General features: G+C 45.5%; 3 protein-coding genes and 1 long non-coding RNA gene across 7 annotated transcripts; 1 reads left to right on the plus strand and 3 right to left on the minus strand.

Annotated features, from left to right (window-relative positions):
- Positions 1-11,785: 11,785 nt before the first annotated feature.
- On the minus strand, positions 11,786-12,256 carry LOC136480516 (uncharacterized). The gene has a single exon (XM_066478037.1). The coding sequence runs from the start codon at positions 12,254-12,256 to the stop codon at positions 11,786-11,788; it is 471 nt and encodes a 156-aa protein (XP_066334134.1).
- Positions 12,257-17,057: 4,801 nt separating this feature from the next.
- LOC136484071 (uncharacterized) lies at positions 17,058-20,523 on the minus strand. The gene is made up of 3 exons (XR_010765757.1): positions 17,966-20,523; positions 17,472-17,638; positions 17,058-17,365 (listed from the first exon to the last, which is right to left on the minus strand). It is a non-coding gene; the product is annotated as an uncharacterized lncRNA (long non-coding RNA).
- An 891-nt stretch (positions 20,524-21,414) lies between these two features.
- LOC136484070 (F-box/kelch-repeat protein At1g26930-like) lies at positions 21,415-23,686 on the minus strand. The gene is made up of 2 exons (XM_066481234.1): positions 23,468-23,686; positions 21,415-23,303 (listed from the first exon to the last, which is right to left on the minus strand). The coding sequence occupies exon 2, from the start codon at positions 23,149-23,151 to the stop codon at positions 21,826-21,828; it is 1,326 nt and encodes a 441-aa protein (XP_066337331.1). The 5' UTR covers positions 23,152-23,303; positions 23,468-23,686; the 3' UTR covers positions 21,415-21,825.
- A 32,513-nt stretch (positions 23,687-56,199) lies between these two features.
- LOC136482566 (peptidyl-prolyl cis-trans isomerase CYP23-like) lies at positions 56,200-60,597 on the plus strand. 4 transcript variants are annotated; one of them, XM_066479779.1, is made up of 9 exons: positions 56,200-56,372; positions 57,320-57,433; positions 57,543-57,691; positions 57,995-58,067; positions 58,148-58,237; positions 58,573-58,612; positions 58,746-58,828; positions 58,941-58,973; positions 60,248-60,597. In XM_066479779.1, the coding sequence occupies exons 1-8, from the start codon at positions 56,241-56,243 to the stop codon at positions 58,959-58,961; spliced, it is 702 nt and encodes a 233-aa protein (XP_066335876.1). In that variant the 5' UTR covers positions 56,200-56,240; the 3' UTR covers positions 58,962-58,973; positions 60,248-60,597. The 4 variants fall into 4 exon arrangements, 3 of the variants coding, with proteins under 3 accessions (XP_066335876.1, XP_066335877.1, XP_066335878.1); XM_066479780.1 differs by having other exon boundaries at positions 60,254-60,597; XM_066479781.1 differs by having other exon boundaries at positions 57,371-57,433.
- The last annotated feature ends 351 nt before the right edge of the window (positions 60,598-60,948 follow it).

Below are 60,948 nucleotides of genomic sequence, written 5' to 3' on the forward strand. Positions count from 1 at the left end.
ATTTTGGAAACTCCCTTTACTAATCATTTCCACATTTAAAGGTGTTAATTTTCAAAAACACCTATTCACCCCCCCTCTAGGTGGCATCCTAGGTCCTTTCATGGACTCAACATCATCTTTTCAGAGACGCTAAGGAAGATGGGACTACAACTCGCTGGGATGATTACACCAACGAGCACCCCTTTTTATGGAATAGTACCCGGCAAGGCAGCTATGCCACTTGGACAAATCACTCTACCAGTTACTTTTGGCACTCCCTCAAACTACCGAACAGAGTTCATCAAGTTTGAAGTTGCAGACTTCGATTCATCATATCACGCAATCCTCGGGCGCCCAGCACTAGCAAAATTCATGGCAATACCGCATTACCCTTACCTATTGCTTAAGATGCTAGGACCTAATGGTGTCCTTTCCCTTCGAAGTGATTTAAAGCGCGCTTTTGACTGCGACGTTCAGGCAATTCAAATTGCAGCCAAGGCACAAGCTGCCGATGGTAGAAAAGAAATAGCCACTATTGCTGTAGAAATGAGCTCAGAAGAACTAGAGATACTGACTAAAAAGACCAGCATCCTCGCACCACCAAAAGAAGCCGACGTCAAGCAAATTGACCTGGGCACCGGTGATCCCTCCAAAACGGCAACCATCAGCGCCCACCTCTTGACAAAATAGGAACTCGTGCTCACCAACTTTCCTCGGGACAACAAAGATATCTTCGCTTGGAAGCCGGCTGACATGCCAGGTGTCCCAAGAGAGTTGGCTGAGCACAGAATCGATGTCAATGAAGGCTCAAAGCCTGTAAAGCAACGGCTATGACGATTCTCGCCCGACAAAAAGGCAGCAATTAAAAAGGATATCACAAAGCTAATGGCAGCCGGATTCATCAGAGAAATCCTTCATCCAGATTGGCTAGCAAACACAGTTCTAGTACAAAAAAGAATACGGACGAGTGGCGCATGTGCGTCGACTACATAGATCTCAACAAGCACTGCCCGAAAGATCCATTCGGGCTACCACGCATTGATCAGATAGTTGATTCGACAGCAGGATCTGCCCTACTATCCTTTCTTGATTGCTATTCAGGATATCACCAGATTGCATTAAAAGAACAAGACCAGAGCAAGACATCTTTCATCACTCTGTTCGGCACCTACTGCTACAAGACCATGTCGTTTGGACTCAAAAATGCTAGTGCCACATACCAAAGACCTATCCAAACGTGCCTTGATGATCAGATTGGCGAAAACGTAGAAGCATATGTGGATGACATAGTAGTAAAAATAAAGAACCCGGACACACTAATTGAAGACTTAAAGCAAACCTTTGAAAACCTGAAGAGGTGGAGGCGGAAGTTGAACCCAAGCAAGTGTCTATTCGGAGTTCCTTCAGGACAACTACTAGGATTCTTGGTCAGTCATCGTGGAATCGATGCCAGCACCAAGCAAATTCGAGCCATAATAGAGATGGGCCCTCCTCAGAGTATCAAGGATGTGCAGAAACTAACAGGCTGCATGGCGGCCCTCAATTGTTTCATATCAAGACTCGGCAAAAAAGGGTTTCCTTTCTTTAAACTACTAAAGAAGACAGACAAGTTCGAGTGGACAGAAGAAGCCAACGACGCTTTCAAAAGACTCAAGACGTACCTCACAACCTCACCCGTGCTATAGAAAGAGAAGAAGAAGGGCGCGTATATAAAGTACAACGACCCGTATACTACATCAGCGAAGTACTGTCAGAATCAAAAATCCGGTACCCGCATGTGCAAAAACTACTCTACGCCCTCTTGATCACTTCACGCAAGCTTCGCCACTATTTTGAAAGCCACAAGATTACCGTGGTGATAGATTTCCCACTCGGAGACATCCTACACAATAAAGATGCAACAGGGCGCATATCTAAGTGGGCAGTTGAACTTGGTGCTCTCAATATCGATTTCACCCCACGAAAGGCAATCAAATCTCAAGCCCTGGCTGATTTTGTTACCGAGTGGATAGAGATTCAACAACCTATGTCAAATACCATCCTCGACCATTGGAAAATGTACTTTGATGGATCACTCAAGCTAGGCAGAGCCGGTGAAGGCGTTCTCTTTATTTCTCTAGACGGAAAACAACTCAAGTATGTCCTTCAGATATTATGGCAAGCTACAAACAATGAAGCAAAATACGAAGCCCTCATCCACGGACTCCGAATAGCAATTACCCTCGGAATCAAGAGATTACTCGTATACGGCGATTCGGCAGTAGTCATCAACCAAGTCAACAAAGATTGGGACTGCACCAAAGAAAATATGGGCGCTTACTGCGCTAAAATACGAAAACTCAAAAAATATTTTCAAGGATTAGAAATTCTACATGTCCTGCGCAATTCTAATATTGCAGCAGATGTCCTCGCCAAGCTCAGATCGGACAAGGCAAAGGTCCCACCCGGCGTATTCATAGAGGAATTATCAGCTCCCTCTATCAAATAACCCGGTGAGATAACCCCTGAACTCCCAGCAAAAGGCACCCAGATTTAGGTAATCACCACCTCATGGACCCAGGTTTTTATTGATTATATCAAAGAGAATAAATTACCAGCAGATAAAGCAGAAGCTACCTGAATTGTTCGCAGAAGCAAGAACTACGTCCTAGTAGGGGACAAGCTGTACAGAAGTGCCACATCATCAGGAGTACTCCTAAAATGTGTCTCATTTGAAGAAGGCAAAGAGATCTTAGAATAAATACACTCAGGTTGCTGTGGAAATCATGCCGCTTCAAGAACACTAGTCGGCAAAGCATTCCAAACTGGATTCTACTGACCAACTGCTTTGAAAGACGTAGAAGAACTCGTCAGAAAATGCAAAGGTTGTCAAATGTTCGCAAGACAAGCTCATGTACCAGCTCACAATCTGATCTGCATCCCTCCCGCTTGGCCTTTCTCCTGTTGGAGGCTGGATCAAGTAGGACCTCTTAAGAAAACAAAGGGCGATTTCGAGTACATCTTTGTAGCAATTGACAAGTTCACCAAGTGGATTGAATACAAACCACTCGCAAAATACAGCGCAGCCAAAGTAGTCAAGTTCATCCAAGACATTATTCATCGTTTCGACATGCCCAATCGAATCATCACAGATTTGGGTTCTCCCTTTACAACTATAGAGTTCCAAAGTTGGGCACAGGATTGCAGTTTCGGCATAGATTACGCATCGGTCGCACATCCAGAAGCCAATGGACAGGTAGAAAGGGCTAATGGACTCATACTAGCCATATTAAAACCAAGATTGTATGAAGAACTAGTGGACTATGGATTCAAGTGGATCGAAGAATTACCCAAAGTAGTATGGGGGCTACGAACTCAAATAAGCAGAGCCACCAGATACTCACCTTTTTTCCTAGTTTATAGATCAAAAGCAGTACTACCTGCCGACTTAATCTGGACGTCACCAAGGATAGAACAATACGACGAAGGAGAAGCAGAACACACCTGGAGATTAGAACTCGATAGTACGGAAGAAGTCAGAGTAAATGCTACCCTTAAATCAGCCAGATACCGCCAAGGTTTAAGACGCCACTACAACAAGAATACCCAACCTCGATCACTCCAAATCGGAGATCTAGTACTAAGAAGAATACAAAAAACTAACGGACTCCATAAACTACTCAGTCCATGGGAAGGTCCTTTTATTGTCACAAAAGTCACCGGACCAGGCACGTACAAGTTGATAACTGAAGATGGAAAAGAAATCAACAATACATGGCACATCAGCCAACTAAGGAGATTCTACACACAAAGACAATGCAAGGAAGAACATAAATACAAGCCACAAGAGATCAACGTTCATGATCAGTAAATATAGCGTTCCTCGACAACATATGTCTCATTATGGCTTTCCCCCAGTTGTTTTCACTAAGCATGTAAACATTCATGATCAATAAAGATGGTATTCCTCGACAACAGATGTCTTATTACGAATCTTCCTGAGTTGCTTTCACTAAGCATACCGGCTGAGAGCAAAGGAGCTGAAAAGATGCTTGAGCCCGCCGATGAGGGTAGCTAATAAGCTAACACCCGATCCAAAAGGCAAAACAGCTGAAATCATGCCTGAGCATAACGGCTGAGAGCAAAAGAGCTGAAAAGATGCTTGAGCCCACCGATGAGGGTAGCTAATAAGCTAACACCCGATCCAAAAAGCAAAACGGCTAAAATCATGCCTGAGCATACCGGCTAAGAGCAAAAGAGCTGAAAAGATGCTTGAGCCCACCGATGAGGGTAGCTAATAAGCTAACACCCGATCCAAAAAAGCAAAATGGTTGAAAGCACGCTTGAGCATACCGGCTGAGAGCAAAAGAGCTGAAAAGATGCTTGAGCCCACCGATGAGGGTAGCTAATAAGCTAACACCTGATCAAAAAAAGCAAAATGGCTGAAATCACGCCTGAGCATATCGGCTGAGAGCAAAAGAGCTGAAAAGATGCTTGAGCCCGCCGATGAGGGTAGCTAATAAGCTAACACCCGATCCAAAAAAATAAAATGGCTAAAATTACGCCTGAGCATACCGGCTGAGAGCAAAAGAGCTAAAAAGATGCTTGAGCCCGCCGATGAGGGTAGCTAATAAGCTAACACCCGAACCAATTCTAAGATGTTTCTACAACCAGAAGAAAGCCAGACAAGCACTCGATAAGTCAAGAAAGTTTGCCAAGACAATGATCTACAAAAACCGAGTTGTTTACATGGCGCATATGAAAGCTAGACAAGCACTCGACAAATCAAGAAAATTTGTCAAGACAACGATCTACAAAAACCGAGTTGATTACATGGCACATATGGAAGCCAGACAAGCACTCGACAAATCAAGAAAGTTTGTCAAGACAACGAACTACAAATACCGAGTTGTTTACATAGCGCAGTCAAAAGCATGACAAACACTTGACTTAATCAAAGACATCCAGGCAAAGAAGACATCAATAAAAAATAAAAGATCTTCATTCAAAAAGTAGTATAATATCCTTATTACATAGGCTGGAGTACTAAAGTCAAAATACATCAAGCATCACCATCAGGAGAAGAAATATCAATATCAAGATTATCTACAATCCTCCTAGCCAAATCTTCGACCTCAGGCTCCATCTTTTCAACAGCATCAAGATATTCTTGACTCTTAGCTTCCTCTGCAATCTTGGACAAGGGCATCTCCGGAGCAAGAACCCGGACCTGAGCAAGAACATTTCTGGTACATAGTTGGGCGCATCTCTTCACGAACTCCTAGAAACGGGTCAGAACTTGGGGAATAAACTGAGCCCAAGATTGACCATCATCCGATGGAGTCCGAAGAAGATTGGCTACTGACCGAAATGATTTCCACAAAGAATTCAAGTCCTTAGTAGCCGTCGCTAACTTACCAGTCAAGACTTCAACTGTTTTTTGGGCCTGTACAAGATCCCTGTCAGCTCCACACCTAATCAACTTGGCAAGCGCGAGTTCTTCTTCAGCACAAATAATTACCTCTTCAGCCCTATTGTGACTATTGCGAGCGAGTGTCTTCATTTCCTCAATACCCTCCGAAAGCTTTTGCTTTTCAACTCGGAGAGCTAAACCAGGCACCAAAAACAAGTCATCAAAAAAGAAAATTCGAATACAAGAGGAAACAAAAAGAACCCGCAATACCATTGCACTCATTCTTCATGGCCTCCACAACCACATCCCTCCGCTTTCCTGCCTCAACCACCTGAGCACGGAGAGCTTTCTCCTCCTTTTGGTGCGTTTGACGCTCGGTCTCCATCTCGGCCCGACAGAGATCAAGCTCTATTTTTAGGGCGCTAACCTCAGAAGACAACTTTTTCTCGACTTCAGACGAGAAAAAGAAGTCGGTATGATCCTGAGAAAAAGACTGAGCAAAAAGAGAAAAAGAAAAACAAGACATAAGAATAGAAGAAAGACAAACATCCGAAGAAAGAACTTCAGAAAAGACATACCTAGAGTTTTTCACCAAAAGAAGTCGCGAAGGTCCCCCAGGCAGCGGTCAGCTCTGACAACCGATGAGTGGCATCGAATTATTGCACCACATCATCATCCAGACGCTGAACGCCACTAGAAAGAGGAGCAGAGGGAGAAGCCGACTAAGGCAAAGAAGACAAGACCAAGGTCGTACCCTAGGAAGCACTGGCTACCTCCCTAGATGGCTCCACCACCACGGCCACGGTAACCTTCGGGGCTAGCAAATCAACAGCAGCGGGATCACCGGAGAACCCTGTCACCCTCACAGCCGCCTCGCCGACCGCACATTCTGAGTCCAGAGACTCAAAACACAAGGGCACGCTAGAAGACTGAAAAGAAGTCGACTATGGGTTGAGGGAAGGCGAAGGCCTGCAAGATGATAAAGAAAATCGATGATAAGAATATGAATCAGAGAAGGGGAAAACAGAAGTAGAGAAACATAACCAGGATCCACTCACTTAGCTATCTTCTTCTTCATAAAACCCCCAAGACCAACAGAAGACCTTAGAGGGGGAACTATAGAAGCAAAAATATCGCCGCCACCTTGCAACGGGAGTGGCGTGGTCGGAACCGGAGCTCTAGAATAACTCGAGGTCGACGACCGCTTACTACAAGAGAATAAGGTGAAAGTCAGAACAAAAAGAAGTGTTCAACAGCAGAAAAACAGGAAAACAACTCACCGACGCGTAACAAGGGCCGCATCATCATCCTCCTCTTCCTCACTCTCAAGCATGGCAACCACAGCACCATCTGAAAAAGAAGAAAAGTACTCGGTTAGAGGCAAAAGCAAACAACAAAAAGACAAAACATATTAATATGCTCACCTAGGAGCACGCTACCTATAACTTGAGTACCTGGACGAGTACTCGATTGACGAGACTTCTTGGCAGCAGACAAACTGGAAGAAGAACAATCTGCTCGCCCCCTTTTTCCGACACTGCGGGGAGCTCGAGGAACTGGACGAGGAACATACTCTACATATGTGTCAAGAATGGGGGAAGAAACACCAGGAAACATCGTAGTGGTTTGAAACTTACTAGTTAAAGATGCCCCAGCAAGATTCTCCCCAATCTCCACAATGGCGGGGCAGTCGTCAAGGGGAATCGGGTCAACAAAGTTACGCCCCAATTCCTATAAAAAGAGTAAAACAACCAGACAAGAAATATTAAGTGAAAAGTGGAGACAGCAAAGGAAATACGAAAAGTACTAGCATAAGAAAAAACAACTCACAGCAGGAGGCGGGTTGTTAGCACAATACTTAGAGACAGTATGCGGGACGACACTTACTCCCTTCAACATCTTCTGAAGGCGCTCAAGCACCTCCTCACTAGTCAGCTCAAGGGAAGGGACCATACGAGAAGGGTCCTCTGCTCCAGAGTATTCAAAACCATAGTTTTCTCGCTCCTTCAGAGGTTGAACACGGCGGCGAAGAAAACTGGAGACGATACCAAAGCCGGTCAAGCCTTGCTGTTTCAAAGCACATATCCTCTCCAAAAATGGCTTGATCGCCTGGAGCTCATCCACCATCATGGGATTCTTCTCCCATCGGTCGTTAACCACGGGACCAGAAGAAGAATGGACAGCAAGAGGAGGGATCATATTGGCGGCATAAAACCAGTCGGCACGCCAATCCCTCACAGAATCAACCAAATCATAATCAAAGAATCTACCCTTACGACCCTGACGAAACTGAATTCCGCAGCCACCAAGAACATGGGTGTCATCACTGCAGGGTTGGGGCTTTAGACGGAAGAAGTAACGAAAGAGAGAAAGAGAAGGAGGAATTCCAAGAAAAGTTTCACAAAGATGAACAAAAATAGAAAGATGAAGGACAGCATTGGGAGTAAGATGGTTCAGGCTAATCCCAAAATAATTGAGAAAGCGATGAAGAAAAGCAGAGGCAGGAAGGCAAAGACCAGCATGGATAAAGGAGACAAAAAGAACAATCTCACCAGAGCCTAAGGTTGGAACCCGATGCTAGCCTAGAGCTCTCCACTCAGCAATCTCCTTGTCCTGGATCAGGCAATCACTGACCAGCTCACGCAACTGACCTCAGTCATAGTCAGAGCCGGCCAGACCTTCTGAGCAGCCCTCATGGCCATGAATTCTTGATTTTCAATCACAGAGAGTGATGCCTCCTCGTCTACAAAAGTTGCCTGGGACTTGCTCACAGATTTCTTCCTACCCATATACTAGCGAAAGCAATAAGGAACTGAGAAACGATGACGGTCAGGTGGCGGCGCTCAGAGGACGATGACAATGGCGACGGCGGAGTAAGAACTAGGGTTTCAAGGCAAAAGCAGGGCAGTAAAGAAAAAGAAGAAAGAAGGCCTTTAAATAGATTTTTACAGCAATAAAAATGCGGCCCATTAGGCCCGTTTTAACACGGCATGTGAACGCAACGGTTCATTTCCCAACACAACTGACAAAACTGAAATGACGGACGGCACACTTCTACACAACGATACAGTTCAATGAGTAGATTTCAGACTTATCCATCCAGCACCAAGGTAGAGTTAACATATTGCTATAAAAAGAACTCATCAACAATGAAGCAACGAAGGGTCACCACACAAGGAACACAAGAACTCGGTTCTTATAGAAAGAACTCAGGAATCTCACAAACAACCAGGACATCAGCAGAAAAAAGAATGACAACCTAGAAAACAATATTCTTTCCATTATAAATGGCTTCAAAAATTACAAGATTACACATCTTACAAGACCCAACGAACTCGGTACTACGACGAGCAAGGTAGCAAAAAGGAACCCAGACACAACTAGGCTCTAGAACGACTACGTGTTCTAAATCGCTACTCGGTAGAACAAACCGCACTCGGCTACACTGTTTTCTTCAAAGGACGGACACAGAACATCCGAGGCGGAAGTCAGCAGCACGGCGTGACAACATGGAATAGGGAAGCCCAGTAGGCATCTGTCTACCCAAGTCCGACGTGACACCAGATCAGGTGTTGATCTGCACCGGACAGTCGTAGGGCAGGCAAGGGGGATTTACCCAGAACTGCTGGATGAAGGAACGTATCCCGCATCACAAGACTTCCTCCAACTACTGCAACGTACCTCCTGGTACAAAGCCGCTGCGAGATTAGTCTACCTCTAATTTCTATCACAAGACTCCCTCCAGCTATGACAAGATATACAAGAACTACGAGATACGCCCGGGGGCTGCTCTACTTCAGAAACTATCATATTCATGGCTACGAAGATTTCAGACCACGTAATAAAATGCTCGATGAATCAAAACAGCACACCAGGAGGGTATTTATAGACCAAAGAAGTGGTGCACATGGACCAGGAGCACTGACGGAACAAACCTAACAAAGGGCATAGTGAAAAGATAGAATTTAATAAAAGAGGACTCAGGCGTGAAGGAACAGTACTCAAGGACAAGCATATTCGAAAGGATATACCAACACTGTACAACTCGTGAGCAAACGACATTTACACTCAACCACTACCATACAACCACATCTGACAACAGAAGACTACCAGAGGATATGCCAAGACCCTACACCTGAGTTCTTTTTGGGTAAAAGAACCCGGATATACGCTCGGGGGCTGCAATAGAAGAGGTTTTTCAGCTCTTTTGAACAACATAAGATTCAAGACCCTCCAGCTCCTTGTTCCAAATAGCAAGAGGCTCGGGGGCTACACTCAGTGAGTGCACTTTTTCCCTTGAAAAAAGCGCACGTCACCAAGAAGACTTCTTCAAGACAAACCACTTCAAGGACTCACGACAAAAAGAACCCGGACCGAGCTATATCCGAGTTCTTTTTGATAAAGAACCCGGGTATATGCTCGGAAACCCTTCGATGAAGAATCAGAGCAATTTCAAGTAGCTCCTTGTTCCAAATAGCAAGAGGCTCGGGGGCTACACCCAGATGGGAGTACTTTTTTCTTCAAAAAGCACACACCACTCAAAGATCCCAAGAAGCGCTACACGGTTTCACTCAAGAAAGCACTCGAACGACACTTGTTCCTGCTTGGCTAGACCTGAAGGAGCAAGATGAGGCTTCCAGAGCTCAACCATGAAGTGCTCGGGGGCTTGTCGATACAGGACCCATAGGATACCCCACAAGGAAGGGAGAAGACCTAGTCTAACTAGGATTCTTTCTATGTAATCTTAGTAGTAGTAGTAGTATTCTGTCATCCTACTAGGGACTCTCATTGTAAACTGACTAGGACTCTGGCCTCCTGACTATATAAAGGAGGGCAGAGTTCCTGGAGACGAACGCAACACAACACTTGATAATCAATCCAACGCAAAGGCTAACGCCGACTGGACATAGGGCTATTACTCGATCACAGTCGAGGGCCCGAACCAGGATAAATTGACTGTCTCTTGCGTTTACCGTCGAGTTCTGCATACGCTAAAGCCTGAACAAACTGCCCCGGGTACCCCCGTGGTAGGCTATCGGTGGTGAAACATCGACAAGTGCGGCGTGGAAAACTGTAGAGTCTTGGTAGGCAGGATGTTGAGCAGAACAGTGGCTGTAGAGAGGGCCTCTGCCCAGTAGGATGGAGGCATGGACGCCTAAAAGAGCAGTGAGCGAACAACATTATTGATGGAGCGAATATTGCATTTAGCTTTACCATTTTGAGACGATGTGTAGGGACAGGACATGCGAAGGTGGATGCCCTGAGCGAGGAAAAACTGATGGGAGCTAGAGTTGTCAAACTCTCTCTCATTGTCGCACTGAACAACCTTGACCCATGCGCCAAATTGGGTGGAGGCGTGAGCGATGAAGTGAGCAAGCGTGCTGAAAGTGTCAGATTTAAGCCGCAAAGGAAACATCCACAAGTAATGAGTGCAATCATCAAGTATGACCAAGTAGTATTTATAACCAGAAATGCTGACAACTGGAGAGGTCCATAAATCACAATGTATAAGATCAAACTTGCTAGACACACGAGAGGTGGAGTCATGAAAGGGGAAACAAACATGATGCCCTAACTGACAAGCATGACATAACTCTGAGCAATCCTGAATATGACAGGAGACACTAGACGTGAGCTTCGACAACGCCTCATGACTGGGGTGGCCAAGACACCGATGCCACAGCGGGGAGGAAGCCTGGGCAACAAGGGAGTGTGCTGGGGGTAGGCGCAGAGGGTATAGCGGCCCAGAGCTATTGCACCTGACGATCTCAGTCCGAGATGGAAGAACCATCACAGAACAACCATCGGGGTCAAACTCAACAGAACAATTATTGTTGGTAGTAAATTGGCAAACAGAGATAAGATTCTTAATAATTTGTGGCGACACAAGGACATTATTAAGATGTAAATTATGAGACAACTCTGTAGAGCCAGTGGCCATGACAGGGAGAAGAGAGCCATTACCGACAACAATGGATGAAGGAGTAGGGTACCGCGGGAGAAGAACATGTGAAAGAGAGGAGTGAGATGTCATATGTGAAGTAGCACCTGAGTCGAAGTACCACTCGTTGGACGTAGGAGGGGTCAGCGACGTTGTGCTGAAGGTGGAGGCGAGGGCCGTTGGGTCCCAAGAGGGGAGGCCGGCCACGGGTTGTAATACCCGAGGGCGACCCACTGTCCAGTGCCATCAGGAGCAGGGAGGGCAGCGGCCTGCTGGTGAGCAGCAAGGGCGTGCTGCTGCTGTTGTGCGAGGAAGGCCTGCTGCTACGCGTGTTGTTGTGCCTGCTGCTGCGCCTGCAAGTGAGGAGGCACTGGGATGGGTGCCAGCGGTGGACGAGGTCCCCCTGGCCACATCTGAATGGTCCCAGTCCAGGGGTTGTAGACGCTGGGCCATGGCCGCCCGTCGCCCGGCTGCTACTGCATTCCAGCAGGGTGCTGCTGCTGTTGTGCGCCACCAGTGGGGCATGACCCCTGTCCAGGTGGGCCGCCGCCGCTGTTGCCTTTGCCGCCACCGCCGCGCTTGCTGCGACGGTTGTTAGGCGGCTTGGAGTTCCCACCAGCGCCCGTGCCGGAGGACGCAGGGGCAGGGCTGGGAGTGGAGGAGGCGGCGAGCGTAGTGGCAGGTGCGTCCTTGTGGGTCTCCATGGTGAGTTCCTCAAGGATGAGGTCGTCACGAGCCTCCAGGAAGGTGGGGAACGGTCGAGCGCGACGAAGGAGCGTCCCAACGTGGCTGAAGCGCTCGTTGAGGCCGCGGATCACGTTGAGGACGAGCGTGCGGTCGGTGACGACCTCGCCAAGGGCCGTGAGATCATCAGCCATCTTTTTTAGCTTGCGGCAGTAGTCGGTGATGGAGAGGTCGCCCTGGATGAAGTTGCGAAACCACATCTCGAGGTGGATGGAGCGAGCTCGTGGTTGCCAAGGAACTGTGACTCGACGGCGAGCCAGGCATGCCGAGCGGTGGAGCCCTGGGCGGAGATGATCTCGCCAAGGTTGTCGGTGAGCGTGGCGACGATCCAGGACTTGACAACGCAGTCCATCCGGGCCCAATCAGGAGGAATTGGGGATGGAGGTTCCTCTCGAACGTGATCCTGGAGGGAGAACTTGCCGAGGATGAGAAGAAACTGATCACGCCAGCGGTTGAAGTTATCGGAATCGACGTCGATGATGGTGGTGACGTGGTTCCAGATGTTGCTGACCGCAACAGCCTAAGCATGGAGCTGCAGAAGGGCAACGGCCTTGTGATGCAGCATGGCAGCTCGAAGATCGGGTGGCGGCGCTGAAGTGCCTACAGGTGCGGCGCCAGAGGGTTCCGGAGAAACGGCGGCAGCAGCGGCCGCCCGCTCCTTGGCAGCGCGCTCTAGTGCCTCGCTAGCACGGTGGGTGGCGGCGTCGCGATCCTTAGTCGCGGTTGTGGCCTCCTCCTCGGCCTGTAGGGCGCGTGCTAGGGCAGCATCACGCGCAGCCTGATGCTCGTGTTCAAGACGCTGAGCAGCGGCGGCAGCCTCGTTGGCCTTGTCCGTGGCGAGGCGTTGGGCGACGGTTTCTGCCTGGATGGTGGCAGAGGAGGCGTCCAGATCGTCCCCAGCCCTAGGGGTTGCTGGAGGGGTGGAGGGCATGGTGGCGTAGCACGGTGGGTACTGGCGCGCGGAGGGGCGTAGCGCGGCGAGGGGCTGGCGCGCGTGGAGTGGGCAGCGGAAGAGGAGACCTAAACCTAGGCGGCTGATACCATGAGAGCGAATAGGTCTCAGGAATTGATTGATAGATTAGCAGCATACAGAGTACAATATATAGGCAAGGATCAATAGGGTTTATAGAAACACCAGTCAACGATGATTCTTGCCTTATCAATGTAATCTATCTATCTTATCCCCTAAGGCAGCCAGCCTAACAGGCTAGATGCCAGGCCCAAGGCCAGCCCATTAGGGCGCCTATTCTAACAAATGGCATTAAGCTCATTGATATTACAAAGCATCAGTTAGAAAAAATGCTGGGGGATGATGAATTGGAAAAATTTCTTAATGATGTCACTACTTTTTGTGCAAAGCATGACATCAAAGTCCCTAGCATGCATGATATTTATGAGCCAGTTTTAAAACCAAAGGGGTTCTTGAGAAAAGTCATGAATCTCCAACATTACCGTGTTGAAATTTTCACAAGCATCCTTGATACAGCACTTCAAGAGTTGAATGACAGGTTTGATGAGATGAACATAGATTTTCTTCTTGCCGTGGCATCACTCGATCCAGCTAGTTCATTTTACCCATATAACAAAGACAGGTTACTTGAACTTGCTTGCTCTTATCCAGAGGACTTCTCAAGCACAGATTTGTAGCATCTTCCAAGCCAGTTTACACGGTTTATTGCTGATATGCGTGAGGATGAAAGGTTTAGGAAGGTGAAAAGTTTTGTTGAGCTTTCTGTTATGCTTGTTAAAACCAAGAAGAGCCTCAAACATCCTACTGTTTACAAGCTTCTTAAATTGGTGCTGGTTCTTCCCATAGCAACTGCTAGCGTTGAAAGGGTATTTTCTGCAATGGATCTTGTTAAGAATAAGCTAACAAATAGAGTGGGGGAACAATTATTGAATGATTGTCTTGTTACATTCATTGAGAAGGAGGTTTTCATGCAAGTTAAGGATGAGGCCTTGGCATCTTGCTTCCAAGCCATAGTAGGTGTGTAAAGTCACAAGGAGCGTTTGATGTAGAGCTGAGGCTAATGGTGAGTAATTCATTATGGACTGAGGTGCAAGAGGGACTGTTATGGGTTTTGGTATGCTTGAAGCCAATTCCGTAAAAAAGCAAGTGACCTGACTTGGTACTTACTCTTGATGAGAGGAACCCTTGCCACATTAAGTATGGAGTGATGCTTTGCTGCATGAGCCACTATGGGCTCCCTGCCGACTAGCAGAGCAAGCTGGATGTGACCATTGCTCTTACCCCAGAGAACTACCTGTCAAGGTATCTTCAGACTCTTATATTGAAGGCAACTATGCCCAACTCTATCCACCATACTCTGAAGTTTTTTTGATGAACTACACCGTAAGTCACATCTGTGTTTGTCTTGGCGTTTTTCTGGTACAGACACTGCATGTTTTTCTCTTAATTCTGTGCAATGTTGCTCCGTATCTTGATCAGTAGCATCGTAATCAACTGTTTATTTCTGATTTGTTTTTGTAGTAGCTGCACAATAAATGATCTCTACCAGTTGTTGGTTAGTTTGGCACTGCATATTGACCCTTCTAGGCTGGCCGTTGTATGCTTTTCAGTCAGCCATTTTGTTATACTTGGTATCCAATCTAGTTCATATATTGCCTGCATTTTATGAGTGTTGAACTGTGAATCTATCAGTCTACATCATAGACAACTATGCTACAAGCATCGTCACATGCCTCTTCCTTGGACCTTTTCCTTTCTAGCCTTGTCGTATGTCATGTATGCAAGTTTCTTTGGTTTAGGGGTATAGGATCACCTTGTTTAAACTTTAAATATACTGGTCTGTACACTCTGTAATGGCTGATTATAGATTATAGTATTTTGTTAGGTTGAACTGCAACAGTCAAGTGGCCAGATGATGAAAACACCTACAATGTCTCATGATGGTCTCCTGAAAGCTTACTGATGCAACATTGTTTTCTGATGCTAAGCACCAATAATGTCTGTTTGGAAGATTTACCCACCGATGCCATAATGCATAAATGATGTTACTCTTGGTGGGCCTTTAATCATTTACATTGTCCAGTCACTATCTTTTCTGAACATCAATAGTAGCTTTTGGATCACTGTGCTGGATTGGCAGGCAAAATTATCAACATCCCTCTTGCTTTTGGTGAGGGTCTGAGTCTGAGAAGCACATTGACCTGTCATTGGCAAGCACATTCAGTGGCAGTCCCCTTGTTAGGGTGAAAGAACCAGAAGTCAGCAAGTTGGGCGGTGGCTGTGCCGGTGCCCGGTGGTGAGGACTGAGGAAGAAAGGAATGACTAATGAGAAGATAAATAGTGCGACTACTGGTTGTTTAACAATGTGTAGCCGTCTACTCGTCTTCAGATGTTAAAGAGTTGAGTGGCAGGTGGAGCCCAGCCCAAGATCTGCAGCCTGTGTTGGGTTTCAGAGTTTCAGCAGGCCGTCATTCAGATGGATGCATTGTTCATTTCGCGCTGTGTAGTAGGCTACTACGCTAGCTCAAGTATTTAGTATCTCTGGAGCTGTTCTTTGGAAGTTGGAATGTAGTTCCACTATGCTGTATAATTTTTTTTAATACAGTTCAAGTCTAGTATGCTATATACATCGTGTTAAAATTGGTGATAAATATTGGCAGGTTGACCTCAGGTTCAGACACCAGTGATGCATTCATGTCTGCCACTTTGATATCGTCTTAACAAAAGCATTACACAAATTACTGCTCCCATCATCTTGTTGCCTGCTATTTTTCACGGCCTCATGATTGGTGCCATTTGCATTACCTATCTCAGCTCCAATTTTGAACTGCCAAGTGAACGTCCTGATCAATGATTGATTTTCTGTTCCGTTTAGTGTGCTGTAAAAACACAATTACTGGTCCATTCATGAATTACCATGAACAGGAGGAACGCAGCAGTGTTCATGCACCTTCTGATCGGATGTGGAGGCCAGAATAATATGTATGTTATTCGAAGAGCACCGCTGCACCGCACTTACTGCCACCGATTTGCCAAGTTGCCGCGGCGGCGAGTGCTGCCGGAGCACGCATCGTTTTCCAACAGGGGAAGTTCGGTGAGCCGGGGCTTGGTGTGATCCTCATGACATGGACGGCCTGCTCCTCACAATCGTCCATTGCCTCCTCTCCCTTTTCCTCTCCCTCCTTTTCGGATTGGACGCCACAGGCGAGATTGTACCTCTCATAAAACTGGCGTCGTCATCAGCATCGTCTTTTCTTTTTCTTTTCCTTTCTTTCTTCCCCCTTTGCGCGCGCTCACGCGCGACAACTAACCACAATTGAGAAATGTTTATCTTTCTAGGGTTCTTGAGAAAAGGTAGGAGGAGTTTGTCTTGCTCGCCAACTAGCCCCCCATGCAACATCCACAGGAGACCTTTACGTGGAATTAACAATCTTGAGAGGGTTTTTTTCAGTTGCAGGACTCGGTGATCATGTGATTATTGTGTTCCAACCACCATCAACTAACTAAAGGCCTATGATTATGAATGGTACCATAGGATAGGGGGATAGGCACTGAGCCCTGTAGGTGGCTAAAAGATGTCTGAATGGATGTACAGTAGGTTGGCAGGTTTCAGTTGTCTCAGCCTCTCAGGAATGTGTAGAGGGCAGCTCCAGTACACATTCCTGAAGGGCTATATGGAAATATGTTATGTGACATTATGGGACAGATATCATATTAAAGATAAAAGGGCAAGAGTGTCTCATTTAGGGGAGACCATTGGCCCCTTTGGGCAAATATTAACGATACTAATAATTTCCTAAGAATGTTGGATGGACATAAATAGACAGAAACTCAGGTACAAGGAATAATACTAGGTTTTCAAGGCTGGAGAGGAGTAATTCTCAAATAGGTGAAGGCTGGAGAAATCATAGCATGCTAAGCAGGCAAGAAAGTGTGGCACTTGATGAGAAAGACAAAAATTACGCATGGATCCATGTGCATATATGCAGACTTCCAGGAGACGGAAGAACAAGTCATCCGAATAATGGAAGTGATGATAGCTCAACTGTCCAAGTACACTTTAGAGAGTTCCAATCTCTGACGACAAGTTTCTTCATTAAAGGGATGAAATACAAGAGAATAAGGTCACCTGAATGCCACAGCACCCATTCACTTTACCATTTTAGATGCAATGAGCACTCTGCTGTGGACCACAAGGGAATTGCCAAAGGCATAAGATACTGCCAACTTGTAATTGCGTCCAATGCAAGAGCACCATTTTTTTCCTTCCCAACAGGTAATGTTCGGTAATCTGCAATCATCCGTTTCCTGACATGACAGCACCAACGAAGTAATAAGCCTGCGACAAAATTTCAAAGTCCCTATCAGAATCGCTTTTTTTCTTTGTACAGTAAATGGCAAGTGAAGGACAGCAAATGGCAAGTGAAGGATACACCAAGACAGACATGAGTCCTGAGCCGCCTTCACTTGCATCTGCCTCGGGTGGAATTGATATGTTTGGTGATGCTTCGTCTTCTCAAGGACAAGTGCAACATCCACACAAAATAATTGAGTAATTGGTACATCCTTCAGCCTGGTGAGGTGCATCTAATCTAACATTGTAGATTGTGACCTGAGAAAATTAATGAGGGTAAACACATCATTGGACTATAAGCCAACAAAATATAGACACATCATGACCATAAAGCAGTGACATTAGCAACTATATGCACCAAAGTAGGTGCATCAAGAACAATATAGAGCAGGACAAATTCCTTAGCGATAACTTTATGCCCCATCTTGCTTTGGAGGGGAATTTCTAAAATGCCAAAACAGCAGATTTACATCATACCAACTGTGACTAAATTGGCTTTCCGTTGTGTGCAAACAAGAAGCTTTTACACACCCACCAATGATTTTGCAAAGATTATTCATAGTGCTGAAGTTTTTCAATGCTAACCATAGAAACCTTCATCACCATGTAGCCACTGACACAGACACAGCTAATGGAGCACCATGTAGCCACTGACACAGACACAGCTAATGGAGCAGTTACGTTGGAGATTCTACCAACTTGAATCCCGCAGCACATATGAATGCATGAGGAATCTGTGGTTAAACAATTAGTGAAAAAAAATCAACGGCATGTAATTTAAAGAACATCTCCATCAAATGTAGTAATGGATCTGATTCTTTTTCAGAGGCTTGTCGCACTAGTTAGTAACACTATTTGTTTGATTGCTTGTCCTTTCTGCTTCTGCCTTTTCTTGGTTCTCCAGGTGAAGCACAATGCCATATACTTGCTCTGTTCTTTAGTTTGTTCTCCACTGAAATTATCCCTAGAAAAGAAGGCACTTCCTCTTCATTAGCAGGAAGATGAAACCATAGATATTTTGTCCCATTCAAAGAACATAAGCATCAACTTTGCATTCTAGAAGTTGCTTTGGGAGTAGAGCTGACTAGATGAAAGCCAACCGCTTCATTAAATATTGTGTTCAGAGTAAGGGAGACAGAAAATTGGAAAGTTGCTTATTTCATGTCAAGGTCAAACCAATAGAAACTAGAAGTATGCAACAGAATATATACCAAAAAACTGCAATTTATGTTGCGAAGGTAATAAAAGGTAAATGAGCCAACATGCCATCAAACTCAAATGCCACAACTTGTTAATGGGATCTTGACAATTTGACTAATCAAATTGTCAATAATTAATAGCTCTAATAGAGTACTTAAACTCAATATGATAGCATGAACTGAAAACAGCTACTCCCTCCGTCCCAAAAAGAATGCAATTCTCGTTTTGTGGGGAGTCAGACAATTTCAAATTTGACAAAATATATACAAAAAAGTAGTAATATTTATGATACTGAATAAATATCATTAGATTAATTATATGAAAAATATTTTCATAGTAAACCTATTTGAAAACATAAATTTTGATATTATTTTCTATAAACTTGGTCAAACTTAAAGTGTTCCAAACGTACAATTGCATTCTTTTTCCGACCAAGGGAGTAATGAGTAACTTAGTTCAGATATAAACAATAATAAAGGTAAAACTGTACCAGATTGATTTTCCTTTGAAACACAGCAGATAATTTACCTCTACTTCTAATCGGCATATTTACTTCTGCGCACATTAGCACAATTTACCACAACCAAGATATGGGACCAGAAAATGCTATAGTAGAGCAGCATGTGAATCATCATTGCCAAAGCAAATGCTAATGCCACAAACCTGTCCTGTTTTGGCATAGTCAGAATTCCAAACTAATGGATACAACAAACAGGACTACATCCTTGTCACTCTGAATTATAATCCAAATGAATGTGCTGAACCAAAATTTTTTTCATAATTTTATGTCAAAAAATGCTTCGTAGCATTTATAAAGAAAGAAAAATAGTACGGAAAAAAATGTTCTAATACTTTCTATCCTAGGAGCTAAAATGATTAACTGCAGTCCATTTTAACCATACATTGCATCCAACTGATTATATTCCAGTATTCTACTGTGTAGAACAGCAACACAAACTGGCCCAGAATAAGTATAGATCATTTACTTACATGTTGCGTTTATGGCAAAATGAACCTGAGGTTCAGATAAGCTATGCCATTGAACTAGTGGTACTTATTGATAGGAAATGTTTTACATCTTACCAAAAAATTATAAATGTCATAACTGTTTAATGAAACTATAAGGTTCCATAATTCTAAGTGTATAACCTTCACAATTCAAGAAAGATTTAATGGCCTGAACTCACGATATATCTCTGAAACACTAATAAGAATGATCCAAATGGTCAGACTTAAAAGCAATGGCTACTAACTTCAATTCAGCTGACAGAAAGCCATACAAACATATGATATCCGATGAAGGGTTCACATATGCGTGTCCGATATGTGTCCTTCATCAGAGAGTGGGCCCAGAGCACACAGTGACAGAAGTCAATCTTCTGCTCATCCTCCTATCGATTTTGTTATGTTCGAATGGGCCATTACACAATCACCTATTATATGCTCAACATATACATGACTGATCACCAGACCTATAAGCTCATGAAGACAATGGGTTATCATCCAACTTGTGCCCTCCTAGAGAGCAGGAATAACATATGCTTTTAAGCATTAAAGAGATTCTTCAATAAGCATGAAATGCACTATTAAAAAGAACAGAGCCACCTTGTATAACCAGAGGGATGCACAAGTGTAAAAGGTTAAACAATAATCATTGATATTATCAATTCTCTTAGTGACCACTATAAATAAAAGGATAACTGCCAAAATAGTCATGTAGATATGGAAGAGTTATTATTCCATAGAACTGTTATTCAGAAAAAAGAATCCCTTCCCATATTACCACAAAATTTCCAAGGCACATATGAACAGGTCGGGAAAAAAGGAAAGCAAAAGTCAAGGTTTTGAGGTGTCCTGTGACATTAGGGACATGCATTAGCGCCTAGACGTAACCAGGATCTAGTGGTGTTGGGATCACACCTGGACTCCTAGGTGACGCCTCAAAAACCATGGCATGCTATTGATCCCCCCCACCCCCCCCCCCCCCCCCCCCCCCCCCCCCCCCCCCCCACCCCCTTCTTTTTTCGTAAAACACTTCAGTAAGATCATTATACTAGAAGAAACAATGCTCTAAAGACTATGTGTAGAAGTTCCAGGTCAGTGATTTTTAAGCTATCTCTGTTATAGGAAACAAAGCATGGGAACTCGTTTGTACCGTTTCTTTAATACTGATATGCTTTTAAAGACACTCCTACAGCTTAGGTACTGATATGCTTAACTCATTCATCGGTGATGCAAAGCAATCAACATCCCTTTTTAATGAACAGAAGGATATAAGATCATTGTCAACAGAACAAACAGGCACAAACTTTGACACTCGTTACAGTAAATAATTGTCGTTTCTGCTCACCACTTAAAGCATCTAGTTCAAGTCAATATAGAATAATTTCAACATTGTATCCATACAATATAGACTGACTACAATACACCATGTTCAAAACATTATGTAATGCATCACAGTAGTATATACTAACGTTGCTGTGAATTATTTAGAAAACCTCAAAGCTAGAAAGTCATAATTCAAAAGAAATGGTCAGTTAATCAAAATTATTGCAAGTCTAAATGGCAACTAATGTCCCAAGACATTCACTTGTTCCAGAAGTAAAATGTTAGTTCACAGATGACCAAAAGCAGCTTCTCAAGAAGCCAAATTGAGATAGAATTAACATTATCAGACACAATAGGTAGGATAACAAGGCACTATTAATGAGTACACATACTCTACAAATCTTCCAAAAAGAAAAAAAAAACATTGCATCAAACAGAAGGTAATGATTCACAGTTGCCTCCAGACACAATTAACCAAGAAAAGATAAAGGGAAAGGCAACAATCGTCAACAAAGACATATTTCTTTCTTCCTTTATTATTTCTTACAATCTATGGGCAAATGATTTGCCAATGTAAGGCTATTCTCTAGAGCTAAAAAACAAAAAACAAAAAAAACTTTGATCAAGGTGCCCAGGGAAGATCAAAATGTTAGGCTGCACCAAATTATTAATCTAATACTGCACTGCATGTCCCACTTTCCGGAAATCAATTGCAGGCGCTCCAAATGGAATTAAAATGAAGAGATTAGACATAAGCAAGTAAGAAGCTACATGAGAAGTTCTATCGGATCTTCAGCTTATCCTAAAATGCCAGTGGGCAGAAGTTACCCATAGGAGTAAGCAGACTGAGGAGAATTTGCCTTCTTTATCCTTCCTTTTGGTCAAAATGTACAGTTGATAATGTATAGCCCTGGATGTCAACAACTCATCACAGCACAATTGTACACAAAGCTTCCGGAACGGCGGGTGCCAATGATCTTCCAATCTGGCGGTTCATTATTGGGTACCCAGGAACAAATTTCAATCACCCCGCCACCACCAACACTCATTGCACCAATTACAATGAGCATATCTCCACAACTACGGAAAGCAATGCCCCAGCCATGAACTGATGTATACCTCCCAGGTAACAATCCAAGAGTGATCCAGGCATTATTTTCCTTGTCATATTTTCTAACCTCCTTTGTTGCATAGTCAGCAGCATAAAGTTCATTATTCACAACAGCAACAAGAGGCGGAGCACCGCTTCCACCATTAAGGCCCTGTGCCATGTCTGGGATCAAGCGCCAGGTGCCGTTCTCCAAATCAAACTCCTCAGCACAACTAAGGACCTCATTGTGTCTCTCAGCTTTCCCACCAATGACATAGAACTTGCCATCCATGAAGAAACCAGAGCACATCTGCCGTGCCCTGTTCATGCTTGGAAGAGTGGTCCATGTCTGCATCTCAGAATCATAAAGTTCGGCAGAGCTCAACGCACCATTCTCACCAAAACCACCAGCCACAATAGCCTTCTCACCGAAGCTTGCCGAGCCAAACAAGCACCTCGGCGTGTTCATCATCTCTCCTGTCGTCCAAGAGTTAGTCAGAAGGCTGTACCTCAGCACAACATGGGCTTCCACCCTCCTCCCAAAGACGAGGATATTGGTGCCCACGGCCAGGGATTCCTTATCAGCAAGCGTGAAGCACTCTATGGGAGGCATGGAAGGGATGCTGAACCACCTTTGGCGGCACGGATCAAAACCTTCCCACTCGAGCACATTGCACGAGCAATAGATCATCTGCTCAACGATCCCAGCCTCCCGCCTCAACCTGTAAAGCTCCCCGAACCTCACAAGGGAGTAGAAAGAGCGATTAACACAGGCCACATCATAGTAGTAAGACCGGGGAAGACGGAGCAGGCATGAAATCGCCAACTCCCTGCCGATCCCGCCGATGAGCTCGCTCGTGTTGACTTCAACTTCACCACTCTCATCAGCACCCTCCATCTCAGAAGCCCAAGATTTGGCTGCGGGACTCCACGAACCACCGCCAATCTTCTTCTTCTTCTTCTTCTTGTAACAATTCACCAGACCCTCCACCACCTGCCCACCTCCCTTCTGCGCCCACCCCACCTGCAGGCTCTCAATCACACAGTTCCTCCTGCTCACAGAAGGAAGATCTTCAGAGAGGGTCAAATCAGGGGCAGAGCTTGATGAGCTTGATGAGTCCAAGGCCAGTATCATGCGCTGGTCCCCCAACATGACCTGATCAGCCTTCGAATTTGGCAACCAATCTACAGTAATCCTTAAGGCTGCATCAATCCTCCGGCAGCCAAATCCACAGAAACCAACAGGAAACCGGTTGCAGGGGCGAGGGCGGGCGCAGTTAAGAGCATGGGTGTACGAATGTACACCTGATATTTTTTTGCAAAAGGAAAAAAAACGGGAGTCAGTAGGCTTAACGCATGTATACACTTGAATAAGATCGAATCCGGATACAAGCAGCTTAATAATTTACGGATTGGGTGCCCGGTTTCGCACAGCAGGAACGGAAGGGGAGGGGAGGGGGTGGGCGTACCTGGTGGTGCTCGTCGCCGGCGAAGGGGGACGAAAAAGACCTGTCGGAGGGTCCGACGGAGACTGGGCGGCGGCGGTGGCCACGGGCGCCTAGTCGTCGGAGGCACGGGAGAGGGAGAGGGAGAGGGAGAGAGAGAGAGCTCACGCGGGCGGCGAGGGGGGAGGAGGGGGAATGGGAGAAAAGGCAGGGCCGCAGCCCGCAGCGAGAAACGCAGACCGGGGTCCGTGTGCGCTTCATTATATCCCCGTCTCAGATTTATAGATGCGCCTGCAGCCTGTTTAGGGCTAAGCGCACCCAGGAAAAAAAATACCACTTATCGAATCATTGATTATTCTATTATAAGCGGCAAAAAAAACAATAAACTAATTTTGTGTTTTTTACTCTCTTATTAATAATTGTTTTTTCTAAAAAGCAAAAAAAAATACACGCTATCCTGACTACGCTCGGTTCTCCACTACCCGCTCGGTGCGCTGACGTGTCGCGTAAGCGATTTTGATGATGTGACAACGTTTTTTTTAAGAAAAAGAGATAAGAGGTGAGTTTCGCGGGGATAAAGGACGTAACCCACCTCTTGGATCACGGCTACATGTAATTACTTATATGAAGGGATAAACTATTATAAAACTAGAAGGATATCTCACGTGTTGTTGTGGGACTCTATTAGAAATAAAATTGTTGTACATATGAGTTAAATCATCTACATGTTCTTGCATCCATTCTTATCAAAATTGGTTGCACAACGAAGTTGAAAGTTAGTGAGATGATGTGGATAGTTAGTGGAAGATGATGTGGATGACTTGCATGTTAAGATATAACTTGCAGTGGGGATTAGCTTTATAAGAGATATACATAATGTTAGTAGACTGCGTGGTACACTGATATGGGCAACTTAAGGGGATTAGCTTTATAAGAGATATAGATAATGTTAGTAGATTGCGTGGCACACTGATGTGGGTAACTAAATGCGGTGGAAATTAGCTTTATAAGAGAGATAGATAAGAGATATACATAATGTTAGTAGATTGTGTGGCACACTGATGCGGACAACTAAATGCATGTCAGTGGATGATGTGTCTCGCTAACATGCATCTAGAAGTGGGCTGCTAAGGTGGATAGCTTGCGGTCGAGATAGAACTTCTAGTGGGGTTTATAATTATAATTATAATATATAAAATATAGAATATATAGATATAAAATATAGAATAGATATAGATATAATTGTCGGGGATAGAGTGGTGATATGTGGTTGTAAATACTAAGGATAGGTCATGTGTATTCCATGTTGTGTTTATAAAATATTGTTGATGTTTTGGAGTGTGTGTTTGTGTGTGGTGTGTTTGTGTGTGTGTGTGATGGCAATATATGTTGAATGCGCACGAGTGAGATTTCATGTTCTTTTACGGTAAATATTAGAGTCTAGGTAGGTAGGCTACAACCTTTAAATTACAACTTACGGTGAAATAAGAGATACGTATAGTGTATACTGTATATCAAGGATTTAATTTTTTCATACTTTTCTTTTACTATTAGAGATCAAATAGGTAGGTATCCATTCAACTAAATCTTGATACCAATGTATGGAACATAAAAAAATATATGTTGATATTGCATCTTTCTATGAAACCTATTCCTCTCTCAACCAAATGTTAATATTGCAAATGGTTATAGTTTATATGTGTATCCTAATGCTCAAAATCCATGGCATGATACCATGCTAGCTACAACAACTTTATCATAGATGATGAGTAATGAACGTATCCAATGTATTTACTTTTCTTCAAATGGTGTTATGTTGTGTGATGACTTAATTATTCTAAACAAATGCTGCAAATAGGTTTGTGATAGCTTCAAATGAAAGGAGATATGTAAATTTGTAGTCAAAGACAGAGTAGACAAGGGGAATACAGTTGAATTACAACATGTGAAAAGGAAGAAAAGCTTGAATAAGAAAGTAATAAAGAACTAAATGATGGGCTTTGGAGGATTAATATATCATACATGATAGTGTGATGGGGTCTCCTAGTAGAATCTCTTGATGGGTGGAGGACTAGGGTTGTTCGTTTTGCCGTTCCTTGTTTAAGACCCTGTCTCATCCCGAAACTTTCGATGAGTTCGCGTGGCCCAGGGGAGCGATATGCAGTAGCAGCTAGCACATACATCCATGTAAGTCCCATTCACATGGAGATGCAGCATGGCTTCACCACTACCCTACCACTCAATTTAAGATATGATGTCATCAAGGATGGCACTAAAAAAAGTGAGAGGACCCGGATTAATTCCAAACACATGATATTTGTGAAGGGATACAGGATTCACCTGTTTTGGGTGATAGTTGGTGGATGCACACGTGTTTCACCCATTTTGAGGTAAAATTAAATGTCAAAACCAAAATTTATACAAAATATCTAATTCTTAATACATAAAAACTTGCTCGCTTGGGAAAAAACAACCCCATGGCTTTGCAATAAGTAGAAACTTGTGTGAAACCAAACAAGAAAACCCTTCGAAACACAATCTCACCCTAGGGTTGCGCTATAACCTAGGCCAGTGACCACTACTACTATTGGTAGGACCACACAATTGCCATAGGCTAGTGCCTACTATTTTGTTTGTGCCACGTAGGGGATTTTTGTTTACAAGCCTAGATTTAAATCCCGACTAGCTACTACCACTACTTGCTAACCAACAACCACACTATTAGTGTGTTTTCCTAAGACCTAATAAGTAAGAGCCATGTTTATTTGTTTTTCATTTTTGCACCTCCACCCCCAATACAAGGATTTACCAAAGGTTTCTGGAAACCATTACTCTCAGAATATAACTCCTATAGTTTCTCAGTATGCAAGTAGATCAATACAACCCTTCTAATTCTTTGTTATACACTACTGCTATCATCACCCACAATGGTAAAATACTTTATAAATTGTAATAAAAAAGGGCGTACCCAGTGCAGAGAGCTCCCGCTCTGTGCGGGGTCTGAGGAAGGGTGTCAGTGGCAAGCCTTACCCTCGCCTGTGCAATACGAGGAGACCGCGACTCGAACCCGGAACCTTCCGGTCACAGGCGGTAAGACTCTACCGCTTGCACCAGGCCCGCCCTTCTACTTTATAAACTGTAATAAAGAAAATAAATTACTAGGACCTATGTTGTATAAACCTCACCTAGTTTTGAAAGTAATTATGTCAACATGTAGGGAAGAAATTATTTGTGTTTGTACATAATGTGGCATATAAAGTAACATTCTTTGATGAGAAAATGATCTCTTTGTATCTGTGACTATAGCTAGAGTGGGTAAGTATAATAAGTTGGGAACCTGTATTGTATGTGGATAGCATGAAGCTACTTATATTGTCCATTTGTCTTTGTGAAGCCATAATCTTTTAGTGCATATTGTCCATCTAGTGCATGCATGTCTACACAACAGATATGAAGGAAATATCCAAGAAACCATAGGTGGCAATTGGTGTGTTTTTTCTCAAGTGGGGTTCCACTTTTCGAAGAATTAAAGAAGTCTTTTATTATTATGAATAAGATGTACGCTCCATCAAAACGTTTAGTGTATGAGCTTTACATGAATTTGACCCACAAATAGAAAAAATGGTGTCCCAAAGGGGCGTTTTTGGTGTTTGCATGGCCGTTTGATAGGATTCCAAATTCTCATAGAATCATTTTGGATCCAGAGGTTTCCTTTAGAAATGTTTCTCTGATGAATCCCTAGGGGTCAGGGTCGGCAGATCGTCCTTCTCCACTGCCTTTATGATCAAACGCTTGAGGTGCATCCATGGAGGCAATTTACAAGTATCTAAGGTGGTTTGAGGGGGGGGGGGCACCCATTACCTCCTAGACCCTACATCCTTCACATGTAAGTCGTGCCTCCCAGTTGGCTTCATATCATATCTCCCATATCAAACCGTCATTGAATCCTGCCCTGTTCGGCTTACCCCATATTTGGCTTGTTCGGCTTCTTTTTTCAGCCGGAACAGTGTTTTTCTCTCACAACAATTCAACCGAAACAGTGTTTTTTAGCCAGTTTCAGCCAAGTTTCAGACCAGCGAACGGGGCTACTATCATGAATAGCCTTCCAGTGTGAGAGTGAACCAAGAGAGCTGGAAACTGATACACTGTCCGTGTTGATCATTTTTTTTTTATTTCAGGATGGTTACACAATGCTTATTTATTGAAATCGATACAATAAGTATATAATAACACATCATATGGAATATTTTTGACAGAACCCCAATGAATTTTTAAATATTCGTACATAGGAATAACTAACGTCGTCTTTGAATTCTGGTCACATATATAGTAATAATAACACTCGTGGACTTGTTAATTAGCATCATCGCTAGCGACACATTTTAATTTGCAAATATAATAATAACGCAGCTTACGAAAGCCAATCCGTCACGGTGCAGTGTTTCCAAATGCACACTCTCATCGATCACGTGCTAAAAAAAGACCAAGCCGTGCATGCATTGCACCAAGAAAAAGCAAGTCCGGAAGGAAAAGCACGAGTAGAACACATTTCTGCTTACGCGGCCGCGGCCACCACGTACACGGATTCTTACCCCAAAGAGAAGACACCGTTAAGTTCCCAGCTGCTTCTCACTGCCAAGCTAGCAGGATCGGAGTAGGCTTCTTTCTTTTCATATCATATCATGTACACTTTCCATATGTTCCAAAATATTATTCCTATACATAGTTTGTTTTGACTTTGTCCTATATAATAAGACAAGCAAACTTCACTAGCTTGGACTGAGTTTTTTTTTTAAAAAAGGTACTAATATAACACGTAAATTCTCCTTGAAGCATGTATATATTTTGACAGTGCGTTTATTCGAATTTGTAGATGACTTGTATGTTTTGGCCAAAATCTGAAAAGTTTAAGTTAGAACAAAATCAAATAAACCATAATAATAAATGCATATATACACAGACAACACGCTGTACAAATTAAAACCATATTTTGGAATAACAGCAAGAGTGAAGCTAGCTCATGCTGCATCGATCCAAGGAAGGAACCCCAACTCTGCAGGAAGAGGAAGACCAGGCGAGCTGAGCACGCGCGCTTTTCGAGACCCGATAGACCATCGAGCTGAGCAGCAGCTATCCTATTCGGCTATTCCTATCCATCATCGCTGTAGTAAGAGCATAGATGCTCCGTGCGTCAAAGTGGGGTTGTTGGAGGTGACCAGGACGACGACGGAGGGTTGGGCCGGAGCGCCATTAACGAACTCCATCTATCTATCTAGATATCTATCTATCTATCTACTCGCTGCTGATCGAAAGCAACCACACAATGCATGGACACCTGCAGACTGACTACTGCTGTGAGGCGTTGATTTGATTGGCCAGTCTGTTGTGCATGTGTGCGAGATGCATACATATCTGATGATGGGCGCCAGGGTTAGGTACGCAGTGCTGTTCGTTATTATTCGGGGTAAATTTAAAGATCATTTTAAACTGCAAAAAAAAAACAGCTGTTTAAATAAAAGAGATATATAAACGTGTACGGTCGATATGTTAAACGAAAACATCTAGCATAGTACTATAATGTTTTTAAACGGCTTTTAATCAGGTTATAAACAAACAGCGGTTTATTAGACGAACGGCAAGGTTACATGACGACGACGCCGATTTGAACAAGTCCTATCTAGCTAGGAGGAGCGTCTGGCGTGGGTTGCTGCATTGACTGCTTCTTCTTCTGTGCTAAAGAAGGTTGCCAAAAGAGCTGGGCACCTTGCTTTCCACATGCCGCATGCATGCATGACGATACATGGAAATATGGAATCTAGCCACGCAAAGATAGATCTAGAGAGAGATCGAGAGCGTATCGTGTGTGCGACGATATTCTTTCTTTTCCTCATACTCGGTGGATGAATGAATTAACAATAGCGCAAAATCAAGACCTATGCAACAAAAAATATTTGACCACCCAACTATCAATACCCAACAGATTTGCTGGTTTAAAACTAGTTTCTTTTCCTAAAAAAAACTAGCAGATATACCAATGTAATATATATATATATATATATATATATATATATATATATATATATATATATATATATATATATATATATACACACACACACACACACACACCGGGCAGTTGTGAGCGATGAAGAACGAAAAAACTTTCACTCTTTAATATTAGAGAGCATAATAAAACCTGCTTATTACTTTCTAAAAATCATTAGTATTCATTTAAAATAAAAAAATTAAACCATGTAACTACTTACAATTTTCTTAATAAAAAAGGTAAATCTATCCATTTGTGCTAGATTTGGAGTTATTTGATCAAACTTTACTGTATTTATTCCTAGTGTTTGCAGTCGTCCCTGGTCTCTATCTAAATCACTATTCTGTGCTATATTTAACTTAATTGGGAATCTACTAAGAGAATTAATCCATATGCTTCAAATAGATCGAGTACCAAATATGTCCGAGGCAAATTAACCAAATTACTATTGGAGGGCTATAGATGCCATAACAGCTGTAGTGCCTAAATAAATAGGATCTTTTTTTTATCAATAAATAGGATCTATTGGGGTATGCACATCTGCGAGCTTGGTATCATCTTCCAGATGTTCTTTGTATATCCATAGTCCACTACATCCTCTTGGTCAACCTCGGCTACACAATATAGTGGAAAACGATGAGTAACGAAACACTAAGGATAGGAACAAATAAAGTACAAATAATCAGAATAGAGCACCAATGGATATATTATATCTTTTAGAAAACTTAGACATTGGTTTCATATTTTAAATAAAAACTTATGAATTTTGATACTAAAAAAATTCCACTACTACTTTTAGAAAACACAAAATCATCTTGAAATATGGACAAATTTATTCGGTATTTAGTTTGATGGTCAAAGATTTCTCATTGTCAAATTTCATGGCCACAAACAAACTCAAATTAAATAATAGTTGAATTCCCAAAGATAAACTTCTTGTTGCAAAATGTGGCCACACACCAAAGTGTTAGAGCCCAGAGATCGCAAAAACTATGAACACACCACATGCTTGCAGAAATCAGAGATGATCTAGTTTCAGAAACCCGCCATTTGTTTTCTCCTAGGCGTGTTGGAAAAATCTATGAACATTGGCTCAGAAGGGGACCCATCAATCAGATAACCGCACAATAAATTATATATTTCATTACAACGCGCGGGTATATATATTTGCGCAGATACATTTTTGCTATATGTACGGTACGTTGAACGAAGAAGTGTTAATAATAATTTTGCGATGGAGTAAATCCGGAGTGGAGGCGGATCCAACCGTCAAGAACACGTTCTGACATAGTCAAGCCATCGATAAAGTTAGGCTTGAGGCACACAAAAGTCGCAAGCAATCATATCACCCATCACAAACACAGTGCAGAGCAGGCATTGCAAGTGACGTCCGAATCACCAGCAAATAATACTCCTCCTAGATAGATGCAGTAGGTTAACCAAGAACCCCTCCATCCAATCCATGCACGCGCCTTCCTTCCATTGTGTGTGGTGTGGCTCTCTCTTGAGTCTTGACTGCTGCTAGTAACTCCATCGCTCTCAGCCGCTCAGCTATATCCACACGCACCTGTTCGAGCAGTACGTGCCGTCTCCATCCATGGACCACCATCGGCGCAATTCGGCATGGCAGCAGCTAGACGGCAGCTCTCCTTCCGATGTACGATCCGCCGCCGCCGCAGCCGCCGTCAAAGCTTTGGACTTTCGGTCGTGGAAGAAACGCAATGATTGCCCATAGGCCCGGCCTCACTTTCCACGGCCGCCATCACATCTATCGCTTGTTGATTGCGAGCTCTTGCAAGGCAACAACATTTGATGGACAATCGGCGTCACCAACTAGTAGCTCTCTCTACTGACCTGGTCACGGTCACCGCCGTACCGTGTGGCAATATATGTCACGCTCATGCACATGCACATCAGTCGCTACTCACTAGCAGTGCTTTACCTAGTTTTTTTTTTTTTTGTGTGTGGGGAAGTGCTTTACCTAGTTTGGGCCTAGTTAATTCCTCTATATTACTCCTTCCATTTCAAATAATTATAGTTCACGTTAGCTTTGCGTGCCAAATTTCACTAATTTTTACCAAATTTTTAGAAAGACATTTCAATGTCTATAGGTTCAAATACAATAAATAGTATAGTATCAAGACATATTTTTTATGAAAAAAATAATGAAACCAATTGATATTGTAGGTGCGTATTATGTACTCCTTTTGTATATACTTGACTTGATTATAATTTAAAACTGAGGTAGTTGTCGGGTTCATAAACCCGGGGTCCCTCGCGGATCGGCTTCCCCGCAAAGGCTCGACCCAAGTAGACAGCGCACAACGCATGGGCCGGCCCAAGAGTCTAAACAGCGGGCCAGAAGGGCGATCCAATCACCGACCGGAAGGTCTGGCCGAGAAGGAGCAGCGCTCGTTTTCCGACTCCGGCCCACCTCTCCGACCGGAGCGCTCGCTCCGACTCCAGTCGCCTCCGGACGGCCTCTCCGACCGGAAGGCCTGGCCAAAACGCTACTTCCGACTCTGACCCCACGTCTCCGACCGGGGTACGTCAAAACCCTGCTCATTGCTCTTCTCCGACTGACGCAGTCAGAGTCGGCTAGAACCAACCCACCGGGGACGCCCGCTCGGAAGGGACCAGGGAACAAACGGAGAAAGCAAGGCAAGGCGCACAAGTCAAACCATGATACCAGGGATCGTACCCTATACACCTGCAGGAACAGTTCCTGCAACCGCCCTGACACAAACAGTGTTGTAGGCGCCAACATTTTTCTATAGTATTGTGGGCACCATTAACTCCCATACGGTAAAGCCCCCCACATGCCTCTGGACATCGACAGTATTGCGGGCGCCGACATTTACCGTACCAGGAGAACATGGTAAAAGCCCTCACATGCCTCCGGGCATCAGCAGTATTGCAGGCACCGACATCTGTCATACCCGAACAAAGACAATGTGACCTCCCATGTGCATCTGACAACCAACAGTATTGTGGGTGCCTACCATCATCCTGTACCCGCCGGCGTGGGCAGCAAGGCTTAGAAGCATACATACTCCCTCCCTCTCACTTGTAAGGCCATCCCCTTCATCTATAAAAGGAGATGCGCTCTCTCCCAAGAAACTCAGTCAATCCAGGTCGATTCAAGGCATTCCAAATTTATTAGGTCGATCAAGTTCACTAGCTCACAACCACAGAACCGCTAGGTTCGGACCTCAAGCACACGCTTGAACACTTAGCTCGTAGGGGAGTTCCTGTCGCTCTTGGCCCTTCCGACCGGAGCCGACCAGACCTCTCGTACACCCCATCTTTCTCCTTCTCGTTTGTAACCCCACTGCAAACTTCGAGCACCTGGGCTCAGGAATAAAGTCGCCGACCGACTCAAACTAGACGTAGGGCACGTTGCCTGAACCAGTATAAACCCTGTGTCATTGAGTGCTAGGCCACCTCCGATCACAACGTACAGTAAAACTACAAATATTTACTTGTTGGTCACTTTCTGCACCGACAGTTGGCGCCGTCCGTGGGGAGGACGTTGTACGTTCAACACTTTTTGGTCATCGAATGGCCCACTTTTCCACCACCACCGCCATGGCGGGCTTAGGCGATACGATTCGCTTCGGCTCACTGGAGTTTCCCGCACTCCCACCTGTTGGGATGTGGGTTTCACCCGTCTTCAAGCCATCCCAGGCCTTCCACCTCGGAAGCCTGGACTTCATCGCCAACCGGCTCGGCGTACTGCACCTCTGCGAGGAGGCACTCATTCTGGCACCAGTCGGAGGGGCGCCCTCCATCGACTCTGGGACGCACGACTTCAACGACGCGGCATCTATGCTTTATTCCGAGCAAACTCTCTGCTCAAACCCCGCTGTAAGTAATATGCGTACTATTATTTACTCTTTATTTACTATCTCCCACCGATCATCTGGAGGGACCGTATTGCCCACGCCATGAACAATGTACGATCGGTTCCCCTACAGCCTCGTGTCCCCCGCGGATGCGTACGCTCGAGGGCTCAGAAGGATGCTGGTGTTGTCCCCCCTCACATCCGAATTTATGGGAATGGCGAGCTATGCCCCCGCCACCTTCCACGAACTCCCGGATGACGAGGGTGAGAGCGACAGCTCCAGCATCGGTGACGTGGCACCTCGCCACCGTCCGTCCTAGGAGTGCGCTATGGCGGACGCTCCCGGACAGCCGTCGGTGGTTGTGGAATCTGCGCAGACTCACACCCCTCTAGACCCGCGCGCGGGGGCCCTTGCGTCTGCGCAAGCGCACGCCGAGGAATTACGACAACGGCGGCATAACCAGACGCCGCCTGAGCTCGGTGCAGCATGTTTCGCCCTATGCGCATGACCCGGTGGGTGGCGCCTGGGGTCGCGCCCGCCAGGTCCAACACGACATCATCAACGAGGGAAACAATCTCCCACAGTTCGCTCGGGCTAGCCAGAACATCGCTACGGCAGCGATGCTTCTACGCGGCGTTCCCGAGCCTGTCGACCCCTAGGAGCAGGCAGTCTACCGAAACCTCCGGGTTCTAGTAGAAGCCGCTACTGTTCAACAGGCGGAAAGCTCTGCATCGCGACTCTAACACGCGGCCTCTCTCCCCACTGGGGGAACGGGGATGCGCCAGACAGATCGCTCCATCCGCTCGCCACAACAGCCGCCAGGTGCGGCTTGGGAGGCAACAGTTGCGCCTTGATCTGACCTGGCGCCTGCTCCGCACCGACCGCCGGTACATGAGCAGCCCAGTCCACACCAGGATGCTTGCAGCGTCGTCAGCAACCGGCGTCGCGCCCGGCATAATGATGACGCCGATGGCGGGAGCAGGCGACACGGATCCCGGCCGAACCATCAAGGTGAGCGGTGAAACGCGCCCTAGACACGGTCACCGGCCGGACGACCGGAGTCCTAGCCCTGAGGGACTGGGACCACGGGCCTTTGACTGATGTATCCAGAGAGCGCCGTTCTTACAGCGCTTTCGAGCACCCACCAACATCACTAAGTACACTGAGGAGACAAACCCCGGTATTTGGCTCGAAGATTTCTGGCTCGCCTACCGAGCCAAAGGGGTGGATGATGACTTTTTCATCATTCAGTATCTCCCCATCTACGTAGGGGAATATGTTCAGGCATGGCTTGAATTCCTCCCACACGACAGCATCCACGACTGGGCGGACCTCAAGAGGGTCTTCGTCAAAAATTTCTAGGGGACGTATGTCCGCCCTGGGAACTCCTGGGGCCTTAAGAGCTGCCAGCAGGAGCCCAGTGAGTCCCTACGGGACTACATCCATAGGTTCTCCCAACGATGCAACTCCCTCTCTGATGTCGTCGACGTAGACATCATCAGCGCATTCCTCTCTGGGATGACCTACGAGTCCCTGATCCACAAGCTTGGATGCTTGAAACCCCGTACTACCCGCGACCTGCTCGACGTCGCCACCAACCACGCCTCCAGCGAGGAAGCGGTCGGAGCGGTCTTCAATGGGGGCCAGGACAAAGGCAAGGCCAAGCGCACGTACCAAGATGAGGGCCCCTCCACACAAAGGGGCACGAAGAACAAAAAAGACCGGCGTCGACCGGACAACACCGCGTTGGTCGCCGCAACTAACCGCACGGGCAAACAGCCCCAATAGGGCCTGCCTGACCACTTCAACAAACTCATGGATAGCCCATGCACCAACCACACCTACCTCGTCAAACACCTCTACAAGGACTGTGAGCTCCTCAAACGTTTCCTATGACAGGCCGACGGGCCGAAAGAAGGGGACGGCAAAGAGGCGATAGCCAAGAAAGGAGGCATGTCGGGCAAGGGCGGAGATGTTTTCCCCGACACTAACGAATGCATCATGATCTTTGGTGGATCCGACGTCATCTGGTCCAAGCGCTAGCACAAGGTACGCTATAGGGAGGCATGCACCACCAAAACGGTCGTCCCCTCCTTCCACAGCTGGTCGGAATCTCTGATCACCTTCGATCAGAGGGACCATCCATCCCACGTCGCGAGACTGAGACGCTACCCGCTCGTCATCGATCCCATCGTCTGCAAGAAGCGCCTCACCAAGGTACTGATGGACGAAGACAGCGGCCTCAACATCGTCTATGTCGACACCCTCGACGCCATGCACATCCCCCGATTGGAGCTCCACCAGGCAGGCTCTCCCTTCCACGGGGTGATCCCGGGAGCGCAGGCATACCCGCTCGGGTAGATCGACCTGCCCGTCACGTTTGGCAACCGAACCAACTTCTGTTCGGAGGTCCTCACCGTCGAAGTGGTGGACTTTCCAGGGTCCTACCATGCCATCTTGGGGCGGCCATGCTACGCCAAATTTATGGCAATCCCCAACTACACCTACCTCAAGCTGAAGATGCTAGGACCGAACGGTGTCATCACCATAAGCAGCGCCTTCTCGCACGCCTTCACGTGCGACCACGAGCACTACGAGCTCGCCACTGCGGTTGTCAACTCATCCAAGCTCCCGCGGCCCGGGGAATTGTCAATTCTGGCAGTCCCAGACTGCAACAAACCAACCTCCTTGATGGTCTTCCGTTCGCTCAAGGAAACCAAGGCGGTGGGGGTCAACCCCACCGACCCGGCCAAGACGGTGAGGATCAGGACCCAGCTTCCGGCCAAATATGAATGCAAGCTCATCGACTTCCTGTGCACCAATCACGATGTCTTCGCATGGCAGCCTTCTGACATGCCGGGCATACCATGGGAGGTTGCCGAGCACGCTCTGTGCCTCATCCTGGGCTCAAAGCCCACCAAACAGCGCCTGCATCGCTTCGACGACGAAAGGCGCAGAGCCATAGGCGAAGAGATCGCCAAACTCCTAGCAGTCGGATTCATCAGAGAGGTCTTCCACTCCGACTGGCTTGCCAATCCTGTTCTTGTTAAAAACAAGAGCAGGAAATGGAGAATGTGCGTCGATTATACTGGCCTCAACAAAGCGTGTCCAAAGGATCACTTTCCTTTGCCGCGCATAGACCAGATAGTCGACTCCACCTCGGGTTGCGAGATACTCTCCTTTTTGGATGCCTACTCGGGCTATCACCAGATCGCGATGAAAGAATCCGATCAGCTCGCAACCTCGTTCATCACTTCGTATGGTTCGTACTGCTACATAACCATGCCATTCGGCTTGAAGAATGCTAGCGCCACCTACCAAAGGTGCATGCAACAATGCTTCGTCGACCAAATCGACCCGCTCGATCAGCCTAATCAAACCGAGTGGCCAAGACCAACGATCACCATATATGTCGATGACATAGTGGTCAAAACAACTCAAGCCAATGACCTGATAACAAACTTGGCCGCAACGTTCGCGAACCTCAAAAGATTCAACATCAGGCTGAATCCCGAAAAATATGTTTTTAGGGTTCCGAAGGGGAAGCTTCTAGGATACATTGTGTCCGAGCATGGCATTGAGGCCAACCCCAAAAAAATCATGGCCATCTCCAACATGGGTCCCATACGCAATGTCAAGGCCGTACAGAGGTGTAAGGAAAATGGACCCTTGGCCCATTTACTTTGGATTTTGGTGTTTGATGACCAGCACAACCAAATTAGACTAATGAACTTGCATGTGATTATTTTGTAGTTCAATAGGATGCAAGATGTGACTTGGACAAAGACGACGTGATGATTCGATGATCAACACCATAAGCAAGACCCTAGGAGCACAAGAGAAGACCCAAGATATCAAGCAAAGTCCAAGCATGAAGATAGGAACCAAGCCGTACACAAGATCGTGAAGAAACGAGCTCACAGAAGTGACCGGACGCTGGAGGAAAGCAACCGGATGCTCCGATCAAGTGGCTCGGCAACAGGTGTCAGCAGCAGCGACCGGACGCTAGCGGCAAAATGATCGGACGTAGGACAGCAGAGTCCGGTCGAGTACAGAAAGGTTCCAGAGCAGCAAAATTGCAACCGGACACGTCTGGTGGCAAGTGACCGGACGCTGGCAGCGTCCGCTCAGTTGTTCGCGGCTCCAACGGTCGGGACGACCGGACGCGTCCGATCAGGACAACTCCAGCGTCCGGTCAGTAGCAGAAAAGCGAGATTTTGTCTCCAACGGCTACTTTCTCAGTGGGGCTTATAAATAGATACATCTAGGCCTCCGCACTTTGACGGCACTAACTTCCCTTATTATAAGGCTAGAATGGCTTGCCACCTTGAGGCGGTTGATTTGGGTGTATGGAGAGTCACTCGTGACGGGATGAAACCCATCAAGAATCCCGAAAAACCCACAAAGAGTGATGAAAAAGAAATGCATTTCAATGCTAGAGCTAAGAATTGCTTGTTTGAATCTTTTAGCATGGATGTGTTTAGGCCCTGTTTGGTTGAGCTGTGGCTGTGGGAAAAAGCTGCTGTGGGCTGTGAGCTGTGGAAAAGCTGCTGTGGGCTGTGAGCTGTAGAAAAGCTGAAAGCTGTTTGGTTAAACAAGTATAAAATATACCTTTTATCTTTATCTCTCTTGAAACAACTATGGAAGAGCTTTTTATTCCACCAATTTCGAAAAGCAGAAAGCCAAAAGCCAAAAGCAGGGTCAACCCAGCTTTCAAAAATGAACTACGGAAAAGCTGCTGCTTCTGAAAAAGCACCCTCCAAAAGCAGCCCCTTTGGTTGGGCTTTTGGCTTTTGGGGCCAAAAGCCAAAGCCAAAAGCCCAACCAAACAGGGCCTTAACCAAGTATTCACTTTAAATACGGCACATGAAATTTGGTTAAAACTCCAAGAGCTCCATGACGGCACAAGTAATGTCCGTGAGCAAAAACATTGTCTAGCTAAACAAAATTATGATTCCTTTAAAATGAATGATGATGAGCTTGTTCGTGATATGTATTCACGTTTGAATCTAATTATCAATGAGCTTCATTCAATAGGATTGATAAAGCTAGATGATGCGGACATCGTAAGGAAGATCATCTCTGTGCTACCACAAAAGAAATATGCAAGCATCATCACTATCCTTCACAATATGGAGAACTTGAGCACCATGACCCTGGGCATAGTCATCGGCAAGTTAGCGGCACTTGAAATGTCACGTAAGATGGGTCAAGAAGAAGCTTCTTCATCAAGCAAAGGAAAAGCTCTAGCATGTAGCGAGAAAAAGAAGATGAAGGGCAAGCAAGTTGAGACAAGCTCAAGCTCAAGCTCCTCAAGTGAAGATGAAGAAGAAGATGAGGACGATGATGATGATGATGAAGATTCAAGTGATGATCATTCTTCCTCCTCCACCTCCGACCTTGATGAAGAATCAATCAAATTAATCAACAAGGTGGAGAAGATGGTCCAAAGGCTCAATGTCAAGGGTGTGCCCATCCAAATTCACGATCTCATTTTCACAAATCAAAGAAATGAGCAAAGAAAGAGAGGATGCTATGGATGCGGCCAGTTGGGGCACTTTGTGGAAGTTTGTCCAAACAAGCCCACACCCAAGACAAAGAAGAAGGCATGCAAGAACCAAGCCCTCACCTCAATAAGATCATGGGATGATTCTTCAAGTGAAGAAGAACACCATCACAAGAGGCGAGGCCGCAAGCACTCATCATCAAGCTCTTCATGTGTGTGCCTTATGGCACGAGGTAACGAAAGTTCATCCTCTAGTGAGAGTGATAGTGATGATGATTTGCCTTCTTATGATGCAATTGTGCAATAAAATCTTAAATATGCTAAAGTTTGCACTAGTCAAGAAAAGAAGCTCAAAAGTTTAAAAGAAAATCTAGATAGTTCACAAGAAACATACAAAACTTTGCTTGAACAATATGAGAACTTTGCTAATCTCAATGTTGAACTATCCACTAAAATTGAGCAACTTAAGGCTAGTGCAACAACAAATGCATGCACAATCAATGATGAGCAACTTGTAAAGAAAAATGAAAAATTAAAAGAAAAGTTAGCTAGCTCACAAGGTGCTTATAAAAGTTTGCTTGCTAAGATGGAAACCATGTGCAAACATGGTGATGAGCTAACTAATAAAGTTGCTAACCTTAAAGCCGTTAGTTCAACCCCCACCAAGGCATCTAAAAAGAAAAGTTCTAACTTTAACATGTCTAAAAAGGATGCATCTACTTCTTGCAATGATTTATGTTTAGACTCATCCTTGTGCAACCAAGTTTGTGTTGAGAAAATTATTGTAGATACATGCACACAAGAGGTTGCAAAGGAGAATGAGCAACTCAAGCAAGAAGTAGCTCGCCTCACCAAGGACTTGACTCAAGTGAAAGGCAAGGTGAAGCAAGCCCAACTTCATCAAGATAACACCATCAAGGGAGTGAAGAAGCTTGATGAAGGACAAACCGTGGTTTGCTACATGTGCCACAAGGAAGGTCACAAGTCCTATGAGTGCAAGGTGAAGAATGGGGGAGGAGCAAAGAAGAAAGAGAAAAACAAAAAGCAAACAAGCAAGCTCTCCAACACATACACCAACAAGGTGGACAAGAAGGCCTCCACACCTTATCTCTTGAAGAAGAAGAAAAATGACAAGGTGGTGGCCATCAAGGTGAACAAGCAAGCCAATAATGGGGTCAAACGCTTTTGGGTGCCAAAGGAAATTATTTCCAACATGAAGAACACCAAGAAGGTTTGGATCTCGAAAGGGAAGTGAGAAGTCCGATGGACATCGGAGAATTTGGAGACTTGGCAAAGTATGGATGCATTTTATGGGGTGCATCATGATGGACAAAATCATTGCCAAGTGGGTTAGTGAATAGTATGAACCCAAATTCCCCTTCCCATGTAAGGTAACTAGATTCAATTTACTTCAATTGGTATTAGATTTAAATTTTCCTACAATTGGTATCTTTTAGCATCTAGTTACTCTTCATGCCTAGGTTTGCATTTGAATTCTTACATCATTTGTCATGCATACACTAGGTATATCTTATGGTAGGCTTGCTCGGTTTCATTCTTAACCCTTGGAGCAAACCTACATGGTTTTAAATTATTTAGGAGCACGGCACATAGCTTGTCCTTTGATTGTTCATTTAATATGTGCCAAAGTCCAAATTGTAGATAATTTCTCCCGAATATTATCTTCGAAAGTGATTCTCACATTCATGAGATGTCATCTTTCAAGTGGTATTCTTCACTCTAAAATCAATGTGCATGATTCCTACAAGTATTCCACACTTGTGTGTGCACAAATTTAGGGAGAGGTTAATCTACAAGTTTGATGCTTTGAGACCAATACCCTTTTCAAGTTTATCATGTGTGTAGTAGTCTCATTGCAAGGAAAATGGAGTCCCCGGAGTTAAGCATCACACTTCAAATATTCACCACTCATTGCAAGTGGTAGAAATCAATTTGGTTTCCACATGTGGTATTTCTAAACCAATATCATCATGTTAATTTCAATTTGATATTTATATGCTTTCTCCATGCATTATATAAATTAAATTCCCTTGAGCAATAACTTGCTAATTAGGCATATACTTTGCTTTCCACCATATGTATGCATATATTTAGGGGGAGCTTAGTCTATATAATGCAAGAGTCAAATTTTGTGATCTATTCCACTCTACACACAAAGGCTCACAAAGTTTGACCCTCCCTTGTGCTACTAATGTCTTCCTTTTCGGTGTTTGATTCCAAAGGGGGAGGATTTAGAGGACCAAAAGCAAGCATTAATAATTTACAAGTGGTAATGGTCCGAGAAAGGGAGGATAGTGGATTATGGATTGCCTATGTAATAGGGAGAATATGTAGGAAGCAAGGCTTAAATCCATAATACCACATGGGGACATTTGCAAGGGCATGATAAGTTTTTATATAGTCTTACAAGTAATATCTTTTAGCATCATATAATCTAGCCCCCTTGCATTGCATCCTAGCAAGTAGGTAGTCTTTAAATTTCAAAATTTTATTATTTGCTTGCTTTGGTCGTGTTGTCATCAATCACCAAAAAGGGGGAGATTGTAAGGAAAATGGACCATTGGCCCATTTACTTTGGATTTTGGTGTTTGATGACCAACACAACCAAATTGGACTAATGAACTTGCAAGTGATTATTTTGTAGTTCAATAGGATGCAAGATGTGACTTGGACAAAGACGACATGATGATCTGATGATCAACACCATAAGCAAGACCCTAGGAGCACAAGAGAAGACCCAAGATATCAAGCAAAGTCCAAGCATGAAGATAGGAACCAAGCCGTACACAAGATCATGAAGAAACGAGCTCACAGAAGTGACTGTACGCTGGACCGGACGCTGGAGGAAAGCAACCGGACGCTCTGATCAAGTGGCTCGGCAACAGGCGTCAGCCGTAGTGACCGGATGCTGGCGGCAAAATGACCAGACGCAGGACAACAGAGTCTGGTCGAGTACAGAAAGGTTCCAGAGCGGTGAAATTACGACCGGACGCTGGCAGCGTCCGATCAGTTGTTCGTGGCTCCAACGGTCGGGACGACCGGACGCGTCCGATCAGGACGACTCCAGCATCCGGTCAGTAGCAGAAAAGCGAGATTTCGTCCCCAATGGCTACTTTCTCAATGGGGCTTATAAATAGACCCCCAACCGGCCATTTGAAAGTGTGGAGCTGAGGAAACATACCAAGGGTGTCAATACACTATTTTAGTGATCTCCACTTGCATAGAGCTTAGTGATTCATTAGGTGATTAGTGTAGGTGCTTTGTGAAGTGCTTAGGTTGATTAGACCATCGCTCATGCGCTTGCTCTAGGTTTAGGCCTAGTGTTTAGTGAGGTTTGCATACCTCTTACCACTCGGTGCTTGCGTGCACCATTGTTGTACATCAAAGGGGCTTGAAGTCTTGCGAGATCACACCAACCGCATTTGTGGTGTGGCCGCCACCGTGTACCGGAGGGAATAAGGCCCGTGGCGTTTCAGCCGGAAGCTTGATAGTGAAGACGGCGGGGAGCATCCGAGAGAGGCTTGCCGAGAGGCACGTTGGAGACCCACTTGCGCGTGGGGAAGGCCCAAGGCTATCCATGGATTTACCCGACCGGGAGCTTGGCCCTTGCGAGGGATTCCTCGTGAGGGGCTCCAATGAGGACTAGGGGGAAGCTTGCGTGCTTCTCGGTACCTCGGTAAAAATACCGGAGTCATCGACGGGAGTTTGCATATCTCTACCTTGCTCTTTAGCTTCCGCATTTACATTGATTGAATTACTCCTTTTGCGGTAGAGATAGCAACACAAGCTCCCGCACATTTATATAGTTTATCTTTTGCATAGGTTTTGCTAAGGTTAGAAAAAGAGGTCATAGTTTAGAGTTAGCATTTTAAGTTGCCTAATTCACCCCCCCTCTTAGGCGTCACGGTCTACTTCAAGAGGCTCACCGGCTGCCTGGCTGCTCTAAGTTGATTCATCTCCCGACTCGACGAATGAGGGATGCCACTTTACAAGCTCCTTAAGAAGACAGACACTTTTGTCTGGACTAAGGAAGCTCAGCAGGCTCTGGATAGCCTCAAAATGTCCCTGACGTTAGCCCCGATCCTCGTCGCTCCCGAACGGGGAGAACCCCTTCTCCTCTACATCGCCGCCAGCAACCATGTGGTAAGCGCCGCGCTGGTCATCGAAAGGGAGGAGCCGGGACACCAACTTAAGGTCCAGCGACCCATATACTTCGTCGGGGAAGTACTCACCGACCCGAAGGTCCAGTACCCCTAGGTGCAGAAACTCCTATACGCCATGCTGATGGTGACCCGGAAACTCCTGCACTACTTCACCGACCACGAGGTCGCGGTCGTCACTTCATACTCGCTTGGGGACATCATCCACAACCACGACGCCACGGGACGGATCTCTAAGTGGGCACTCAAACTCATGGGCCATGACATGAGGTACATCCCCCATACCGCCATTAAGTCTTAGGCTCTCGCGGATTTTGTCACCGAATGGACAGAGGTACAGCTACTGACCCCGGACATCACCCACGAGTACTAGACAATGTACTTTGACGGGTCCGTAATGGCGCCCGGCTCAGGAGCTGGAGTGGTTCTAATTTCCCTGGATGGAAGTAGGCTCCGCTACACCCTCCGCCTCCACTTTTCAGCCTCAAACAATGCCACAGAGTATGAGGCCCTCATCAACGGACTACGCATCGCTATCGAGCTTGGTGCTACATGACTCTATGTTTGCGACGACTCAGAGCTGGTCGTTGATCAGGTCATGAAGGAGTCCTCCTGCAAAAGCCCCCTCATGGCAACATACTACCAAGAAGTGCGCAAGCTCGAGGACAAATTCTAGGGGATCGAGCTGCATCACGTCCCCCGAAAGGACAATGACGCCGCCAATTTTCTTACGAAATTGGCCGCCAGGCAGGATCCATCCCCAAGCGGGGTCTTCGTCAACGACGCCCACGAGCTGTTCACCAACATCTTAGAAGGTCCGGTCCAGACGCACCCCGACACCCAGCCGGCGCCCGGGGGCTTCGACCCTGACGCCAAGCCAGCGCTCGGGGGCTCCGATCCCAGTACCTCCATGACGACATCACTCGCCAACGTTGCCATCTTGGCACTCGATCAAACCGACTGCCAAGTGCTGCTACTCGCCTACCTCCTCGAGGAGGTTCTCCCGCCTAAAAGGACTGAGGCCCGACGGATCGCTCGACACGCCAAGACCTTCGTCGTGCTCGGTGACAAACTCTACAAACGGAGTCCATTGGGGGTACTGATGAAGTGCATCCCCACCAACCAGGGGAAGTAGCTCCTCCTCGAGGTTCATGCCAGGATCTACGGACATCACGTGGCCCCAAGGTCACTGGTTGGAAAAGCCTTTCGCCAAGGTTTTTACTAGCCCACCGCGCTACGAGATGCAGAGGAGGTCGTCCACAAGTGCGAAGGATGCCAGTTCTACGCTCAGCAAACCCATTTTCCAGCGCAGGAGCTCCAAACCATCCCGATCACCTGGCCATTCGTGGTCTAGGGCCTCGACACGATGGGACCCCTCAAAAAGGGCCCAAGCGGGTTCACTCACCTACTCGTAGCAATCGATAAGTTTCCCAAGTGGATAGAGGTCAAGTCCATCACCAACATCCGCTCAGAAGAGGCAGTCAAATTCTTTCTCGACATCATCTACCGGTTCGGCGTTCCAAACTGTATCATCACCGACCATGGGACTAACTTCACCGAAAAGAAGTTCCTAGACTTTAGTGATGGATACGGCATCAGGATCGACTGGGCCTCGGTCGGACATCCACAAACTAACGGTCAGGTCTAACATGCCAATGGCATGGTCCTCCAAGGACTTAAGTCACGCATCTTCGACCGACTCAACAAATAGACCGGATGATGGGTTGCAGAGGTCCCAGCGATCCTCTGGAACCTGAGAATGACCCCAAACCGATCCACAGGGTTCACACCCTTCTTTCTGGCCTACGGAGCTGAGGCAGTGCTGCCCTTCGACCTCGACCATGGTGCCCCAAGAGTAAAACCTTTTGACTGCGACCGGGCCGTGGAGGCTTAGCAAGATGCAGTTGACCTACTCGAGGAGGCCGTGAGACGACTGTCACCCGTTCCGCTCGCTACCAACAAACCCTTCGCAGGTACCACGAAAGGAAGATCAGGGGGAGGATACTCGAAGTCGGCGATCTCGTACTCCGGAGGACCCAATCAATGAAGGAAAAACACAAACTCTCTCCACCATGGGAAGGGCCCTATACGGTGACCGAAGTAATCCGACCGGGCACTTACCGACTGGAGGACAACAACGGCAACGTTCTCACCAACACTTGGAGCATTGAACAGCTGTAAAGTGCCCCAGCCCAAACACTTTCAGCCCGGGTCGCTCGGGGGCTCCATGAGGGTACATTACTGAATACTACCTCTTTCTTTTTACTTTTTTTACTGTCACATGGTAAAACAACTTCGTCCCCGAACGGAAGCACATTCCTTCTCCTTTGTTGCCCTATGTAACTTTGTTCGTACTTCTAACCGAACGCACCCCGCCTCGACCTACGGTCACAAGCAGCCAAGCCCCATGGGCCATGCCCAGGTTCTTAAAAAAGCTACAGCCTATGGAACTATCGGGCAGGTACGAAAAACAAAGGAAAAAAACAATAGCTATGCTAGGATAAAAACAAGGAACGGATAAGTGATTCTATCACAAAAGCAGTACTGATGTATTCATTGATACAAAAAACTGTTCACACGGGGACTCACTCATGAACTCAACTATTACATTTTCTACTACTCCAAATACTACTATGGCCGCTTGATGACATCGCCTAAACGCCGACCTCAAGGGACCTGCCCGGTTCCGCTCCCTCGACTTCGGCGAGCGCAACGGGTACCTCAAGGGCGTCGCACCCATAGATGCTCAGCAGAAGAGCATGGAGCTCCTGACCTTCTCATGTAGCCGAGATAGCTCCTGGGCAGGGACGTGGCCACCGGGGTATGGCCACCATGGCTAGAAGAGATCTCATCAAACTTTATTAACTAGCCAACCCGAGCAGCTACAGGCGTGGAACCCTCCACCAGCATGATCCTGAGCGACTTCCCCTCCAACAAGGCTTGCCCGGTGAAGATCCACCGAAGAAAGTCCACACATGGCTCCATCCCGAAGAAGGCCTCATAGATGAATCCAGCACCGCCCCGGACAGCCTCCAGCTTGACATCGCACTCCGGATTCACGAAAGAATCTGTAAGTCCTCTCCCTCGCTCACCCCCTCTCTCACTTAGGAACCGCTGCGGCATACAGGCACTCTCGGCGAAGAGGAAGAAGGAGGAGAGACAATAGTTGAAGAACAGGCAAAGGACTACGACGGAGAGGCCTCTCCCTCCCCCAAAGAAACGCCATAGCCAAAGAGGGGCAAAAGATCAGAGCAAAAAACTCTCTCCCATCCACCCATTCAGTGCGGATGGGAAACGATGGGACACACCCTGACCGATGGGACGCATGCTGACCAACGGAATGCCACCTGGTCAGACGGAACAACGCCTGGTCAGACGAGGTGTGGCCTGGGTATGGCCCACCACTATCGCACGACTGGGCGTGAAAACCGAAGCATCACCACGCGTAGGCAGCTCTTCGCATCCCTAGGCGGGACTTAGAAAAAAACCTAAACAACGAGATCTCTGCCAGGAGAGACCATCAGGCTTCTTAACTCAATCGAACGGCTCGGAAAGACACATCGAGCGACAGGTAAGGAGCAAAGGGACGCCTCATGTAGGCCATGCTGACTCCGTCACAAACGACGAGCATGGGTCCCGGTCGGACATTTCTGACTGCAGCTCTTCAAACCCCGTCACTCGAGTCATCAAGGTAACACTACGAACCCCCACTATTTCTTTATTTTAAATCATTTCATACATCCATACGTGCATTCATTCCATACGCCTACGCCCCCTGGACGATTCGGGCCCTGAACCGCCTGGGGGCTCGAGAACTAAGCATCACATGTGCAGTGAAATGCATCACAACGCTCCGTGTTGCGTCACGGAGCGACAGTTGCCTCATTCGACATGAGCAACAACAGAGCCAGGGGAGAAAAACGTAGATGAGCCCCGTGCGGCCCTTGCCCAGTCTGGCAGACAGGGTCACCTCAACCTTCTCGTTCGATCCTAAGCCTTTGCCAAGCCCATAGAATCTCCATCGAGGGGAGGCCATTAGACCACCCGAGTCAGTCTCCGGAACAACCCAAGCATCTGCCGAGTTGCAGGTAAGGGAGCAGTGGAATGTCACAAGAGGGCTATGCCGACCCCATCACGAACGACGGACCCGGATTCCACTTGATCATACCCGTTAGTGAACTCACCAAGCGCGTCACTCGAGCCCGAGCGATCAGGACAAGCAACAAAACTCAGCCCCTCCAGTTATGAGGAACCAAGGATGGGGTAACACACACAACTCAAACCGACCCCTACTAAGGCCCAACGGGGCTCGGGGGCTCAAGACACAAAATGCCTGGGTCTATGACCCTGAACTCGCCCCATCTGGCTATGCTTCGTCTACACTCCAAACACCTAGGTCTGCGACCCCAAACTCGCCCCATCTGGCTACGCTTCGACTGCACTCCAAACACCTGGGTCTGCGACCCCGAACTCGCCCCATCCGGCTATGCTTCAACTGCACTCCAAAACACCTAGGACTACGACCCCGAACTCGCCTCATCAGGATTCACAAGCTCCGACTCGCTCGATTCCTAAAACTAACTAAACTAACTACCTTGGCCGCACAGGCTGCACCGAGGCCAGGATCCACGACTCCGACTTGCCCGGTCCCACGGCGCGCACTGACGCCAGGACCCGCGAGCTCCGTCTCATCCGATCCCTAAAAATTAACTGTCTCGATCCACGGCACGCACCGATGCTAGGACCTGCAAGCTCCGTCTCATCCGATCCCTAAAAATTAACTGTCTTGATCCACGGCGTGCATCGACACTAGGACCCGTCTGCGACTCCTACTCACTCGATCCCACGGCACGCACCGACGCCAAGATCCGCGAGCCCCGTCTCACCCGATCCCTAAAAAACTAAAATGCCATGGCTGCGCAACGACGCCTTGGTTGACAATTCCGTCTCAACTAAAAAACACGCACACACGCCCACTGACAAACACCCCCAGACGATTCTGCTCGAATTGGCCGGGGGCTCGGGGGCTACACCCGAGGGTGCGCTCACGCGCACCCACTGACAAAACAGAAACCTCCCCCGCTGGCAACATGAAAAACCCCCAGGCGGCTCCGCCCGAACCACCCAGGGGCTCAGGGGCTACACTCGCGGGTGCGCTCGCGTGCACCCACCGTCAAGGCAAAAATCCCCCAGACGATTCTGCCCGAATCGCCTGGGGGCTCGGGGGCTCCTGTCGGGTTCATAAACCCGGGGTCCCTCGCGGACCGGCTTCCTCGCAAAGGCTCGACCCAAGCAGATAGCGTACAACACATGGGTTGGCCCAAGAGTCTAAACAGCGGGCCAGAAGGGCAATCCAATCACCGACCGGAAGGTCTAGCCGAGAAGGTGCAGCGCCCGTTTTCCGACTCCGGCTCACCTCTCCGACCGGAGCGCCCGCTTCGACTCCAGTCGCCTCCGGACGGCCTCTCCGACCGGAAGGCCTAGCTAAAATGCTACTTCTGACTCCAACCCCACGTCTCCGACCGGGGTATGTCAAAACCCTGCTCATTGCTCTTCTCAGACTGACGTAGTTAGAGCTGACTGGAACCAACCAACCGGGGACGCCCGCTCGGAAGAAACCAGGGAACAAACAGAGAAAGCAAGGCAAGGCGCACAAGTCAAACCACGATACCAGGGATCGTACCCTGTACACCTGCAGGAACAGTACTTTGCAACTGCCCTAACACAAACAGTGTTGTAGGCGCAAACATTTTCCTATAGTATTGTGGGCGCCATTAACTCTCATATGGTAAAGCCCCCCACATGCCTCTGGGCATCGACAGTATTGCGGGCGCCGACATTTACCGTACCAGGAGAACATGGTAAAAGCCCTCACATGCCTCCGGGCATCAGTAGTATTGCAGGCACCGACATCTGCCATACCCGAACAAAGACAACGTGACCTCCCATGTGCATCTGACAACCAACAGTATTATGGGCGCCTACCATCATCCTGTACCTACCGGCGTGGGCAGCAAGGCTTAGAATCATACGTACTCCCTCCCTCTCACTTGTAAGGCCATCCCCTTCATCTATAAAAGGAGATGCGCTCTCTCCCAAGAAACTCAGTCAATCTAGGTCGATTCAAGGCATTCCAGATTCATTAGGTCGATCAAGTTCACTAGCTCACAATCACAGAACCGCCAGGTTCGGACCTCAAGCACACGCTTGAACACTTAGCTCATAGTGGAGTTCTTGTCGCTCTCGGCCCTTCCGACCGGACCTCTCATACACCCCATCTTTCTCCTTCTTGTTTGTAACCCCACTGCAAACTTCGAGCACCTGGGCTCAGGAATAAAGTCACCGACCGACTCAAACTGGACGTAGGGCATGTTGCCTGAACTAGTATAAACCCTGTGTCATTGAGTGCTAGGCCACCTCCAATCACAACGTACGACAAAACTATAAATATTTACTTGTTTGTCACTTTCTGCACCGACAGTAGTAGTTTGGACTTCAGAACGATAGGGGTAACAAAACAAACTAGACCACACGTACACAATCAAAACAGCCTAGAAGCAAATTTGTTAGCCACTAGTCTTGTCATCACTATGAGAGTATTATAGCGACGAGGCACCAAATTTTGTTCATCACAAGATTGCACATATAGTATGAAAGAAACTAAAGAACATGGCCACACACATAAAAGAAATATTAGTCCAAGAACAAAGGCCTACTACAAAAGGCCATTTTTAAATGTAGGTAAATCGGTTTTTTAGAGGCGATTGCTTTGCTTCTGTCCGAGCAAATGCCTTTGGAACTTGATAGTTTTCAGATGTGGCCAACCACCGCTAGAAATATATGTTAACCGCCTCTACAAATCATTTCAGAAAACACCTCTGGAAATGATTTCTAGAGGCGGTCATCTTATGCCAACCGTTTCTCAAATTCGGTTTCTACAACATAAGCAGGGACAAGTTATTGACTGCCATGGAAATAAAAGATGGCGTATCCCAAAAATGTTTTTAGTAGTGGCCATTGCAAAAATTTGTTGTCTCTTACTTGCCATCAATGTCTCGTGGATCATAGGGTCTACCACCTGTATCATTGACATTGTGAAATATAAGGGATTGATTATACCAAATTGTATTAGAAGTAAGTTAATTTATCCTAGAAAAGACATTATATGTGTTCATTAGGAGATTATTATAGTGTCTGAGCACCAAATTGTTTACTAAAAGAAAGAAGTATACATATAGTATGAACAAAGTGCATAAGTAAAGTATTTCCAGAGGCTGTCAGAAAGCATTTCTAGAGGCGGATGACGCCCCTGCCTCTATTTGTTGGTGTTTATTAAGCAAGCTTTTACAGAGGTGGTCACAATGTTTGCCAGTATAAATAGATTCAAAAAACCAAAAAAGCTACAAGACCATCATCGATCCCGCTCTTGAACCCACTGCTGAACCCATGAAGCCCATCAATGTCGTTGCTGCCCCGTTACTGTTGTGGAGCCCACCCATGTCATTGCTTCCCTGCCACTATCGTGGAACCCACCCATGCCTACATGCCATTGCTGCCTTGCCAGCATCATGGAGCCCACCCACGCTAATGTGGATGTCGCGCGCCCTAGCCATCACAGAGTTCACTCGTGCTATTGTGGAGGCCTCCCTCACCATCATGGATCTGCTCACACTATATTCATACTGTGTGGAAGAGGGGAGAGTGAGGAGCATGGAGAGGCGAGTGAGCAAGAGGGAGAGAGATTAGGGCCTCACCTAGATGCGCTGCAGCCGTTGATATGCACAAGATAGAGCGGCCAATGCTGCCACCCTAACCTTGCCATGGATCGCATGAGCCACGGAATTTGACTGATCTAGGGGAAGGGGTACGGTGTTCGCCATAGATCTATCTGAGCTCGCCTCCTCCACCTTTAGGCCAATGCTGTCGCTAGAAAGGGCAAGAGCATGTGCAGTTGCCGAAGTGGATGATGCCTAGGGGATAGTGTCGTCATCTAGCTAGATCCTCTCCAAGGAGGGCATTGGCGTCCAGGCGCTCTAGTGAGGTAGCGGAGGAGAGGCGATTGAGGGTAGGGGGAGCTAGGGCGGTGAAGTTGAGGCGGTGGGTGGCAGCTCATAGGGTGGGAGGCTACGAGCTCGTCTGAGAGAGGTGGAGCCTTTGGGACCTACCAAGACAAAAAAAATCTGGGGGCGGTGGATAAGGACTGGGGTTGTGATCACGAGAAGGGGGCCGGTGCTGGCTTATTAGGGTTTACTCGTTGTAAACTAGGCTTTTGTTTTTTTAACAGTGGTAGGCCTTTTAAGAGGGCCACTTCTATAAATAAGTCATATTTACGGAGGTGGTTATCTTAAGAAGCTCGCCTCTGTAAATCAATTTACTGAAGGTGTGGTGCATTTTGGGTTGTCTCCTTAAATGGGCTAGTCGCTTCTAAAATTTACTTTTTTTTTGGAGACGTCAACACTTTTTGACCATTTCTGTTAATAAAAACACACGTCTTCTAAAATTATTTTGGTAGCAGTGAGCCCACCCACGAACAATAATAATCCCAATAACAAATGTATGTAGAAGTAGTGTCCATCGCATTGGGGGAGAGGACAACAAACGTGACACATGCATAAGATTGTTTGTTGGGAGCGATGGCGTCGTAACAAGACACGTGTCAACGGGACGACAGGACAGATGTGAGGGACGAGACGTGTTTAACTTGTGGGCAGGGCTGATTAGGTTGTTGGTTAGTTTTTCTCGTTGGCGTTGGTGGCCTTTACCCGGAGAAGAAGTCGTGCGCGCTCGTGAGTGGATTGGGGCGTAAGTGCACTCCCAATCCGTCCACTTTTGACTAGTGAGGCAGCTGATATTTGATGCATGATGATGCATCCTGTCACATGCACCATTTTCCGTCCCCCGCGTGCCCGCGCATGCATGCATTGTTAACTGTGTTGGGATAATATAATAGAGTATTTACCGATTACCATGCATGGTTAATGCACTGATGATGTTGATGGCCTTGGTGGGCAACCACCAACTCCGATCCTAGCTTCCATGCAAGTGCACATGATCTGCACGGACACGTTTCCTTTTTTTTTTAAAAAAAAAGCTAGATTGCTTGCTCCCGCACACTGACAAGTAACACAAGGTGATATCTTTTCTGCCCTTCGAGAAAAGTCTTTTGAACCCATGCTTTAGTAGTAGCTTGGTATACATGACAAGTCAAGTGTCGAAGCAGCTGGCACCCTAGCTAGCTAGCTAACGTCCATCATATCTGCCTTTTCCATGCACCACACAGACAGACACAGGGGAGAGAGAGCAAGCAGCAAAGGTGGTTGATTGCTTACAAACCAAGAACACCTCAAAGGCGATCGATGCCAAAACGCTAGCTGATGGTTTTCAATGGAGTGCCTGGGGGTGAGAGCAGCGGCAGCTAGGACGCATCAAGCATGCTTTGCCGCCCTGGTGTGAAACCCGGCCGGGGCCGGGGGGCGGGCCCACCGCAAGGGTACAAATGCCTCGTGCCGTCATGCGCGGAAAAGTGGCCAAATTCCTACTCTCTCCCGTCACCAAAATATTCCTAAAAACAGTTGGTCACTAGCCTTTTCCACTTGCATCGTTGTAGATGGATGCTTTGAGAGAGAGAGGAAGAGAATTTATCCATTTAGCGGTATTAGCTAGGTTTACTACACTGCAGCCTATGCATGCATAACACTCCTTCTGAGAAAGAATTATTGAAACTTTCTCCCTAGCTTTTTTATTCATTTATATATATACTACTCCTAGTTCTTACCCATGATGGCCTTTCTTTCTTTACTTCCAAACTAATCCACCACACACATCAGCATAATAGCCTGACTTTTTATATGCCTTGCCTATTTAAATGGTGGTCCATTTGGCTCAACTCTAGTAGTAGACCATAATCCTACCTGCACCTCATCATACAATGCAAGTGATTAGTATTTTTTTAATAGTAATGCAGCTATGCTGCTATATATAGAAAGGTCTATCATTTGTATGTATTTCCATAAATAGAGTGACACGAGGCTTGAGAATTTTATTAGGCCTGGTTGGCCCACAGTCTAGTCTAGCCCAAAAAAAAAGCTCCAAAAGGCAGGTCCGCTCAAGTAGTTGGGTGGGAATGGGCAAGAAAAACAGGCCCAAAATAAATCAGGCCTAGTGTGAGCCCAACGCGAATTGAAAATTTTCATTTTTCGCTATTGTAAATATAGCAGCAATCCATTTTTCCTTGTATCGTAACAAACCATGGGGTCAACCTACACAATTACACTTTAGTATGAATCCAATATCCCCCTTAGAAAAAAGGTATGGCTATCAATAAATTATCTAAACAATTAAGCAGCAAATAAATAAGTGCCATACACACTAGAGGAGCATAATTTAATGCATTAATGGGATTCCAAATTTGCCACCGCCCCCACCCCTATATAGAATAGAATGGGCAAGGAGGCGATGCCACACACAATTGAAACATAATAAGAGTAACACAAGGAAATCAAGAATCAGCTCTCCCTGATGGCACTTCTCAACAAGGATGCCAAGGCTCTATGCTTTGCAACCCTTATTGTCATGGCTATGGTATTCTCGTCTTGTGAAGCAAGAGGTAGTAATAATTTATATACAACCACACATATATGCATGTGTATTCTATTTTACACATAATAATGTGTTACATCAACTTAGCTATATAAAAGTTCCCACTCTAATGAAATGCAATACATCATATTTGCAGGTAGTAGGTGCACCGATTTTTCTCCATGCGACGACATATTGTGTGGGGCGCATTGTGACGCTCTAGGGTACAAGAACCCTAACCCACACTGCCTTTATACCAAGATTGGCCATACGGGCGATAAATGTTGTTGTTAGGCTAAAAACCTGGGCGTGTGCCCCTTGTCGAATTGATGTACCAGTTTCATCAAGATGGTGAAGTCAATATGTCTCACCAACTATGGATGTTGGTCGACTAAGAATAATAATAATTTGTGATGCTAAAATTTATGTTTTCAGTAGAGTAGAAATGCACTGGCTGAACTTTCGAGGTGTTTCTTTTATACATCCATCTAGGCGCCGTTTGGATATTGGGAAATGTAGAGTGGGATATATAGGGAAACAAGGGGTGTGATAGATCTGATCCCATGTATGGATAATGGAAAATGAATACAGATAGAAAAATAAAGAGTAGCATACCCATTCCATACCCTGTCCTGCTATCCCAATCCATTTTTCCCATTCCCTATCCCCATCCCAGTAAAAAGTGTTACTGGAGAACATATCCTAGGCCCCCCATGCCTGTAGGTGCTCCCGTGCTCCCATCTAGAAAAAACCTATGAAACAGTGCTTTGAAAAATTCTTCCAAAAATACCTAAGGAGAGATGATGTAAGGATCCATCTTCATGCAGATTTTGAGAATTAAAAAAAAATCTTGTACATAGAGGAACAAAAAAAAAAGAGAAAATCAAGATGTAGTTGATGCAGGTTGCGGATCCAGGCAAACAATGCACCCGACCCAGTCATTATATCATGATTATTATCTCCTTTTTATTTCTACTTGTACAAGATTTTAACCATTCTAAAATGAACATAGGTCCTTATACATCATCTATCCATTTATATTTCTGGTTGAATGTTTTTTTTTTTTGAACGGGAGCACGTAATGCACGCGAGCACAGGATATATATTCCCGGTCCATCCACTTGGAAAGTGTAGAGTATTTTTAATGTGTCCATTAAATTATTCATTACGGATGCAAAATCCTCCACGTGGGCTCCTAGTACTAAACATGACAAGCTTACACTGCCGTGCCTCGCGTGCCCCTCTCTCGAGCCGGAAGTTGGAAGCTCCCCTAAGCAGAACCAATCAGGGCCATTGCCTGTAATTAATCATAAAAATTATATACGGAACCGATTCCACAATGCTGTAGGATCGGAATTGGCTATTGGAGTTCCTTTCTATCAATCCAACCGCTGCCTTTTCTTTCCATAATATTTTTCCGACTATAGCTAAGTATAAAGTAGTAGAAGTTAAATCAACTCAATCAAAATTTAATATCTTGAGTGAATGTCCCTAGAAAAACAAATGATTAAAGGAAAGTAGGAAATAAAGTACGGGTTTGTGTATTACATAAGACATGGATAATAGGTGGCATATAGTGATTATGAATCGTTTCTATACTAGTGTAATTCAAGAATAGGAAGGGTCAGCAAAAAAACATGTTTCTATGTACTAGTCTGACTCGAGAATAACATTGATGAGATTAGAGAGTACACTACACTTCTATGTATAAGGCCATGTTCGCTTCTCTTATAATCCGTACTTTTCAACTTGTTTTTTCAACCAAAACAGTGTTTCAGCTTGTTTTTTCAGCGAAGCGAACGGAGCCTAAGAATAGATTGTGATTTTGAAAATAACATGATGTCTCAAAGATCTATCTAAGACTCTCCTCTCTACAAGGAAAACTCACCCCTTATGAATGCTTCCAAATTTTGACTAACGATAGTAAGGTTGATAATGCTTTACCAACGTAGATGGATATAATAAGCTACATTACAAGGAGCATTAAGCATCAAAACAAACAAGTGTTTTTTATGTCTAAAACATTGTGTGGCTTCTGTCCTAAATTGAAAAATATTTTAACTTTTAGGTACATTGTTTTTTACTATGTTTTTAGAGTTCTAGATATACGTCGTGTTTTTCATCGCTACTTCAGCAGTACTTTCAACGAACGAACAATGTTTTCCTCTCACAATATTTCAGCATAAGCAAAATTTCAGCGAAACGAACAGGACCATAGTGTACTCCCTCCGTCTCAAAATAAGTGCACTTCTATGATTTTGGTGAAGATAACAATATTAGTTAGAATTTACAAATATACTCCTAGAAAGATACAATTATTACACTTTGAAAAGAGAAAAGGTAGAAAAAGACAAATAAAGTTATGCTGTCTTATACGTAGATATGCATTTGTTTTGGGGAAAATTGTACTCTAGAAATGCATTTATTATGGGACGGAGTAAGTATATCTAAATGCATAGCTTTGAGGTTTCTTTTTTCCAAAAATTGTCATATGGTTTCCAGATCACGAAATGGACCTGAACTTTGTTTTTTTATTTTTTATTTATTTTTGCCAAATGTGCGTTTTCGTCTTTGCACAAGCACAACAAAACGTCAAAACCAGCGGGGGCAAAAGGGGAAGGAAAAATAAAAAAAGATAAAAATGGCGGTGCTTCTCCGCCGCGCCGCGGCCGCCGCAGCGGCGGTCCTCGTCGTCGCGGCCGTCTGCGCGGACGGCGCCTCCACGTTCTACTCCTCCGACCCCAACCTCGGATCCGCGCGCGTCGTCTTCCAGGTCACCCGCCATCTCCTCTACTCCCCTTGCTATTCCAACTGCGACTGGTAGATTCGCCCAACCCCGATGTCTATTGCTCCGAAATTCGTTCCAAAGGAGCGATCTTTGGTAGCCTTTGGAGGTAGGAAACGGCCCCAAGGACATCAAATTCGCTAGGTGTTTGAGAGCTGTGGGAGCATCTGGGAGATAATTAGTGTGATTTGAGAGCTGTGGGAGGAGGATCTGGGAGAGAATCAGTGTGAGTCGGTTACGCTGGGCTTGCTCTTGCGAGATTTCGTTCGAGAGTCGGTTCAAAACCACAGCAATGTGGAAGGAAATGGCTGCTGAGTTGCATTTAAGAGCTGCTGGATGAGGAATTAGAGTGCCTGGAGCCCTGGACAGGAATCTGGATTGCAGTGCTTAACTTGCTGTTGCTTTACTGGTGGGAAGATTTGTATGCTAGGAATGCACAACTAGCGGATAAGAGTGCTAAACTGGCAAACCTGGCTGTAATTCCATTGCATGGCGGTGTCAAGATTCTTCCAAGAACACTGATACCATGTTGCATATTCTTCTCTTCAGACATATGATTTCCTTGGTTACTCCTAATCTCCCATTAGGTAGATGGTGTCTTCTGTTCTCCACACGATTCACTCAAGCTGCCAGCCTGGTTTACTTATCGGTTCTGGTCCTTTGGGTATCACCTTGCAATTTGCATCACTCCATGCCCAAAATTACATCAGTTGAATATTTACTAATAAAACTGTAGCATTTACATGATTTGTATACGACTTCACAAATGCTTATTATCAGCTCGGAACTGATTCAGTCATTCCGAAGTGGCATATCTGGCCAGTTAGGGGACTCAGAATTTACAGCGCTACTAATTACCATTTTTACCTTTCTGCAGTATTTCTTCCTGTTCTGATCTGTACATCTGATTACTTCTGTTGTAATTTTACCTGCAGACGAATTATGGTGATATTGAGTTTGGCTTCTTTCCTCATGTTGCACCTAAGACCGTCGAACACATTTTCAAACTTGTGCGGCTTGGGTGCTACAACACAAATCACTTCTTCCGGGTATTCATCAGTTCTAGTCACTTTTATTTACTACCTGTAAACACAAATCTCTAGTTTTGTGTGAGCTACCTTATCAATTAACAACGCAATGTATTTCTGCCTTTTCTAGGTTGACAAGGGTTTTGTTGCACAAGTTGCTGATGTTATGTCAGGTCGAACTGCCCCTATGAATGCAGAGCAGAAAAGAGAAGCAGAGAAAACAATTGTTGGTGAATTTAGTAGTGTGAAGCATGTCAGGGGAATCCTCTCCATGGGAAGGTGCTCTCTGTTTATACTTCTAACATATCACCTTTAAGCCTTCTGGTTCTGGCCTAAAATAGATGAGCATGTAGTATTTTTCTACGCACTTGAAAACTTCAACTATGGTTATTAAGTTGTTTATTTATCTGGAAAAAAGATTAAGATCACTACTTTCCATACTTCTATTTGTAGTTGTGCATATCCAGAGGAATGCAATGTATGTTGAAATAACAAAGCTCTGGAAAACATTTTTTTTAGTTTCCTTTGCATGTAAGGTAATAGTTATCTCATACATGTAAATATTTTCATTCCTTCCACAAGGCACTCTGATCCAGACAGCGCTGGCTCTTCCTTTTCTATCCTTCTGGGCGATTCACCGCACCTTGATGGCCAGGTGTTTAACACTACATCAAAGCCTTTTATGATCAATATCATCTATGTCACTGATTGAGATTGGCACATAACAAATTTCAGTATGCTGTATTCGGGAGGGTCACTAAAGGTGACGATGCATTGAGTAAACTAGAGAGGCTTCCAACCCAGAGAGAAGGCATTTTTGTAATGGTATGTATCCACCTGCAAGACAGTTCTTTTATGCGTTTAGCTCTTTTAGTGAATTTTCTTCTGTGTTCTTTGGTTATTGGTATGATTGTTTAGATATCTGCAAATATCTGGGGAAAACCTGTTAAAATGATGACTTTTGTTTTCTTATTGCATTTAAGTGTTCATTTGAATAGAGTTTTCCAGTCTGTTTTGATACAGATTGCCTGTCAATGTCATTGACAATGCATAATTGAAAATATTTGACTTCATCCACAATCTGTTGATTGTATTTTAGGGTGTGCTGGACAAATGAAGCTTTAATGTTCTGTACTATGTTTTCTTCTTTCTTTTGTCAGCCGATCGAGCGTATCGACATCCTATCAACTTACTATTATGGTAAAGACCAAACCTGTCCTCCTTTTTCATGGTGTTTTGAAAGACCTTTGTAATGCAAATATACAAAACACAGCATTGTATATCCCATAGGGTTTGAAGCAGCAACAGCTCTCAATGGTTTTTATCTGTGCAGATATTGATGTAGAGAGCTGTGAAGCAGAAAAATCTATTCTTCAGAGGAGACTTTCTGAATCAGCATCAGAAGTTGAGCGATGGGTGAGAATCTTACTTACAAATGTTGAATACAATTCATCCATATGCATGCCTGTTCAGAAAAAATATTCAAAGTGGTCAACTGATGTCATTTGGTTTATTTTTATTTTCGCAGAGAAGAAAATGCTTTGCTTAATGCTGGAGTAAGGTGAATTACTTGCTTATTGTTTTCAATATTTGTATAAATTTTTCAGGGCAGCAACTTGCTATATGCATTACAAAAGCAAGGTTAAAAATTCTGTGCACATGATACTAAAATGCTTAGATGGATTAGTGAAGTGACCCTATATTATTGCTAGTATAACACAACGAGCAATCTTCCATGGAATTACCAAATTCGAAAATCCCCTTCTGTTTTAGTTGACTTGTACAGTCCACATAGTTAAAGGCATGCATCTGTTCTATTGCCATGCTTACAAGCATACAAGTGAACTGGTAATTTGATCCTTGTGCATATCTAGTGCTTGATCGTTTTTTAATGAGACTAGGCGTGCTAGGTGCCACCACCTAGTTAAGTGGCCCAAACTATGAGTTCGGAAATGAGATGGCAGTGGATGATTGGTTGCTGGATGATTCCTCAATGCGTGGTTGTAAGATGTATGAGGGCGAGGACCTGGGCCACAAGGTCAAGGCTTGGACGCCAGCAATGGCACAGAGGCTAGGTAGGAGAGCACAGCAGGGAATTGGGGAACTATATTCAATCTATTGCTTGAGGTTTCCCAAATACATGTGGCCTAATATGTAAAGCCAAGTTACAAATGCTTCCTCAATACAAACTCAACTGAATTCTAATCCAATATATTAATATCTCTAGCTAACAAACCGACTAACTTATCTCCTAAACAAAAGCACCTATGACTCTTAACTCCTGGAGCAATCAGCCACGTGCATGTGCTGCATCCTGATCCTGGACGGCCTCAGTGTGCTTCCTATCTTACGTTCTGCCATACATGACAGGAAATGTGACCACAGGGTAGTTACTTTTTGCTGTTTGGGCAACAATTAAATTTGACCAAAACTGCATGAAATGTCTTGTTAGTGATTGACGGCTGCTTCCATTAGTGGCCACTTGACCCTGATTGAAGTGAAGGAAACTCATTTGTCATATTCTTGAATTGCATCCGAGGTGTGCTATGTTCTTCAATTTTGGAAGGTTTTCATCAGTGTAATTAATGTAATTCATTTCAAATACCTTGCTCCCAGAAAGTCAGCATGTGCAGTCTGTTTCTCTTCCAGGATATAATCCTCTAAATTGCAGTAGGTCAGGAGCTCAAATGGTTCCATGTGAGACAAAAACCGTATCTTATGAATCAAAACTGAAACAATTACTGATTGACTCAAGTTTTAGACACATCAATCTTTGAAATTTTTGACACAGACAACTTGCCCATGTAAACTGTATTTTCTCCATAATGCATGCAGGAGCAGGACTACAGGTTCCATATGGGGCTGGATGGCTGGAGCGGAATATGGACAGTGTGAAAAGGAACCCTTGAATGTGTATGCTAGGTGCTTTTATACTAGCAAAGTGTTACATGACTCGATGCTATCGCTGTGATACTGAAGTGGATGGGTCCTAGGTTTCATGTGGATCTTGTTTGTTACACATGAGCGGAGTTGTTATCTACCGGTTACAATAAACCTTGAATTCGTTTTCCTTTTTTTTTATAAACAATGTATGTATATTAATTACTGGCACATACACTTATGTAACATCTCAGGGAAACAAAAAGAATTACTAGTGCATGAATAGCTTCAGTGACTATTGGTGATGCACTGTCTGAAGATTGTCTGAAAGACTGAAACTGCGGTGGAACTCTCATGTTGTGAGTTTATTCTGCACTGCTATTTCCTGATATTATATCCAGTTTGTTCGCTTGTTGGTTTTAGCCAGGGATTATCAGTCATGATACAGTGTTTTTCTATCACAACAAACCAGCACCAGCCGAGCTTATCAGTCCAGAAACTAATCAGTGTGCTGTGCTTGCCTCGATCACTTGTCTACAGCATTGATAGTACCTTGTCGTCTTCCTTTCATGTGAGTGAGTAGTGGTGCTAACACAGCTGAAAACCAAGCCCGACTTCAGGCAGCATGTCCCTCCATGTCTGGCAGCGACGACCAT

The sequence above is a fragment of the Miscanthus floridulus genome, chromosome 9, assembly GCF_019320115.1.
Source record: "Miscanthus floridulus cultivar M001 chromosome 9, ASM1932011v1, whole genome shotgun sequence".
Taxonomy (NCBI): domain Eukaryota; kingdom Viridiplantae; phylum Streptophyta; class Magnoliopsida; order Poales; family Poaceae; genus Miscanthus; species Miscanthus floridulus.

Coding starts and splice junctions, on each gene's coding strand:
- LOC136482566 (XM_066479779.1), top strand. CDS start 56,241: ATGGCGGTGCTTCTCCGCCGCGCCGCGGCCGCCGCAGCGGCGGTCCTC. Junction 56,373..57,319: donor CCGCGCGCGTCGTCTTCCAG/GTCACCCGCCAT, acceptor TTTTACCTGCAG/ACGAATTATGGTGATATTGA. Junction 58,238..58,572: donor GAGAAGGCATTTTTGTAATG/GTATGTATCCAC, acceptor TTCTTTTGTCAG/CCGATCGAGCGTATCGACAT.
- LOC136484070 (XM_066481234.1), bottom strand. CDS start 23,151: ATGTTGGGGGACCAGCGCATGATACTGGCCTTGGACTCATCAAGCTCA.
- LOC136480516 (XM_066478037.1), bottom strand. CDS start 12,256: ATGTGGTTTCGCAACTTCATCCAGGGCGACCTCTCCATCACCGACTAC.